Genomic DNA, 72,089 nt, shown 5'->3' with positions numbered 1-72,089 from the left:
GTCAATGTTCTGAATTAAATTTACATCAATAAAAGCTGCACAACAAACAGAACTTCTTTTTCTAAAATGAGGAAAAAATCATATAAGAGTTATTTTGGAAAGACAGAGTTCAGTACGAAGAGAATGTAATGTCCTGTGGTGGATTTCCTTTGCAGCTGCATAACAGATCTTAAGAGAAGAATGAGCAGGGAAAAAAGCTCCCAAAATGTGTTTCTGTTCTCTTTGTTCTCATCACACCCACCAAGGATCCCCTTGATTTATCGACCATATCACACTCTGTGCTATCTGTTCTTATACAGTATATATGTATATCTTTATGCAGTAATGTCTTTCTCAGGATCATGAAACAATTATCTTCACTTGAAGGTCAAGCAGCTTGTTTCACATTATAATATTAATCATATTAAAGCCTTGGCCTTTAAATAACTGAATTATAGACACTCGATCCATCACATGAACACGGGCACATTCAGGTTCAAAGAAGCACTTCATTGTCATGTTCATAGCCACAGCTCATGTTTCGGGGCTGCCTCTCAGTGTCAGCTTAGCGTATGAATGGTAGAATGTACAAAACGGTGACTGACCCACTGTGATAACTCCCAGGGCATCATATGAACATATACATGCCAGTCACTACAGCAGGAAAGACATTGTCACAGTACTTTTGATAAATTAAAGAACCTAATCCGTAAACAAGCAGTCCGTGTTGCGTGAATGTGGTGTAAAAAATACTTTCTAATAATGCAGATGATATGAAGTGTTTGAATGAACATGATGACTGTGCAAAAGCTTCATTAAATACAAAAGGCCCTTGTAGTTCAGCAGCGTATGGAGCTGTGTCTAGGTTTAACCTCGGCATAGTTAGAAGGCTCATTAATACTTAGTTATGATTTGTGCTAAAATAAAAGCTAATGCATCGTGAAGTTACAACATAACTCAAAACAACTGCATAGTTAAACATGCACCTTAGGGTAGCTGTGAATCATAAATGCCACAATGTTATATTCACTAATGGTAAAACAGCAGTTCTACACAACATCATTTTGTCATTAAGGGTAATCCATTAGAGACCCACTTATAGGTTTGATATTAAATACTTATTGTAAATGGACTGCATTTATTCTGTGCTTTTATAGTCTTCCAGCCACTCAAAGCACTTTACACTACATGGCAACTTTCACACATCCACACACTGATGGCAGAGGCTGCTATACAGAGAGCCAAGCTGCTCATCAGTACTGATCCAATTCCATTCACACACATTCACATGCCGATGGCCATAGGCCTTCGTTTCTTCATTCTTCTTTCGCTCTTTCACACTTTTCCAATGCAAGAACGTGACACTAAAAGCACCAATTGTGGTACATTTTCATACAAGGTCAAAACTGTATCTAGCAGGCTAAGCGATGAGTGCCTTTTGAAGGCAGCATGGTTGCACTTTACATGATTCCATATTGGCATTTTCCCCGATTTCCATCAGTTTCCTGACAAGCCAGTTGTCAGCCATAAGACATTTATGGTTACATAGTTGAGGAAGCATCCATCTCCCTGATTGACTTCTCACTGTTAACCTCCCACTGACACTAAATAAAAAGTGTTGGAGGTTAGAGATCTATTTACTGAAGCTGGAGCTTTTAACAGTCCACATTATGACAACAACAGACGATAAAGAGTGTCAACAACCTGAGCAAGTACTGAGTGATTCAGACTCTGCAAACCTTTCTAAAAAAGTCAACAGGCTGAGTTATGAAGCTCTTTTCCTCTTGAATCTGTGACCTTGAAAAAGTTCCATTTGAAAGCTTCAGTGAATCTGAGAGGACTTATTATGGACTGATGGGAACGTAAAGGCACTTCACTGTCATTTCTACCAGCAGCCAGCAGACAAACACTCCTCAGAAGTCCTCTTCACCTCGCTCTGACACAGAGATGGAGTCGAGTTCAGCTGCAGTTATGACCTTGTTTGATAGAAGTCGACCCGATGCAAATATGAAATCATAGATATTTATAATGAACGCAAAGAAGCTCACAGCATTGCAAATGTGAATTCAGTCAGCTAACTCAAATGGGATAGATTTTTATGTAAATGTGAATTCCCAAATACGGCCAACTCTTGTATCAGAATTCAAGTCATCCGCACCGATGTGCAGAAATAATGCTTCTGATTGCACGCTCACTTTGACCTGCATGTACGAGTGCAACACTCAAACTGTGGACCCTTGTATAGCTGATTGCCAGAAAAAGCATGGACTGACATGAACCACCACAGTGTGGATGTGACAACTCGGCCTCAGCCCCAAACTGTTTTTTGTTTCTTGCAGCACAAAGACGTTAAGAAACAAAATCCAGTTCAAACAACCAAAGAGCGACCGAGCCATCCCTTACAATAGTTCTCTTCAATCAGTGATTAAAGCGACTGATGACTTCAGCTGAAGTCTTTTAGGAACCAGTTCCCTGGAATATATCATCACATAGTCATCTATCCTTCTTTAGACACTGTAAGGATGTGACAATGGTTTTCAAGAGACTGAAAAACCTTCGGGTGATGGATAAAATGAAATATCATCATGGCTACTGATCTATTTCTAAGTTTCTTCAATGTACAGTAATAAGGAGAAGATAAGGATATCATTTTGCACCACAAAAGTCCACAATGACACTGACACAGTCTGGAAAATGGTGAATCCCAATAATGTGAACTGAACCTGATAAATGAGCAATTTTGTATAATTTTATAGCTCAGTGCACAGAGAGAATGGCAGACACAGTATTCATTTCACAGTTCATACTCCAAATTTCCTCATAGTCACATTCAGGCAGTGGTTCATCTGACGCAGGTAATTCTGCTCATCAAATTGCTTCAGAGGCATTGATTCAGAGTCTAGTGTGTATTCAGTTAATCACAGCAGTGCAGTCAATACATATGAAATGGTGAAATGATCAATAGTTGCACCAATGACTCCAACAAGCCAATAGTCTGTCTGTATACAACATTAAAATAACCAACAATTCCCCTCATTTAGTGTGCGTCTTGTAGATTAAACAATGACATCCATTCTGCTGTAAGAGCTGTTCAATGCTGAGGATGATTGAGGACCTACAAGAGTTGATGACATTCACACAGAACCTGCACTTTCAACAGTCCCCACCCACCCAGCCAGCCTCACAGAGGACAGCCAATGCTCGGTCACTGCAGCACATAAAAACCTGCCTTCCATTTTGCATTTAGAGAGCACTGTGGGTGGATTTTCACTGACGGATAGAAGGAGAGGAAAGGCCACAAAGTAATTTTACCTCCTGAACTCTGTAACTAGGTTTTTCTGTTGGAGTCACCTATGGAATGTTGACACAGAGGGTTTCACATGGAGGATAGACAGTCTGCTGTGGACAACTAAACTCACGTCAAGCCTGTCATCAGCCGTGACACAGAGAAATCAGTTTTCACCTCACACGCTCTCCAAGATAATTACACATAATTGAGGAGTTAGAGGGCTTTAGACGTGTCAGAATGAAAGGAGGTGGCCAGCCAAAGTGGGAGGGAGTCAAGATAAAGGTTAAAGGTCATGGAAGATCAGCACGCTTCAGTGAGTGCTCGGTAAAGCAGCAGGACTTTTGCAGAGAAATATGTTTCATTTGAATTCAGAACGATTGTAACTGTTATTAAACAATCACATAAAGTAGTTACTAAAGCCTTACAGAGAAACCAGAGTCTGGACTTTAATTCAGTTTTCGCTGAAGCATGAAACTACAAGACAAGGTTAAAGAAGATAATGATGACCTTTTGATTAACTTTTAATTGCTAAATCTTTGTAGCAAGCTGACATGTGCCTGTGTGGGCATGTTAGAAAAAGGCTTTAGGGATGGTAATGTCAATCTGTTGATAATCCATATTGACAGAGATAAAATCAATGTGTTGTTGCTGTGAAATATGGTAACTTCAATAAACCCCTGATTTTGTTGCTTGACCCATAATCCCATTCCATTTCTGTCAGCCTCAGTTGTATGTTGTATTTACTTTTGATTTGTAAATGTTAGCATCCTAACAAATTAGGATCCTGAACAAGGGAAACTTTTACAAGGGTAATCAAGGACCCGGGCATAAATGGACAGCCTACTAATTGTAGTTCAGATACAATAACACATATGAACGTAAACATCAACTGAAGTACAGGCATGTATAATGTACATCCTCTCTAGTGTCACAACAAATCATGTCAACGACAGAGAAACAAAACATCCTTTCTTGATTTACTGCAGTTTTGATAAACTACAATGAGATGAGTAACATCTGACTTCATTACCACCTTGAACCCACCAGAGACGGGAGTAGAAAGAAAGCCACAAACGACACAGACAAGTGATTTTCATGTGTGGCCTCTTTACTGAACCAATGTAGAAAATGTTGTCAGACTGAAAAAAGATGTCAGTCTTCCAAGGTTAAAGCCAAATGTAAGATGACAGCTACAGCAGAAGAGGAACGAGTAAGAAGGCTTAGAGGTCATCCTGCAGAGAGAGATAATAACCTGGTGCATCGTTCCGTTCTAATCCTAAATTTATCTGTTCTTAGTTGGCAATTTAAACCCACAGGACAGAGACCCATTCTTCTTCTTGACCCACCCACATTTTCTCTCTAATAACTCCTTTACTCACTCGTTTTTCACATTGTTTGTTTGTTTCCCTTTTCTTTTCTCATTTTATTTAATCACTCTTTATCTTTCTTTCTCAACCCATCGTCTCCGTCGACCTCCCCCCTGGCTTTTTTTTAATCAGGTCTAAACCACATTTCCGCCACAGTATTTATTCAGGGAGAACATTTTCTCTTCAGAATCCAAGCTTTTGTCAAATACAAGCCCAAAATCAATTCCACGACTATCTATCATGTTATTTTCTCACTGTCCTCCATTCAGTCAGGTCTTTTCTTCCTCTCAACTCATTGTTTTCTGCTCAGAGCGATAAGAAGAAAATAGATTCAGCTCCTTTCAAACAATTGGTACAAGGACATCATTTCTATGTGATGATTCCTGTTCTGGTGACAAAATGCTTTACCGAATGTTTACTCATTATGTGACTCTTGCTTTTCACAGTATGTTGTATGTAGAGTATGTATGGTCATAATCACATCTGTAAAAATACTGAACAGGGGTCTTGACCCCTACATGACTTACACTTCAGGTCTGGAAGATTCTTGCACCTGTGCCTTTCCCCCTTTGCTCACCTTATGCTCTTCTCAAAATGATGTTTTGTCATTTCAATTCACATTATTTAAATATTATCATGAATATTAATGGTGGTTTCTGAGACAGGAGGCAGGAGGGTGCTGAGAGGGAGGCCAGTTTCTACTCCCACATCCCTGGTCATGGGAATTATTCAATGCATCATCTGAATAGCATTTGGAGACAGAGAGAGAGCACTGAGTCTTTTAATTGTCCACATTTAACAACCGTGTTCTCCTCCAAAATTAGTTTGGGGTCTCTTAAAACGCTCTACACAATCCGCATGGATGGAGGTACTCTACATCTTACAGGATGGAGGTACTTCAGCAGATGATTCTAAGAGTTTGTATTCAATGCTACGTAGCTATAGGGTGTAACTGATACATCATGATCTCAAGACGACCTGCAAGATACAAAATGTCTTAATAGGAGTAAAAATGTTCCTTCCGTGATGACCCCTGTTGTATCACGTTGTTGTCCACTGTGATTGGCCAGTCTGCTCTGTCTCTGCAGGTGCTCGTTAGTGCTCGTTAGGTTAACTGGCCACACCTGAGGGCCCAGGGTGTGTCATTCATATAAAAACATTTTCATCTTTTAACAACTCTGATATAAGGCTTTTCTGACATTTGATCAGCTAAATCTTTTAAAGCTGACAAAATTACTTTGGGATTGATTAAATGTAATGCAGCAACTGCAGCTTGTTTTGATTGTACACGTTTTCACTGATTACATTCGAGCCTTACAAGTATTGAAGCCGCCTGAATACAAGAAAAGGTCTACACAATTGTGGTATTGAGTGCTGATAGTTTGGGCTATATTTGCTCCGGTGTTTGCCTCTTCTGTTTCTGACATCATCCCAATATGATGGAGATGAATGGGCAGTCAGTTATACTCAAAGCCATAAAAAATAATACAACTTTAAAAAAACTCAACATTGTGGGTGGGTGTACATGTGTTTGTGCATGTGTTTGTGTGCGTGTGCGTGTGTATCATTTAATTGGAGGCCAAAACACTGAAGATCAGTCATAAACAGCACAAACACCCTGGCAACAAAAACAAACAAACAATAAGACTTCCCTTTTCTACCTCATGCCACCTCAACTGAGGACATGCAGGGTCTCTCTGAGGATCCTTCAAGGCTTCTACTTATAGAAGCTATAAAGCATCATGACAGGAAAATCACTGTGTGGTTTGGCAACAGATAAGGACAGGAGTGCATTTGTCTGAGCTACACTCCCCTCTCTGCCAAACGTATTCACCAATGTGCAGAACCAGAGCCTGCAGGATCATGACTGATCTCCTCTCCACCCCATTGATGAACTGTTCCAGCTCTTGCAATCATGCAGAAAGCCCTCACTCTCTCCTCTCTTTCTTTCTCTCTTGATCGCCCTGTGTTATATTTCAAGCAGCTCTCCTTGGATTGAGTCAAAGACACATCCAGGCTTTTGAAAAAAGCCCACCAAGGCTTTAGTAAATTTGAACCTTCCCCAATGTTGAACTGAGTTATAGTCAAGTAAGTGTTTTGGCTGGGTGTGATCTGTGTTTGGGCCTGTGCAGAAGGACAGCTGCTGCAGACACATAACATCTGCTGAAGTTGATTTCAGCTGGGCTTTTGATATTGCTCTCCTGGTAGTCGTACTAAAGTTGTCTGCATGGAATAGTGAGCTGCAGCCAGATGTCTGACAAAAAAATGTCATTAAACAGTCTGTGAAACCTGTCCTTAAGTGAATAGAGAGCATAACTTTAAATGCCAGTTGTGCAAACTGGGAAAATCCACCATGGCAGTAAATGGCAACTGAATGCTGAGTTATTGTGGCTTGATTTTCACACTGTCGCTCTTTTTAACCCTGTGCAGCTGTGCATGGAGGCAATCTGTTAGTGACTTTAGTGCACCAGACTGACCTGGTATTACTTTGCATTCAGTACATCGACCTGCTAAAGAATAGGCATCAGCAAAAGTGCCTCAAGTGATATACTGAAGTGAGTTTCACTAGCTGGCAAAAATAAATATTTCCTGAGCTCAATGTTTTATGTCAGTCAAAAATCCATTGCTTAATGATGTCGGCAATATCCAAGAAATATCCGAATAAACAAGGACAGTTCTGCAGAATTTCTATTCAGTCGACGATACATTGTTCCAGGCTTTTAACGACCATAATTATAATGTCCATCAATAGGAGACCGGAGACCCATTTAGTAAAGTGGGTTGAATCAACATGCTGTATTGATTATCTGTGCTGCTGCTGGACTCGACTTCTGTACAGACAGTCTAAAAGGATATTTTTTGCCCTTTTAACCTCAGAGAGCCAGAGAGAGAGGCAAAGGGATACCTGAGGGGACAAAGATTGACTTTGTTTTGGTTCATAAAACACTCAATAAGTTACTGAAAAAAGTGCTCCAAACTCAGCTCAGTAACACAAACACGTCCATCCAGCCTGCAGCTTATCCTGAGTGGGCCCTTCTCTCCAGCACAGAGGAAGAAACTTTTTCGTAGATTTCATGTTAAGGATATATTTTTATTTCAACTGCAAAGCGTAATTTAACAGACTATCTAGAACACTCTGAAGCTGATGCTAACACTCCTGGGGTGTCTCCCTCATCTGTGTTATTCCTATTGATCACTGTCCATAATATCAGGTAGGCCTGCTTCATCCTTGTGGACTTTGCTTGGCCTTCTAAATCTTTCTTACTGACTCTGTTTGGCTATAACATATCAGAAAAGGTCATGTTATGTTGTTAACATAAATGGCAATGAGATCTGAAAATGCAGACAAACTCAATTAATATACCTTTCTGCCCAGTCCACACAGGCAGCATCACATCACTGTTCAGCACCATGGACAGCTACACAAAGTACCCACTGGCCACATTTGAATGTAAACCCACAAAGAATAGGATCCTCTTTACCTCTGTAACAGTCCAAATTATCTGAGGCACAGAGTCAGTAAGATGCTGTCAGTGCAGAATATTGATTTGTATGCATCTGAAAAACTTTCTGCAAATACATCCAGCTACCATTCCTTTTTTATAAATAACACTGTACAAACAGTATTCAGTAGCTTATATTGACTTAATTTCCAAGAAGCCTCTATCCAGACAAATGTTGCATCTGCAGAATCTCTGAGTAGAAGATTCTGGCTAAAAAGAATAACCTCTCCAGAGATAAACTTCAGCTCACCCTGAACACCTCCCTGTTTCTGCGTGTGAACATCAATGACTTCACGGTTATCAAAATAAAACTGTATTTGAAACCAGCAGTTTTTGGCTCCAGTAAATCAAAGTGAAAAGTGCAACCCTGTCTTCATCTCCCCTCTGTTCAGAAGCAGCCCTTTCTTCACACTTTATTCTCTAATCCCTTCATTCAACATAGTTGGCTTATGAGATACTTTGGCTCCTTCTGTGTTAGTAAGTCATATCCCTTTTTATTCCTCAAGAAACATCACAAGATCTTTAGCAATCCTCTGCCGTGCAGAATCAGACATGGAGAAAAACGCTCCTTCTTCCCTCCCATTACAGTGAGATCCATTTAAGATAAGAAAGCTCCTTCCCCAGAGACTATATACCTTGAGCCTCCTCATGGTCTCTCTTTAGACCAGGACATGCACAGAATCTCAGACATGAACTCTGCAGCATTTTAACACCAGAGCCACACCTTATCCAATCCATTATACAGTTTAACAGATGGCAGTAGTTTTCGCTCCGCTGCCTTTCACAGAGTGTAGAGAGTCCTTAAAGACACCAGACAGCCACGTTCTTCTCTTCATGAATATATCCAACAGTGTGAGACAAAGGCAGGATGATCTGGTTATCTGTGCCTCTGTAAACTGTGCTGTTTAGTTCGAGGGTTCAAATCTGCACTTCACTGTTAAAGAGCTTAAAACTGTACTTTAGAATTGACTTGTTAGATGTGGATAATGTTCTCTTCTCTGAGACAGATAACTCATCTGGATTCATAGATTCAAAGAATTAAACATAGCCTGTTCAGATACACAAACATCAGTGATAAAAGCTGCTGTAGGAACTGTTTCATTAGAGAAATGACAGCCAAAAATGTACCTCTTAACTAGGGGTAGTAGACTGAGCAAAAAGGGACAAGCAGCAGATTCCCTGTCAAATGTTATTAGGAACAAGACAATGCTGAGCTGCTGTGAAAACCATTGGGGTTGCTAAAGCACTCGCATGTAAAACAATCTTTCAAAATCCATTTACTTTCCCTGCCTGAGGTTGTTCACTTACTTCATCTTCACCCTAATGCTTCTCCTGTGGAGTCCTTATTTTTCAACTGGCTGCTGATCTCCAGCAGAGCTGCCACCCATGGTGAGCAGAAAAAGCAAATATATCCAGAGCTGTCATTTCAGAAGGGAACAGACCCAATACTGAATGTGTCCTGTGTAAATGTGTGTAAAAAAATGTGTGAAGAAAAACATCTTGCAGGGATAACTGAACCCAGCATTGTGCAGATTCCACATGTGAAAGTGGGTTCTGTCTCTCTGATTCCTCTCATGCTGCTCCGAGTCTTTCATTCTTCTCCATGGGTCAGTCTGACTTTCTGCTGTCCTTTCAAAGACAACCAACATTTAGAATAAACAGAAATCTCACCAGAGATAAAAATAAACAGCCATCACTCATCATCCAAAAGATATAGTAATACTATTCAATATTCTACAGCACATATATAACAGCATGTGTATGTATCCTTCTTTGCATTTACTGTTGTTTTGCCTCCTTCCTGCTGTGACTCTCTTCACCTCTTTGTGCGTCACACCCACTCCTGAAGCCTCTCCTGACACTGTGTCCAGACCACAACACAGCGAGCATGACCCTTATCATAATTACAGCAGACCCTGTCCACATCTGTAGCAAAGCATATGCTTTAGTGTTTCTGTTCTCTGTATGAAAAGGTTCATTCAGGGCAGTAACACTGAAACAAAGAGCCTCTGCATTACCATTCAGCAGCACTTCCATTTAGGAGGAGAGAGACATGACAGCAGCATGGAAACACAGACAGACAGAATCTGCTTTTGGAAAACGGTGCTCAGCTCTTACAGCAGCCTTGTTTATGTGTTTCAGAGAGATAATGGGATGTACTGAGTAGTTTTACACAAAATAAGAGCCATTTTATAGCGATCCAGTGATTCAGCTATAGTTTCCAGGTAAGTTCACTTTCTGCTGAGCTCAGATGATAACAGGCCACGTCTCGTCTTGATAGTAGTCAGCAGCCATCTACAGCATGTCTATACCTCACCTATTCCACTGTACTCAGTCAAAGAAAACATTTTAGAGAAGTAGGAGACCCTCAGACTCAAATCTCCTATGTCCTTGGTTTTTGAAATACTCACCTACCCTTCACCAAAATGTGCAATCACTTTCATGGACATGAAATGCTCTGTAGCATGGAAATGTGTCCATATAGTATGAACAACATTTTTTATGAAGAGCAACATTTGGCAGGGTCATTCCCCTTGTAGTGGAGGACTTTACTTGCTCCATCACACAACATAATCAAGCAGACAGAAACCTGCCGAGGTGATAGCAAAGAGAAAGTTGTTAACCCTGGTGGACTGTGACGGAGAGAGGTGCTGCACCTTATCTTTTTTTTTCTTTTTAATACTGCTGGAGAGAAAACATCTTGTCTTCAAAGTACCAAGATGAGGTTCCAACATTACTGTCCACATTTCAACTCTCTGCCTCTGGGTCTCTATTTATCTTGAAAGTCCACAGAAGAGAAGATAAAGGAGAAGGAGGGTTTACAGATAACAAACCTGAAATACACACAAACACAAACACACACACAGTGTTTCCACTGAATCTACGTCTTGGGTTCAAACCCTTATTAATAGCTAACACACACACACACACACACACACACACACATGAACACCTTATTGGGTCATTTTGCATCGCTGTGAGACAAACAAAAATCCTGGATTTTTATTTCACAGTACTGAATGATCAGAAGAGACAAAATCACTGTTGTAGACTTCACACACGGATGATAATTGATAAAGGTGTATCATCAGGTGTATTAACAGTTGACCTACAGTGCTGGTCGTGCTGCTGCCTCTCTCCTCTGCTCTGTGATGTGACTGCAGTCCGGTAAAACTCATTCTTCTCTCTTTACAGGTTTACAGCTACAGAGCAACAGCCAGAGTGTTTGATTGCTTCTTATCTGCTTTAACCTGCAGCAGGAGGCAGACAACATCTCTGGGACATTCACCACTGATGAAGCATTCAGGCCTTTTCTGCACATTAATCAGCAACTACATACCCAATGGAAACACACATATAAATGTTTATCAGTGACTGATAAGAAGTTACTTACCCTCTAAGCCAACAGCTGATGCCCACACACACTATAACTCAGACAGACACACTTTTGTGGGATCCTTGTGGGAGTAAATTAGTTGGTATCAAACAGCACAGTGCCAGGATGTGACCAAGCAAGAAATCATCGACTGATGCACACAGAAATATAACTGTCTAAATTTGTCTGTCTAAAAAGAGTCTCTTAATCTGCTCGCTTTCTTTAAGTATGACCCACTTTATGTGCATAATTAAATCTCCAATGTTTTACGTGAGATATACATAATCTCAGTCATGAGTTCAGAGAAGATTCAAGAATATCTGAACTACAGTTAAGATGAGCAGATTGTTGTGAACAGTCCAGGCAGCTCTTTTCTGCGTGACTCACAACAAGCTTTGAAATAAGTGCTGATGCAGGTAAGACATAAGCTCTCATCCAGTACATTCTCTCTCTCCTGTAAGAACACTGTTGCTTTCTGAGTTACAGTCAAAAACATCTTTACTTCTCTCTCCTCAGTAAGTGACAGTAGAGCTGATGAGATCAGAGGCAGGCTGAAGGGCATGTCTGTGTCACTGCTCTTAATCTGAAGTGCACAATAGCTTCCTGCAGCCCAGTGGAGTGGATCATTGTAACTGAGCAGCTACAAGCTCCAGAAAACCCTGATGCATCTTACACTAACACGAACCCAAGGTGGTTTTAAAAGAACCTGAGCTGTATGAGAGATGATGTGCATCATTGCCAGACTGGTTAAGACAAGCAGGGAGAGGAGGAGGGGATGGAGAATGATGAGAGAAGGGATGTTACAGTACAAATTATTTTCTATCTGCTCTGCAAGAAGCACACATGTACTTCCTGTAGTGATGTAACAGTCTTGAGGATGGTGTAAAAAGAGTGCGGCTCACATCCCAGAATTTAACAGCAGCAGAGAGTCGTACAACTCACACTCAGCAGTCGTCTTCAGAGTCAGAGATAACCCTGCAGCGAGGTGGGATGACGCCCTGCTGAAGTTTCACAGCTTCACCCTCCTTTAGTCTAACGGGATTATCACTGCAGCTGCTCTGAATGAGAATCATCTTATCTGTCAGAGCTTGGAGACATATTCCAACAAAGGGGCAGCATATCAAACTCTTTTAACAGTAAGTGTTTTAAAGTATTGTGTGGTTCCCCAATCCAAGCAACTATTTCATTTTGAAATCTAGAAGGTCATTTTATGTGAAGCAGAAAAACCTTAGAGTTCTCTAAAAGAGTTGTGCCCATGCATTTCATGAATAACATGAATTATACTAAGTTCTGCTAAATATGCAGTTCTTTTTCACTAACTCTACAGTGTTTTTGCCAGAGGGGAAACTATCCAGTTTAGCTGAGCTGCGTCAGGAAATGAAGAGAGTTTTCTAACACAGAGATACTAAAAGTGCTGATTTAAAACTCCAAGGTCTTCACATGTCAGAGCTTCTGTCTTCATTTCCATCTTAATGCCCTCATGTGCACATACTGTATTACTCTACAGATACCCTGATGCTTCATAAATATTTATGTGAATACATCAAATATTCTTGACAGTTATTTCCTCAAACTGCAAACAATCACCCTGCTGCTGTCACATGTACAGTGCGATCAATACAGGCACATTGTGTCACCATAAAACTAATCAGATATGAATGTGTGTAATATGAATATTTCTGACAAAGTCACTAAACTTGTAAGGAAGGTCATTTCAATGAAAATATGATGTTACCATCTGCATGTTCTGCATCGTTCCTGCTCCTGAATGAGATTCCTTCTCAAATCTTTTCAACCCGACATGATGACAGCAGCTTTGATTTCCTTCAGATCCTGCTGATTAAATTAGAAATCCTCATCAAACAGTTTGTAAAGACACAAAGTGAAGCTGAAATCAAATCAAAGAGCCGTCAGGATGGAAGAGTTGTTAGACGAGTAGGAAGGAAGAAGCTTTCAATAGATGTTATTTATCTCTCTCTCTCTGTCTATATGTGCGTGTGTGTGTGTGTGTGTGTGTGTGTGTGTTGAAATTTTATTTTCTCTTCAAATCTCAGTGATGTCCTTACCCCACAAGTGGCAGACATGAATAACACATAGACACACACGCCAACTTCATATGTGAGGTCATATTGACCTTTGACCACCACATTCAGTGAATCCTTGAGTCCATCCAACATTTCCAATCCAGAAATGTCACACATTGTACACAATACCAACAAGAAACTAGCAAGAACCCACCCATCCTCAAATGTGTTCCTCATTGTGAGGCAGAAAGTCTGGATTTCCCGAGACAGGATCCAGCTGAGCCACTCGACTGTTTGTAGTGATTCATTCTTTAACAGGCACATTGAACATCGTCTTCTCTCTTTTGGGAAACCACAAGACCCCTTTCCTAACCACTTGTTTGCAGAGCTTTGCTCCTGTTAGGCTGAAATAGATTCACACAGTTTAAATAACACAGCTGTTATCTGGAGCTTACCAGATTGAAACACACACATGCAAGAAAATTATGCTTCCTGGATCAAAAAGGCGCTCTATGAAAGCCAAATTCCATTTGATTGCTCCAATTTAGATTCAGCTAAATTAAAACACCAGCTGTCAGTGTCAGTAGCTACCTAAAAACCCTTATACTAATGGACTGGGATAAAACAGCTTGGCATTGAAAGATACATTTCATTGAGCTTGAAGATGTTTGAGACAGTGTTAATAGACATTATGTTCACACAGGAGGCAGCCAGTAAAGAGCTCCAGCAGCCTTCCTCATGGAAGTATTTGCTCTTTGTTGCACTTTAGGAAATGATTTACTGCTTAGAGAGTTCTCACTGTGTGAAAATGGACTGAGGGAAATCAATTCAGAGTTTCTCTGCTTTTCTTAGAAGATGTTTCAGTAAACAACATCATGTGTCTTCCTTTAACCAAACCACCATGAAGAGAGGAGAAGTCTTTGGGAGCCACAGCAGCTCAAACATTTAACATTACTTTAAGTAATGTACTGTAAGTTAGACTTGGTTCCTTTAATGTAATAGCATGCATGCAAAAGTTTTCTTGTTAAAGATGGAGCAAACCAGAGAGAGGAAGAGATCATTAAAGCAGAAAAATAGAAAAGTCTAGAAGTATGGTGTGCAGGTTTTAGTCCTGAACAAACACAGCTGCAGCTGATTTAACAAATTAGTTTTGAATGTTTGATTCAACTTTTTGGCATCTCAGAGATTTTTTTCTTTTTTCTTTCTTTCTGTGCAGATTGAATTTTGTTGGAATTAATTAAGAACATGGAGGCTGTTCAAACATACCAGGTGTCTTTCAGGGGACTACAGTCAGCCCCACATGAGATTTAAGAGTAAAACAACACTGTGGGTCTTTTCTTTGGCAAACTTTCACCAGCTGTTAGCCTCTGTTTAATTTGCTTTGTGTAGGAGGAGGAGCTGGGCTGAACCTCCAGAGGATTAATCCTCATCTCAATGTGTTTAACTGTGTCACTCATTTTGCAACAGATACTGAATTAACAGACATTTAGGTGAAAATTGAAATTATAATGTTCATGAATTTAGATCATTATTTCCTTTGCAGAGCTTCCTTGGCTTTCTCTATCTTGTTACTGAGACCTTAACCCAGTTAATCAGGGTTGAAAATAATGCCAAGATGAATCATGTTGTGCTCAGACTGGTCAGCTGTGCTAATGCTGTTAGCAGGGGACACATAAGAGTTGTTAAAGCTTTGGAGCTGTGAGTCTGCACAGGCCAGATAAAGCTGTGTCTGATATTGATTAATTATGCTAATTCAGCTGCTGTATTCCCACAGCTGAAGCCCAAGTGAGGGTGTTGTTCTTGTTGGAGGTTACAACTAAGATGACATTTCCACAGTGAGGACTGTGATACCCCCGCTGATGTTCTGTTTGTTTTTCTTTTTTTTCACTTTTTCATTTCACTCTTTGATATAATGCAGGATTATTACACTACTTTGGTTTTTAAAAAGAAAGAAAAGCAAAGAGCCTTGGCCCTGTCAAGTCCCCCCGCACTTTAATCACATAAGCTCATCCTCATAAGAACACTCGTTTTAAGGAGACAATGAGTGCTAATTGGATTTTTGAGCAGCTGCCATTGAGAGAACATTAGTTGAATCTGCTGGTTCACCCTTACTTAAAAAAGCACATTTAGCCACATAATCCTGCTTGAGTTGAGTGTGGCAAAGTCCCTGTATAGTACGTAATCACAAAGGAAGATGGTTCAGGGTATAACCACCACAGGACACTTTTTTATTATGTAAAGAAGCTTTGAGAGGGTGCATTTCATAAAAGGAGAAGCACTGATGAGTTAACAGCATGCATCAGTATTCAACACACTGAAACAGAGAGAGTGAGGCAGGGAGAGGGAGAAAACATGACTGCACTAGGATTGAGGTTATGAACTCAACAACATACCTCCTGTCAGTGCATTTACCTTTGAACTAGGTATAAAAATACTTTTGCAGCTTAGAAGGAAGGCTAGAGCATCCTCATGAGACCAACATATACCCTTTTGATGTGACTGCTACATGAATCTTTCCTTTATGTCAGTGTGGCTCTGGAGCGTCTGCACAGTTCACATTTGTTCCGGGGCTCACTGAACCCCTGTCCTGACCTGGCTCAAGTGACAATAACAAAAAGGGAAGCAATTATTAAAGAATATTATATAAAAGAAATTCAATAAATTACAGCAAATTGAAACATTATCTGAAATATCTAATGCATTAGGTGTGACAATCTGGAGGATTGAGTGCAAAAAAGCAAAGTAAGCAGTAAAGCAACATAAGCCCTCAGGTGCAGCCAGTTAACCTAACGAGCACTAACGAGCAGCTGCAGAGACAGAGCAGACTGGCCAATCACAGTGTCATCACAACCCCACAGTGGCTGTAGCCAAAAACACAGGAAGATAGATTATTTCATTAGTTAAGCACAGAACTTATGATTTATTGTAATGCCTTGTTGATAATGACAAATACAAGGTGTAAGCTGGACCCACAGTGGCAGTGCTATCAGTCTGTTCACACACAATCTATAGATAACACCTCAGAGATAAAGTTCTTCCATTCAGCCAGAGTGGAGTCAGTAGAGCGTATCAAACTTCTCAGCTCTTCCAGGCTGAACTCTCTGAGCCTCTATAGAAACACTCCCAAGAGTTTCAGCTGGTCTGTGTCTAAAGCTTATCAGGAAACTGTCACAGCCTGATTCAGGGTCCATTTCAGTCTGTTGTGCAATAAAACTGTGCTTCAGCAGGTAACTGAGTAAAAGGTATCAATCCCGGCATTTGAACTGGTTACATAAACCTCCACATTGTTCAGTCACAATAATTGTAATAATCTGTACCAAGGTAAGCATTTCAATCACTTCATGTGGTCCAAATTAAATAATTGGACACACTTATGATCTTCCTGTGACCGCCACAGCTGCCCTTCTCTTTTCTTTCTTTTTTAATAGTGCAAAGATTCATTCCAAGGCTTTTATTCAAAATAAAATCGACTGGGATTCTTTAAGAGATTGGATTAACAGGAGAAATTGTCCCACTGCTGAGATGCCTGATTAGTATTACTGAGGAGTGTTTCCTAAGTATAGTGATTGAGTTAAGTACGGCTGAGCCGAAGCCTGGAACATATACCGTAATGAATGCAGCCTTTGGAGTGACACTCTGTTAATTTTACTATAAGACAAAGTAGCTGGCTGGGAAATAACACTTTGCGTTTCGTTTTGGTCCACAGTGACCAAATCTGTAACATACTGCATTATTAATAAATTATAATAACTATACAACTGGGAAAAACCTGTTTAAAAGTTGCACAACATCAAAAGAACCACAGGGACAGCTTAATGCAGCAGAGTCTTGACGATGCATTTCTAAATGTAACAGGCGCAGCTTCTCCACCATTTACAGCAACGGCCTCGGGAAGTCACAGACCAATTCCATGCATTCAAATGTGAGCAGTACAACAAGCATGCCACTCGAGTCTGTGAGTGAGAAACACACACAGAGGAGAGACGACTGACTGGAGTAGGTTAAATAATTGAGTCGCAGAAATGTGATTTTACATGGAGTACTTTAAAAACAGAAAGTAGACTGTATTACTCCACTGTATAAAACTTTAGCTTTCAAAAGTCAATGTTTATATCGCTTGTAAAATGTTTGATTACTTTCATGCATCTCAAATATTAGAATTGTCAAAACACTTCCTACGAAGAAACAAACAAATAAATAATAAAAACAAGTTCATTGCTTTTGAGGAGAAATTAGTGATTTTAACGGAGCATCCACGACACAGGACATCAGCTCTCACATTAGAGCCCTTTGTTTGTGATGAAGAACACAAACACAACTTTCCCCTCTGATGAGGATTAAAAAGAATGGCTCATCAGGCTCCACAAAACTGAGAGAAAGTTAGATTTAGAAAATGACTTCAGGCTCAAACTGGCCAATATGAAGACAATTTCAAACAGTGTGTGGCAGGGCAATTTATCACTGAATTGGTTTTGCATTTAAAGTGAAATATACATGAATAAAGGAGAAGAGAAAAGAGGGTGAAGAGAGGTTAAAGAGGGCAGAATCAGAATGTAACTGAATGATTACAATGACATTCAAGGTGTCTCAAAGAACAATTCACAATATCCTCACATAATGTTTCTAATGGACCTGACTTATCAGACTAATATAGTCCACTGGACCTCTGAAATGACATTTTACAGGTCTCATCTACACTAGTATAAGTACAATGAAGTGAGAAATGAGGCTAAAGGTTGAATAACTTTGTTTTTTTTCAATGCATAAACAACATTGTCAAAAATGTCAATTAGCCAGGGACACAAAAGATGTTAATGGCTGGAATTGGGGGTCTGTGCTGGGAAGAGGACACACAGACAGTAAACACACATGGACACAGCATGGTTAATCCTGAGCTGTGTGTCAGCTGGCATTTTCTATTCCAGAGAGAAATGGACTGTGACAGACATTACTGCAGCAACACTCTGAATAGTAAAGTAGCTTCTGCTTCTACACTGAGAACACACTCAAGGTTACACAGCACTCATAACACATGGAGGAGAGACAAGAAAGAGCAGCACATACAGAGACATGCTAATCAGTGTATTTCTTTCAGTTGCATCAGAAGAAGAGTCAGGAGTTTGGGCTAATGATGATTTCATCGTCTAACAACATGCATTCACTTCAATGTGCACCAGTATTAAGAAAGAAATACCTTTAACTCTACTCGACAAGTGGAGGGTACTGAAAGTCAGCAAACTAATTAGTATGCAATCACATGCATGTGTAACTGATGTGTAACAGACAAGCTGTGGTATAAAGCTGTGTGTAGGCATATAATAAAGAATCATTAATAGGACCTCTGGGTACAATTATGCATCCACTGCAGGACAACATGATCTACACTCACCACTCAATCGATCTGTAGTTTCTGCTACAGATGCTGCCAGTGTGTTTTTGTTTTGCTCAGCAGATCTTTGGATGACATGGTTAATGACGATGTCAGCTCAGTTCGCATTGCTGCGGCATCTCTGTTTAACTGATGAGCAAAGTTCAGCCCTGCAAACTAAATGATTCTTGTTCCCTGGGAAAGTTCCAGGAGAATACAAACCCTAAAAGTCTCGTACCCTGTACCTGCTTTGTGTTGCGCTGCAAGCTGCAAAATGACGGACTTAATTTTGCTTCCAACTTTTTGTATCTCGCATAAATGAAGAGCCAGTTACTTTTTATTCAGTATACCTTCAGACCACAGAACTGTACAACATGTATCTCTCTCTGTTTGTGTGAATGTGGCTGCTCTAAATGAAAGGGCCTTCAGATCTGAGCTCTGCTTTGATGGAATATGAGCTCTACAGGGACAAGCTACCAGTGACACACTTCGGAGGGCTCATGTGTGTCCCAAAGTTGTAACGTCCCAAGAGTCATCCTGCTGTGGTATGAGTGTGTGTGTTGGTGTGTGTGAGGCAAAGAAAACAAGTAAGACTCAAACCAAGAAATAATCCTATTAAATTTGAAGGCCAGACTTGACAACTGCTCTCTTTCTCACAAACAGATTAAGCATAAATCTCTGCTGCATAAATAGAAGAGGGTGAATTGATTGCTAAGTTCTTAATTGGACGAGTAAAAAGAGAAAATATAACTGTATGATACAGAGATGGTTAGAACGTCATGTAACCTCATGAATAAACTAAAAACATCCAATAACTGAACACAAAGCTTTGCTGCCAATGAGAGCACACAGGGAGAACAACTTATTGATCAAAGAGACTGAAAGAGCCACAATGATTCACACAGTTTCTCTGATTCTCATTTTAGATCCAGAAGTCTGACAGTCCTGATGTCAGAGCCACACAATCATCATCATTTATCTCCAAACATTAGAATAAATTATACAGCATCCAGACATGACCTCATATAAAAACAGCCTGTGGAAACGCTGAAATGATTTTGGTGTGACAGAAGAAAAATAGCAGACAGCAGACTAATTGACCTACTAACTAACTAACCGATTAAAGTCTGTGATCGTCTGATTTAAAGTAACAATAGAAGTTTTGAGAAGACTTTCTTAGATTAGCAAATCAATCAATTTCTCTCTCTCTGTCAGAGCTGAAGCAGACAGTTGGAGTCTTAGCTCTTGAAATTGGTTCTACAGAGTTACTGGTAAAGCCGTAATGGACATCAAGGCTTAATCATTCATTTTTATAATATGTCAATTTTCTCTGTTCGATGGAAAAAATGCATTTTGCATACATGTGGACTGATAATGATGGAAAACCAATGCCTCATTTATCCCCACGTTTAAAAAAGGTACTGATGCAAACAAGACTTACTTGCGTCACAAAACAGACAAACCATAAAAATAGTGCATCTACGTATTTGCCTCGTATAATCCAAGTTTAGGAAATGGTTAGATATGTCATTTGTGGTTCCAGTTAATAAAAAGGTTCATGGGAGGTATGTGACTGAACCTTGACTCCAGTACTGCATGAAATCACTCCCATCAACCTCACTCTGCTCTGCAACAGAACACAAGGGCATATTACTAAATGCATAAACACTGAGCTGGATGAAACAAGTGACATGCTGAAGCATCCAGTGTGGAATGTAATCCACAGCACTTGGCTGATTTAAACCTTGTGTGATGAATTTGAATTCTGTGGTGGGGCGGCCATTTTGTCTTTTTGAATTACAGATGATGCCTTTAAAGGCATGCCTATCAGCGTATGATTGCAAATGCAGATTAAGCAAAGGATAAAAGGATCTGTGAAGCTGTGCACTGATGTAACCACAGATATGATAACGTACCATGAGAACTCTTCATGGATGATATTCAAAACCAGCTTTCAAACTTAGTGAGAAAAGGGATCTGACTTTGTCTCCAGTATGCCTCTCTCTCTGTCTGTTCCCCTGTGCTTCTAAATGTTCATGTCAGAGCTCTCTGCATCTGCATGATGTATACCTTACAGTATCTGATCTCCCCCCTTATCACCCTCCTAGTTATTTATCAGCAGCCGCTGTGAGCACAGCCAGACTCACAGGTATGACAAATGACACCATGACGTAATTTACTATGACAGTGATAAAAACAATGTCACAGATGCTCAAATAGCTTTCTGTGTGCTTCAATGCAACAATCATGTGTGATTGGTGCCTAAACACATGACCGTTTACATAATCTGTATGCACAAACTGCCTTTTACTGCTTTGTGTATCTCATTGATCAAATCAGCTAAAAACATTCAGTTTCCAAGTAAACAGTGATAAAAAACAAATACATTAAAGATGCATGACAGCAGCAGCTCCACAGACCTGAAGGCATTTGGAGCAGATTGTGATCTTTTCATTCTTTAGCACGGCTCTGAGCTGAACTAATAAGAAAGAATAATGTGTATAACTTCACTAAAACACAGCAGTCAAATCATCAGAGCTTTGGGACTGTGAATATAAAACCTATAACCTGATTGTGTTAAAAAAAACACTTTGATCTTGTCATTAGGATTAGTTACACTCAGATGGTAAAATAATCATGTAACGGCAGCTGGTGATGGTTACATAACAGATTATTACCTCACATTGATTTGATTAGACCTTTACTATGTGTACACTGTTCTAACATGATAATTGCGGAAATTCTCCAGCATTAGAGAGGACGGGCTTATGAAAAATCTGAAGTCATTATCATCACATCATTATTCTGCTGTGAAACATCTGGGAGCTCGAATGAGATGGCATTAAATTAATATTTGAGTTGAGAAGTGCGAGCTGCTAAATCATCATTTAATACTCTTATTATCATCTTAGAGAGTGACTGCACACTGTATCCACTTTTCTGAGTTGGCCAATAACATGTACAGTCACATGTTATACATCAGATCCAGAATGACAAGGTTCACCCCCACCAACACCCAACTATGTGACATTTAAAAACAGTACTCGACTGTCAGCAGGTTTTTAAATAATGAATCCTGAAATTAATTATGTCATAAAAATGTTAGTTTTAATAAACACTGCACCGCAGGACTTGTGTGTTGACAGGAGCTGTTAAAGGAAAAAACGAAAATCATTCGATCATTTTTCAGATCATGTAATGTTTTAGTCAATGAACACAAGTGACCTTTCCTCATATCACAACATTCAGAGCTTAACTGTGCTCCACCTACACACTCCAGACAATACTATCCCTCTCAGCAGCTGTCGCTATCAAACTGATATCACAGGCAATCTGCCAGACTGAAGAGGCTCCATATGCAGGTCAGAACTCTATAAAGAATGCAGAGCCAACAGCAGTTTATGCATCAATCAAATAGGTCTGAATGTGCTGCCAATTTAAGGGGCAATAAAGATGAGACCGCTCCAAATCTAATTGGCACCCTCTTGTGCCAAGTACAGCTGTGCTTACATAATACAGAACCATTCATTGTAATGTTGGCTCACATATCCCAGATTGAATTGAAAATGAATGCATGTGCATTGTATTAATCTACGTGATAAAAGAGCAGAGTGTGAGGCTGAACCCTTGGCAGCTAATAAAACCGTTTGAATAGCATGCAGCCAGAGGAAGAAACATGAAGAAGCTTTTCCTTACATGTGTTTATGATTTCAACTATAAACTGAGACTATGAATATCACTGATCTCCTTAGAGAGGAGCTAAATGTCAGAAAGCTGACACACTGATGCTGCCTTACTGTCTCTCAGTGTGTTTTGGGACTGTTTGTGTGTGTTTGTGTTTGTGTTTGTGTGATACCCTCCAGACAATCTGCCAGCTAAAGTACCAACCATGAAATATGCATCTGCTCCAAAAGTCTCACAGGGTCAAAGGTCTCAATCCAACTAGGTTATTCCATGAAAACTTTCTAGGCAGATTTCTGTTTGTAGAAAATATAAAATGTTGAATCACTCACATGAAGCAAAATGTTGCAGAATGCTGCCAAACAAAGCTCACCAGGAGTGCAGAGCTTTTTAATAAGTGGCTGCATTCCAATTCCCTCAAATTATTTATGGATGAAATTGGTGGTGGCAATTGAGGGGGAATAAAGCATAAATATAACTCATTATTTTTTCTTTTATATTACTTTCATTGTGTTTTTGCATTGTGCACATTTGTCTTTACAAACCCCCTGCATTGTTTATGGAGATAAACTGACATGCATTTTCATAGAGGAGGCTTTGTCATGTATTTCCTCTCATTAGTTTGATGTTTAAAAGCTCCTCCAAACACAGCAGTGATGATGGATTAGTAACCTGCCTCATTAGAAGGAGGCACATTAGGTGGAACTGTAACCTCTGCGACTTCAACATGAATAAAAATTAAACACTGAGAGACTAAAGAAATCACTGCATTTTGTCCACTTTAATAACAGGCATTAAAATATTATTGCAGAGTGACACTTTAAGTTACATTAAAGTCTAAATTGCAGTTTCATCTTTACAGTGTTTGTACATTGAGCTGCAATGTCAGCTTAAACTGAATGTACAGCCTTTAAATCAGAGTCTTATTCTGTCACTAATTATGAGTTGAGACTGGAGAGAGACTGCACATGCTCTTAATAATCCTTATAAAACAAATCAAGTATCTATCGATGACAGTCATTTGTATAAATGTAAATTGTGTGTGCTACATATAAAAACAATTTCAATGTCTTAAAAGCAGCAGCTGCAGTGCAGGTAGTTCAGAATAAATGTTTTATCAGAGATAACTTCTGGAAATGGAACAGTTCTTAAAGTTGTGACATTTCATGGACACTTTTTGGAGCTGGTCCACAATACTATTTACCTGGCCTTGAAGCTTCAGTGAGAAATACCAAGGGGTATTGAAAAGTTCACAACAACAAAGGTTTTCACACATATCACAAAGTTAAGGTCATCAATGCAGAGAATTAATAGAGCTGCTTCACTTAGCTTTCATTACAATCAGTGCAAGTGGCCAAACATAGAATCTGAGCAGAGTGTAAGTGGTACATATGGGCCACTGTTGGTTGCATTATCACAGCCCTTCACAACACTCTGCAGGCGGAGCTCGTTCTCTAAATATTTGGATTGCTAAACATCACTGGAGGTTGTTTTGCACCATGTGACCATGATAGATTGAGGATCATAAAAGACAGCATTTGTCCATTCCCTCTGAAAAACAGATAGAAGCATCGATGTGAGGCCTCTTTAAGCAGGACAGCATCTTTGGTCTTTGCCTTTTAAAACTGTCACAAATCACATTTGAGAAATAAATATGTTTTATGATATTATATTGCTAATGGTTCTGATATCGCTAATGGTTAACTCGGGGCGCTGTGACCCACTGATAGAGTCGGTCAGTCAGACATATATGGTCGTTAAAGAATCCTCCCTGTAGATATAAAGCTCAGAGCAGCAGCTAACTGTAACTGTCCTGGTCTGTGCTGAGGGTAGTGGAGTGTGGCTGGGTTAACAAGGTCACTAGTGAGAGAGAGCAGGAGGAGGAGATTGGAAGAAAACACTTCTGTTGTACTCCAGTGTCGTTGGTCCAAAATAATGGCTCATTACTACAGTTATTGTTCAATACACATAGTTCCATTTTGTCAGACATCTGACTTTCACTCCATTGTAATTTAGAGTTTTTAAATCAGCCCAGTCACTAGGCAGATTATGATTTTGCATATGAAACATCACAGTTCATGTTGTTATGGATAAAACGACCCAAACATAGTATTTAGTATAGTATAATATTTAGACAAAGCTCCATCCAAAGAGCAACAGCATAAAGAAGACCAATCCAGTAGCAGCTGCTCTTTTTCCTTTTTCTGTTGCTTTCTATGTTAACAAATGTTCTCTTTCCTGTCGTCTCTGCCTGAATCTTCACTCCGGGGAATGTTCAGGCGGCAGGCAACCCTAATAGAATATGTTATGTTTACAGGATAAATGTGCTTCAGAGAGTTAATAGAGAAATAATCCCCAAACGCTGCCACAAGAAAAGAAACTGTCACTATATCAGTCAATATACAGAGTTATGTTTCCTATTGTACTTTAACTAAAGAAAGCTTATGTGTATTATTTCCTGGATCAACGGCTTCTACTTATTGGATGAGACATGACATGTTATTAAACTATGATGAATGGCTGCTTGAATGTAATGTACTATACTGTCAGAGGATTTACAGGAGCTTCTTTGCCTGGTATGTGGTTTAACTGTTTCTGTTACAGTCCAAAGAGAGGGAGGTTGGTTGGTCTCACTGGAGAAAGACAGTTCTCTGTTTTTTTTTGCCTGAAAAAAATGGCTCTCCCAAGCCTCATTCTAAGTCCATTTCAAACTGCTGTCAGAGAAACATTTCTTTACTGTTATCAGTCACTTTAGTTTGGTAATTTGTTAGGGAATTGTGTGTATTTAACATTCCTAACAGTCTAACAGGTCAAACTAAAAATTAAATGGAGTAACTGCATGTACATTAACTGCAGTTAAGTGAAATATTGTGTGCAGTTAAGGGAAGCACAGTGTCTCAATGACCCCCTCGCCCAACAGCAAGAAGATCCTGGGTTCAAAAGCTGGGACAGACTGTCTTTGTGTGCAGTTTGTATTTTCTCCCTGTTTATGTGGGTTTGCTCCATGTTCTCTGCATAGCCCTGCCACCAAACACATGCTGTGCAGAACTTGTACAGTAGCTGCCCACTCCTTCCAATACTTAGACAGCCCCCAGGATTATTTTTTCTTAAGGAGATCAGTAAAGATGGACAACTAAGATGCTGATCACCGCCACAAGTTATCTTCTGCCGCACTGAACCCTTCTTATAATTTCACCACTGGGTCTTTACATTCTTCTGAGAAATTATTTGTTTGACAAGCGAGTTCAACAAGAAAGAGACAAAAAAGGTGGAGCAGAAGCAATATTCTTGGTTTTACTACGTTTTCACCCTCATCAAGTTATTTTCTCCTTAATGCCAAAAATGATACCTCTGACTACTGAATATCAAGGCCTGTACTCTGCTCCAGGCATTCCAGCTCACCACCACCTCCTGTAGCTGTCATCAGTCTATTCTGCTCTATGTTCAATAACAGTATGCTATGAGATATGATTTAAGACACAGCACTGACTTAGTTTCCTGGTTTCCTCAGGCTGTTAGTTTCAGAGCCCCGGGGTCCTGATGACAAAGACTCCTGCAGAGAAGACTGCAGCTGCAGGCGCGCTATAGGCCATCAGCCTCCTGTGGACTGATTAACACAGACTGACTCTTTAACTGTAGCACACAGTGTTTGATTCAGCTGCTGAACTCTGCAATATATGAATCCTATAGGTGTATTTATTAATCATGCATATTCTTCAATTTACATTATATCACTGGAAAATCAAGCGACCTGTCAATTTAATTACGACACAGCACTGATGGTTCAGTGGTTCATGTTTTGCTGCCTTGCAGAAGAACCAGATTTGATTCTCAGCCAGATTTCAAGTTTGGCTGGAAAACTGAGGAAAACAGCCAAGTGCAGTCAGAGTGCTGGCTGTGATTCTGTGTTTGTTGCTGTTTCAAATGCCTATCAGCTCACTTCTGTTCCTCCAAATCACTCTGAGATATACAGTAAAACCACACAACCCACTCCATGAGGCTGCTTCTTACAGTATACGGTATACGGTATATGAAGGCTGCATGAGACTGTTCCACTCTTACACTTGACACTCTCACACCCTTAACTGAGTTTGAGTCTCCTGAAATATCTGCATTGTGAGCGAGCTGTTGATATACATTCACACATTACAGAGAATACTGAACCTTATATTAGTATTGTCATTGTGAGCATGTTAGCATACAGATGTTCTAACTAATAGCACAGCCTCTAAACGCCAACAGACTCTTTACTCTCTCTCACTTTTTCTGTAATCATCCCTCAGACAACCGCTTTTTTTTTAAAGCCCATCTTAGAAACACAAAACCCTGACAACTACACAGACTGACCAAAGATCTCTTTGGGAAGTAGCACTCCGGTTTCCTTCATGCCCGCTGCACTGAGACAGCATCTGTCAGAGTCGCAATTACCTTTGACAGGGCAACTAACCGTGGGCTCCATGACTCCAGGAATGCTTTATAAGTTATGTGGCACCATGGAGTCACTACAGCACATGAGCAATTATCAGTGTTACCGTCTATTCTGTCCTCTTTCATAGATCAATCAGACCACTTGAAATTTTCTGTTTTTCAGTTTTGGTGCCCACTGTGACAATTAGGACTGAGTTGCTGCCACCTGATTGAGTGACTAGACATTTGCCTTAACGAGCAGCTGTACCTCGTTAACCTAATTGATAACTTGCCAGGACAACTCAGGAGTTTCAGCATGTTGAGTATCCTCAATACAATCATCCTCACTGTGTGAATATAATGTCTGAAAATTCAGAAATAATCACTTTGATTTAACAAAATATCAAAGTGGAAGATGCAACAGTGAATGATATGAACACAACCCACACCTCTGAAAGGTTTGCATATATTCATCACTTGTGGAGTAGTATCTCCTCCTCCTCCTCATTTCTGTCTTGTAGCTCTGATAGATGTGTGACCATGACAGCCTGTAGTGTAGACCTGAGGCTCAGCAGCAGAAACCTTTTAAGTGTATTTAACTATCACACCACCATTCTTCATGCAGCTCACAGACAGTCAGGGTTTAACATGGTGGTCAGAGGACTACATCTCTCCCTCTCTTGGTTCATGTTGTCTCGCTGTGTGTTTCTTATGTGTCCTGAGAAGGATCATGTTTGTATTATAACAACTTTAAATATACTTCACCATTTGTACGACATATTTGAATGTTAGTGAATTACTGGAAACAGAAGAACAGAGGCATATGTGTGTATACTCGTAGGTGTGTGTGTTTGCCTGCAGCATGGATTCAAACCTTTGATATGGCTTTCTTGTTTTTTATGCCACTGAGTGCAACATCCCTGAGCTGCCCAACATGACAGGATCCTGGTTCTCTGAGGTAGAAAACACACACAGCTACCTGAGTCCCAAAACAACCTCTGACACTGGATTACATTCAAAGTGACAACTTCTTCTGAGATGATCAGACATTTGACATGTTTGTTTTGTTAGTTATAAAACATCTCTGTCACTGAGATCCACAGGGTCACTGCTGCTGTGTCCTGAATGCTGTGAATGTGGATCTGTCAGGTTGGAGTCAATAAAACCTGAAGAGAAAAGGCCGACCTGCAGATTTGTGAACCTGCAGTTAGTGAGCAAACACAGACACTGAAGGTCCCTCATTCTGTTTCTCAGCTGTTTCTTTAACATCTTTTCAAATGGAGTAATAGTTCAACCTGTCATACTGTTACCCTCCACCTACGAACATGACGAGTCTTCTCTTGTGTTTCTCTCTCACAGACCAGACAGACCAAAGTGAACTCAGCTGTTCTCCTGAGGATTCTCCTGCTGAGTCTCTGCAGACCTGTTAGCTCGTTCACTTTCACTTCTCCTGTCAGAGCAGACCTGATCTTCCCTCCAGATTAAGACCAACGACCATGTTGTCCATTTCAGACACGTGTAACTGTGTTTCTGGTGTGTAATGTCTGTGCTTCATCTGGCACTGTCAAACACTGCCATCTTCTCAACTCTAAATCCCTGCAAGAACTGTATTTTTTTCTTTTCCTATTTTAACCTGGGAAACAGTTCTAGAGTGTATCTGCCCACAGCATCTTCTTAAAAGGAACAGTAACATATTTCACATGCAGGATAGGAACACAAAGTTACAGATGATGTACAGCCAGTACTGTACGTGATTACATTTCTTACTCACTGATGTTATTTAAGAGAGTTTTATGATCCATCACAGCAGTTTGGTGGGATTTAACCAGTTTTCAGAAGTATGGTCATTTAGAGCATTCACTGTGTTTAATGCTTCCAGATTGTTTTTTTCCACATCCTTATCAGAACAATGCATCATTAGTACTTTTTCTCTAAACTGTGTGCACAGATGGTTTATTATGTTTCATCTAGTTGCTTTAATGAAGACATTTCTTCTTATTTTTTAACTTCGCCTGGAATTTTATCTCAAGGGCGACTGCTTTTCTCAATCCTTCTTCATTTCTTCGACCACCTGCTCCTTTATTTCTCACTGCAATCTTTTGCATGAATAATTTTAGAAATATTCTCAAGCTTTAAGTAAAACTGCTTTCCTCTGGATATTGTTACAGAAAGCTAAAGCTAGGAAAGCAGATCCTGCAGAAAATACAGACTCCAATTCAATTTCTCTCAATGTGATTTGAAATTTGAAACATTTCAAATCTCATATAAAACCTCTTTTTCTATATGATGCAGCAAAAGCATTTATATCTAGATAGTTCAACAAGCTGTTGACCTCCTGACTGACTGTACAGCTGGGTGCAGAGAAAGGGAACAAAGAGGAGAAAGTGAGGGCAGAAGAAGAGGAGAGGCTCTGTCTTTGAGGCTTTGTCTGCTATTGACTGGGTGTGAATTGGATTCAGCCCAGACTTAAGAATGAGTCGGCACGGCATTCAAACAGGGATGTATGTGGTATGAGATGTACAACATTCTAGAAAGATAAAACAACAAACCGTGATGTTATATTGGAAAGTACTGGACATCTCCTGTACAATAAATATAATGTAGAGTGTGTAGGAGAAAAGAATGGAGTATAAGGATGGATGGAGGACATGGCAGAGAAACAGGGACTTAAAGTGGGGAAAGACAAAGAAACAAGGCTGAGAGATAAAAACAGATTAGAGGCAAACAGCAGGGAGAGATGTCGTGCTGTGCTGTCCCACCAGAGAGAGAAGTACTGACTGTTGAAGTTAAAGTAATGCATTCATCCAAACTGTAACCATAGAAACATGTACATACAACTTCTGCTATCCACATGTAGCATAAATTAAACTATATCACTGATAGATAATAGAGATATTTGAGATGTGCATGCACTGTGCCACATACAGAAGCTATGTGAGATGTAATGTTAACACGACAGACTACCTGTCTGTTCACTCTCTCAGGTTGCTGTAGGAATTTGCAATGCGATTCTAGGGAATCTCATCCATAATGTTTATTTCAAACTAGAGCTAAACGTCAACAAAACACACAATGCAGATAAAAGCTTGCAGGCAAAGAAAATGAGGAGAAAATTTGACAGCTTTGAAATGTATCAAACCACAGTGTTTCAGAGTGAGGGAGACTGAGGCTGGGTAAACAATCAACATGAGCATGTCAGAAACACACATCAGTCTTTCACTATGAGATAACTCTCCCTCTACAGACTGCTCTGCATTCACACACCAGCCTGTTCTGCAGCTGCACTGTTGTGAAGAATTAAATCGGCTGTTTAACCAACATTTAAAAAGTGACGGCGAGGCCAAATGTGACCTCCTCTCATGAATAATGACGACCTGCTGCAGAGCTGCTGCCTGCATCTCTTTCGGCTTTAAACCACCTACAGCAAGAAAAGCAGAAGACTACACACACAGAGAGCTTTTAACTGGTGTGCAGCCTCTATTGTGATCTTTGGGTTTAGGCTGTGAGCAGTTCAGCCACCAAAGCAGCAGAACCTGACTCAAGCAATTTATCACACAAACACAAACTAACCGTATGGCCGTATCTGCATGAGGTGACATTAGACAAACAAGCAGCAACTGGTCAAACTCAACACAGTCTGATGGAGGAGGAAGCTGGAAGGACTGCAATGATTCAGAATCAGGAAACAGCTCTTTTTAATCCGTCGTCCATCCTTTAAATCAGCACCAAGAAAAGACAGACTTGTGAAAAGTAATGGGATCAACTCTGCCTGAAGTAGCCCTGGTCAGTTACACACAGCTCACACATACAGAAACTCAGTAGACCACATGTTGGTACACCGTCAACCACACGTTCAGTCTCTTAAGATAAGTATAGAAGAACTAGTGTTGATTTACCTGCATTTGAAGATCCACAGAAGAAGGTTCAGGATGGAGACAATCAGGAAACAGCATCCAGAAGAAAACAGAGAAAAGAAGATCATTAGTTAGAAACCAAACATAACATGAAAACTGAATCATGTTAAAGCAGCACACAAAAATACAGTTAATCTGACAACGACAAAGACAGAGATCAGTGGACAGAAAGAACTAATTATGACTAATTCTAATTCTGCAGCTTCCAACATGGCTTTATTCAGATGCTGTTCTGACAGACGACCAGTTAAGTCTGTGCAGATTCCAGATCACAGTCAGAAGAACTTAATTCATTCATAAGACTTTATAAATAATATCACATCAGCGTGTTGTGCGACGTGTTTCAGTGAAGCTAATAGATTATAACAAAAACATGGTGAACAGACAGAATTCAACATAGATAAATTAAGCTCTCAGGAAATGCCAGAGCAATTTTTTTCATTTCCAGCACTAAAGCTGTGTGAGTGTTTATGACTGCAGAACGTTTTTATTGCCTTGAAATGTCAGACATGTTGAAAAAACTTTTTCTATAAGTGCAGAACTTTATAATAATCTCATCTAATGGAGGAATTCAAACAAACCCTCTGGACATCAGCGTGATTATCTGACCTTTTAGGCTGCTCAGTTCAGTAAATCCACATCATGTGTACAATCAAGCTGAATTAAGAGAACAAATACTGTGGTATTCCTGTTTGCTAAAAATGCAGGTGTGGGGCGCTCTCAAATTGCGGCTCATACTGCATCCTCACTTGTTCTTCAAAGAATTTCTTGTAGAAAGAAATGACAACATAAAGCTCCACCAAGCACTAAAAGAAGATTTCTCTCCTGCTGGTGACAACACCATTTCAGCCCTCCAAGTAACACATTTCCATCCAGAGCATCTCCAAGAACATTATTAATGTTTTAGGTATGTGAACTTCCAGGGCAAGAACGTTGCAGGGCTTAGATGAAATGTGGCCATCAAGTCCTTGTTAATGCAGAATACTCATCTGAGCATTCATGTTTTACTTTTTACACACTACATCCCTCTCTTCATCTGACTGCCTCTTGTAAGGGGCAAACAAATAAATGTGGAAGAACAACCTGTCTTACAAACAGTAGCAACATACAAATAAGGAAGTAAAACACAGTTTACTGCACACCATTCTCACATTGTAATGATACAAAGCTGGTTGAAACAAGTTTCCCCTTTAGTATGGACACGGTCTGTGTTAATCATGAGAAAGATACAGCTAACTGTTTAATGCGTGGTGATCAGAGCAGCAAGTGTTTCTGGAAAATTCTGTTTTGTTCAGCTCATTGTGTGAAAGCTTCACAAAGCTAGAAGGCTTTTTCTGTCTCTACAGTTGTTCAGCTTGTTGGCTTTGATGTCTAACACAACTCCCATTTCAGTTCTCACAGCCAGATTCAACAGCCAAGTAATTTTAAATCATTACTTTAAGCTCACTGCAGTATAGATGTCCATGGGCCACTGAGCCATAGAAACAACCTTATCAAACATCATAATCATGGTCAGCTATAAAGCATCATTGTGGACATCGTGTCAACTACTACAATGCATTTTCTCTCTAACTAATCCTTCATTCATTTTATCAAACCTCTCATCATGTACAATGTGATAGAGGAAAGATTTGAAAATAATATTGGCTTGACAAGTTATGTCACATAAAATGTCAGCAGTGTGACCTGGTTGGAGATGTTCTAGACATGGATCTTAGTCTGGCTTCACTCTGAATCTGCTATTCTAAGATGTCTGAGCCCTTTGCTTCTCTGCCTGTGGGGGGAAATACATCCTGTTTTACATGTATCTGATGAAATGATCAAACTAAAGGTGTATTTGAAGATAACATATGTGTATTAATATTTATGAGACAGGCTGGAAACTAAAGCAGTAACCACATGATGAGAGACTCTTATATTACTGACAATCACACTTTATATTTAAATTTTGATGTATTTTTAGCAGAAAATATCAATGAAGTTCATTAAATCAGAGTTGACACCATCAGTGATGGAGAATTCATTGTGACAGTTACCAATGTTTCAAAAATACTGCAGTCTATAAAATAGTGTTTGCTGTATGCAAAATGTTAACTAATGTTATTACCTTTTAAGTGAATGTGGATGTGATGCTCCCTGTGGTGTCATCTTTATGTGCTCTGTGATTGAACAGTCTGCTCTGTCTCTGGAGCTGCTGGTTAGTGCTCGTTAGGTTAACTGGCACTTAACAGACTCAGAGCTCTATCAGCTGTGAATGATAAGAATCCTCTGTGGAAGTTTTAACAGCACCCAGCCTCCATTCACTAATGTTTAATTGATTCCAGGTGAGCTGCAGGTGCAGCCTGTCCCTGGTACTCTTAGTTAGAGGCAGAGTACACTTCTTGGAACTTCAATAAAGACATTCAGAGCAGGTTAAATATGCTGTTTAAGGAACACAATGAACCACACTTATGAACCCTACCAACATTTTCAGAGGAGATTCAACATTCAGTAAAGCTGTTACTAATCTGTGCCTCAATAGTAGTTGATTTTACTGCTGAGGAAAAAACTAAGCAGCCTCATAAGTAAACAAAGCTTTTTGACTGATAAAAGGTAAACATGAAAAGAGGCTGAAGGGCAAACAAAGGCACCATTCATACATCATTCTCATCTTTATTTAAAACGCTGAGAACTCAAAATGTAAATTAGGTAAAGAAGGAAAATAGTTTCATAAGTTTCTGTGAACCATTTATTGTCAAGGAGAGACAAGGACGACTTTTATCAACATGATTCATGCAGATATGTGAAGAGAAAAGCAGCAACACTGGATCTGTTTCACTCTCCTCAAACCTTTGACGCTAACAGCTCAATGAAATACTTAAAATGATGCTATTATGTCAGCCGTCACACAAGTTAAGTTAAATTCACCTACAACAGTTGCTTTTGGTTAATAGGTGCCAGTCCATAAAAGAGATTACCATGCAGTTGTTGTAAAATCAATAACCATAATGTTTAATGTGAATTACAGTCAGCCTTGTGTGGCCTCTTTATTGAGGGTCTCTTTGTGCTCCCTCTCTAATGCTGCTACCCCAGGGCTGTCTGGGATTACAGGTATGAAGATGAGCATTTACACTACAATCCCTGCAGGGAGGACCAGGCCTCTGGACATCACACATTCATGATTTAAACACACAGTAGGAATCACAGTTATGCTGCTAATATCACAGCTTGAGGTAATGTTTATGAGGTTGTTAATCAGAAAGAGAAGGGACATAAAACCCCAGTCCTCATGCATTCAGCTACACAAGTGCTATATAGCTAAACTGTTGACAAAGTGCCTTATTGCACTAAACCCACATCGACATGAGGAGTCGTGTTTCTGGTCATCAGACGAGTGTAAGCCAACATTTACTGCCCACTGATCTCTGCTTTGATCTGTTTATATAAATGCTAGATGCACAGCCACGTTTACTATCCCCTCACTCACATCTGAAGGAGTATTTCTCACGGGAGTCAACCATACCAACTATGTATGGTGGACAGGCAAAGCAATTGGCCTACAGAGGCTATGGGGACATTTAAACAATATATAGTGCATGGTCCACAGTGCATTTCTCTCATCTAATCCCCCACAGATCCATCCTGACCTCTCCTGCTGTGACTTGATCCTTGTCCTGATCCTTGACTTGAGGATGTCAGACAGCCTGCTCAATGGTGGGAGTCTCAAAGGCAGCCAGCTGAGTAACCTCTGGCAGTGGATCATGATGTGTTGCTCTCTCCTGACCTCCTGCCTGCTGTGTCTCTCTTCACCTCTTTGTGGGACACATCCACTACTTGAGCCTCTCCTGACACTCCCAGTACAGCACATAATATAACAGACCCTGATAGTCACACAATATGTAGATAGTGAACCTTGGTCAGTGTGTCCTTAGACTTGTCTCTAGTCAGAATGTTTGCTCTCAATAACTCACTGCATGAAAAGCTACAGAGATGTCTACAGAGAAACAAAGAGATAATGGTGAGCAAAATAGCAGAACATTTATTTGACTGATCTTAATCCGACTATAAAGAAATGTTTTGTTACATTTAAACAGTAAAAGCAGAATAAAAAGCATCTGCAGCGTATGAATAATAGCTAAAAAATGCAGCCTATCGATTTTCAGCATCTTTCTTAGAAAGAGAGCAGATATAAAACAGGAAGCCCTTAAGGTTTAAATATGCTCACTCCTCATTGGCAAAGAGATTATATGTGAATCCCTCAGGCTGCCGGAAGCTGCCAATGAAACAACAGCATGTTGGCTGTTTCTCACTGTGTGTGTTTGTGTTTCACATCAAGCTGTTTCATCTCCTGCCTCCTCTCATCCCTCCATTGTTCATGTGAACTCCTGCCTCCCACAATCCCTCTCTCCTCCCCTGCTCTCTCTCTCTCTCCATTAGGGAGCTGGCAGCTCTGATCAGGTGATGCTGAACTTGACTCTTTTCCTGTGGGAATCAATGGGCAGCATTAAGCAAATGGCGGGAAGCTAATGGCTTTAGTGGGGCTCAGGGTGAGGCCAGAGGACACTGATTCAGGTCACCATCAGGCTGGGACAGAAACATAAAGACAATGTCCACCAGTGGTAACTGTTTTGGATTTATGTGGGAAATTTACGTTGCAATGACCAAGTTAAATTAGCTGTGGTCTGGGCCATTTCACGTCAAACCATTCTGTAAAAGTGGGGCTGAAGATTTCCTTCCGATAAAGCCTTTACATCAGAAGTCTGTAATGCAAAAGGCTATATATGTTCATGTGGTTGCACCTATTAGGGGCCAAACACAATATTTCATGAAATCAGCAGAATTAACTTTGTACTATGAATTTCAATTTAAATAAGTTTGTTCTATATAAGATGATATTAATAACACTGGATGACTTACTGAGCCAAGTGGTTCAGATTCAGGAACCTCTGAAGTTTCATCTTCTTCACCTTTCACACCTTCAACTTCACTCAGGGTTATGATTCATATCAAACTGTCAGGAACATCACAACTACAATCGATTCAGTGCTCAGACAATGAACTGCAGGTGACCCTGAATCTATTATCCTCTGTATGAACATGAATCATTGTTGATTATTACTGTATGGAGGTCCAGTTGAGATCATCGACTGCTGCTGAAGACTGATCTTGTTCTTATCGACTCCAATCAGTGAGAGGAGAGAAGTGCTGCTCTGTCAGCTTCTTCTGTTTGCTCACGGGCAGTCTGGCTTTATTATGTCTTTACTGTTCACTCCTTTTGTTTCTGTTTTATATGTTTTAAACTTCCCTGAAAGTAGCAGTGTGCTGAAAGAGCGCACCATCACAGAGACAGCTCAGTATCTGACCTTCTGATATCTTTTCAGGTGTTAAAGCTTTGTACAGTTTAGCTGCCCTGAGGTTCTCTGGGTCAAACTGTCCATCTGTCAGACTATCATCCTGTCCGTCTGCCTGACTTGTCCTGTCAAGGATAAAGTCAGTGCTGAAACTTCCACCATCAAGGTTGTAAATGATATCCTGATGAATGTGTTAGTGCTGCCTGAGAAGTGAATGTGAGCAGAATGTTAGCAATTTTTGCTTCCTGCCCAACTGCCTCACTGCTGCCAACTGCACTGGGATTTCAATATGCTGCTTTTTTAGTTGAAAAAGTTTCAAATGGATCCAAAAATCAGAACAAAGAACATTCTTCAACCTCCTTTTGGAGCCAATCTTGTAACCCATCAGCTCATCGTTGTCTGCCAATGATTTAACGTCTGTGAGCTCCGACCAACTTTTCAGGGCTTCCAGTGTAGCCAACAGTTAGCTATAAAGGACTTCCAGCCAAGAGTTCCTTTTACGTGCATTGCTTTGTTTACAGTTGGACGGCATCTCTGCCATCATTGTATAAATGTGGGTTGAGCAGTGTCAGAAAGACTAGACAGGCGCTGTATAGGTGCAGTAGTATTTACTACTTTATTCAGTACCCAATTAGTTTCCAAAGTTTTATCAGTTTAATATGTAATGAGGAGCCAAACAGAACCACAGAGAGAGTTTCACTATTCCAGAGGAGGCCCCACACCGTCGACTTATGTCTGCATGTGTGTGCTTAAGTTATTTTCTTTGATGCTGAAGCTGAAGGCCAGTGAGGACAAATTAAAGAACCTGTATCATATAAAATGTTAGCTGCTGTTATCAATGATCTTTGATAGTTTTGTCCCTCATCTCCAGGTTTGCAGCTCCACAGCTGCTTGGTCTTATCTGCCTCAGCTTCTTGTGTCACACCACAGCACTCAGATATGATTACATTTGCAACAACTGGCTATGAATACAATGACATTAAATACTTAGTTGAATTCTCTCTAAAGGTCAACCAGAAATGTGAAAAAAGGTTCAATCTAAGAACTGGAACAGGAGCATTTAAATGTTGAAATGACGAGTGTCAAATCTTTCATAAATGCTGATAACACTGTGATTTAGAGGCTTTCTATTGAACATCTCATCTCCTGTGAAAATGGCAAAATGTCAGAGGGTGTATGAGGTTTAGCTCAGAGAAACAGCTTAGTCCTGCATGGCTGAGAGCAGAGAGAGCTGGCATATGGAAGAGACATGATCTCACCAAGTGGGAGATTCTTCAACATTCATATTAATAATGGAGGATTTTAGGGGCTGTATAGGAGAAGACACAAGATACGGGATGCATCCATATTACTATTCCATGTATTAACATGAAAAAAGTAGACATATTAATAAATTACTGTAATTAGCTTTTTGCTCACAGGACTTTAATTACACTTACAGCTAGTGATTAAGTGTGATTGCCGTCAGCTCTCCAACAAGCAGGGGCGGCATGCAGCTAAACACAATGCACCGTTTGTGACACCAAAACAAACTCAAACAGACTGAAATGAAACAAATGCTCATTAATTATGCAAATAACATAATCATTCTAATGTTGCATTTTGCTGCCTGTTCATTATGATTCATTATGTAAGGCTATTGGCAGAGTTATGCTCTGCTCATACACACACTGAGCTCAGGGGATCTGATGAGAAGACACTTTACAGAGGTAACTTGGCAGACTCACTCTGTATGTTATCTCCTCTCCTTGGTTTCACCTATTTAAACTTTCAGACAGTTTGTGTTGCAGAGCAAAATACATTTTAGTCTCCACAGGGCCATTATTCTAACAAGGCAGGGGACCAAACTGCTTACATCGTCATCCTCAACAGTTGACCGATTCTCCACAGACTTCTAAAGTCATAAAAGTCCCAATTAAAGTGCCTTGATTAAATCTTACATAACCCATGCTGTAGATTCCTCTCTTGTTCTCATGTGTTCAGACAAACTGATCAGCTGTGTTTGGATAATGAGCTCCTGTCAGTTGGCTCAGAGGTTCCCTCCATAAATCAGTCTGTACTCATGGTATGAGGACTCTTGTGAGAGCACGGCTCTGCCTGCCAGGCCTGAACTCCCCGGGCTCTGCTCCTTCTCAGCAACCAACTGTCCCCCCTGCTGTCACTATTCTTTATGATCAACAGGAAGTGTGCTGCTGCTAAATACTGAACAATTAAATTCTGAAATGACATGAAAAGAACAAGTGGAGTTCAGCAAATTCAATTATCAACAACAATGACCAGCTTTAGGAAGTTTAATGTGGATTTCAAACTTCACTGATGAATAATATATTGAATAAATCACAGATTAGTGTGTCTGTGTGTCGACTAAAGCTGTAAAATAACCCGGAGGAACCTTCTGATCTCTCCACCACACTTCATTTATCCTGCTAATTAACAACCAATCTGCAGACTTTGAGGATTTAAGAACCACATGCAGCATTTAGATTTGTTCACTAAAAGGCTCGAACACACGCAAAGAAGAATGAAAGTCGTCATCAAAGTAGATACAGTGTTCTCCTCAAGCAGGAGTGAAGCAGTGAGAGGCAGTGGACTACCTGTTACTATTTTCATCACAGTATATTTCCTAACTGTCAATCATTTATAGACAGCTGAATCTCCTGATGGATGAAGGTGTGACACATGATTGACAGCATGGAAGCTGCAGAGATGGACGGATGAAAGTCAGGTTGTGGACCAAAAACGTGTCTAAGAAGAGACTCCATCAATCTACTGAGCTCACTACCCATAAACCACTGCAGCTAATGCTGCACAGTCACAGTGAAGAGAGGAAACATGGAGTCATTCAGCTGATATTGAACAGTCGCTCTGTTCATTATGTGACAGTAAATCCATCACTGCGAAACAACATCATCACTGGAGTTACATCATGTTAGCAAATAGCTGCTCTGACCGCCACTAACTTTGCTCTAATATCACACTGATGATTTCAGACAATGTGTCATTAGTACCATCTCTGTAGTCTGTATTCATCTGCTCGACATCCACACAGAGCGATTTGTTGTTTATGAAGGTTTCTGATTATCTGTTATGATTAATTTTTCCTTGTGTGACAAAAATAAATGAATCAGAGTAAAGTGTGAGAGGAGACTGGACCATTTATAGCAACTAAAGGTTACACAGTTGTGTTTGACTGATGATGATCTGCTCTCTGTGTGTCTCTCTAAATGAATCCAAGCAGCATAAAGAGACGCTGCCAGGGGCGATAACTCTCATCTACAGATACACAGAACAGAACAAAGCACATCACTGAGATATGACATAAACATGATGCACACAGCAGTGGATGCCATCAGGAGTATAATTACTAATAAACCAGAGTTTTAACATGAGTGTAAACAACAGGAGCCAATAATAACATGTTTCAATAAGTAAAACAACAGTGGTGACATATTGACTGCATGTTTCTGCTGATGGGAGCTGTGTGCTCATCTATCCTGAAACTACACACACACACACACACACACACACACAGCAGACACACGAGGCATGCTGGCAGGATGCCATTAACATCCTCCTGCAGGTGCTGCTACACTTTAACTGTAGAGCAGATGTCACACACACGTACACAAACACGCACAGAAGGCAATACTGACGAACATCGGAGTAAACTAATGTTGTAGTTGAAATGTGTCTGTTGTAATATTATACCACAGCAGACTTAATTTTTTCTTTAATTCTTAATTTGCTTTATTTAATGTACAAAAGCAATAAAAAGTCAGGGCAGAACTCTGATCTACTTCCTGTAAGACAGGGAGAGAGAGTTACTCTTCACAAACACAGTCTCTGTTTGATGCTGCAAAATAAAAGGACTCAAAGAAGCATCTATTTTCATCTTCAACAAGCTTCTCTTCTGGAGAGGTTTTTAGTTACAGTGAAACTTTAAGGTGAAAATGTTGTTGAACAAGAAATGCTCTGATATCTTATCTCGGAAAGTACCAGAAGTGTAAAAAATCAATGAAGCATTAACATCCTGTTATCAAGTGTGACTATTAAATATGAAATAGAATTGAGATGTTGCTACTGCTTCAGATTAACTCAACAGAAGTGAGGCCCACAGTGGCTTCATATTGTAAGAACATACAGGTGTAGTGATAAGAAGGCAGATGGTTCAATGATCAAACACCATGTTTATTTGTTCAGTGGCAAAAACAATTAAGCCCCAGCTAAGCTGCTGACATATTTTTAAAGCACCTAAAGCACTTCAGATGGTGTTATATTTCTCACTGCCAACACAATCTGCTACAACAATAGACAAATCCACATAAACCCAATCCTTGTGTCCACACTGAAGGACTCTAAGTCTGCAGGGACTAAAGGCTGACCCACTGTCAGAGAGTCAAGTGCATGAGAGCTCTCTCACAGATATTTCTGCACACTTGCTGCATTTGTGCAGAACACTTTGCCCGAAGGAATCAACCACAGTTCAAAGCATTGTGACGTTTAACTCAGGGTTACTAGAGATGCCAGGAAGTGTTGAAAAAGAAGAACTGGCACCTGAGTGTTCAGCTCTGTATATTTTGTGTGCTGTCTGGTATACCTACATTTACTAAGAACCATGAGCAAGGGAAATGCAGTGAGAGAGAGATGATCTAAATCTCAGAGCTCCATCTGTGTGTCTCCATGATGTTTCACATCAGGAAAGGAAACCAGTGTGTCAATAATATAAATGTAAAGTAGCTGAAGAGTGGAGAGCTGGAATAAGAACTGTATCATTTTCTGCACACATCAGCACATTCAGGAACCTAAAGTGAGGCAAGGTGCCAACTAAAACCTCTCAACACAGCAAGTATTATATCACTCCAGCACACAGAAATATAAAGCACTCAACAGCAGAGATTACAGAGCTACATATGACACATTGTTCTCTCTCAGCTCTGGACTGTAGATAGAAATGATGGATGTCAGTTCTCAATGATCTGACTCAACAGCAGGCTGTGATACTGAGACACATTCTGTGTGGCTGAATGTGGAGTTTCTCTTTTGAGGTGCAGTGTACAGGTCAGGAGATGGTGTTACCATCCCCACACACACACTCACACCAAAACACACGGACACAGCTCAGGGTCGAACTGGCCACTCTTACCTAAAGACAGAACAAGAGGAGAGCAGGATCGAAATGAAGATTCCACTTTGTGGTTTCATGTGCTTCAAAATGCACTTCATGTAATGTTTCCCACATTGACCCACCTTACATCATGGTGATTTAACTCATAAGTTGTGGCTGTAGTTTGCACAGCTCTACAAACATCACTACCAGCGACTCCACAAAGTTGTTCGCAGCCTCCTGTGGTGGCTGTGACTTCCACCTGGCAGGAAATATGGTCATCAAACTTCCTCTTAAAGGACTAAAGTACAGGTAGAGAGAAAATTAGAGAGGCAGGCATGAAGCTTAATTTACCACATGAATTGAAATGTCATGGAAACGAGGTGAGACGGGAAGAAAAAAGGGACAAATGTGATCATCTACAACTGTGGTAATTATCAATAAACACTGATTCATTCATAAGTACCGTTATTAGCAGCTTTCATTTCCATGTCATGCAAGTGCACACTAATCATGATGAACACATCCAAATTACAAACCATGAACCTTGCAGGGAAATAGCAGTAATTATTCATGGCAGCATAAATTACAGAGCTGATACAAACTCAAAGTAAATGGTTTGAAAATGTGGGATTTTAAATGAATAAAACATCCTGTCACACTGTGACACTAACAGCTCCACAGGTGGATGAAGAAGAGGTCATTCCCTGGTTCTCAGACAATCCTCCCTGAGGCTGTGAGGATACTCAGGCTGGTTCAGGCCTCCAGGCTCCTCTGTCACATTTCAGCTGCTGGTTTTTACAGGGAATGAGAGACGAGACAAGAGTGTCTTTCTCCTGTCTAACGCTGTCTATCCCTCCCTGTCACATATCTGCTTCAGTGTTCTGTGGGATGTTAAACCCTCCAGTCAGACAACGAGCACTGCTGACTCTGGCTGAGGCAAACACATCGTCCTCCACTCCCTCTGTGGGTATAAACATGTTCCCATGAGGCTGTTTGCTCCAGTTGATTTGTGGTGAGAATCAGAATAAACCTGATGTTGTGTATAAAAGGTTGATCATTCAAATAAGACAACCTAATAAAAATGCCCCTTGTAGACAAATTGTCAGCTAGTCTCGCCGCTCTGCTTCTCAGCATGCAGGCTGCTGCTCCAGCAGACAGACATCACTAAGCTCGCTGACAGCATCAATCTGTCTGATGGGACACACAGGCAGGATGTCGGAGGGCTGAAACAGGCTTCTTTAACTTACACTCACCATGACACACACACACACGCAGCTTTTCACTCTGTGACAGTCTATGATCCTGGATTTCTCTGCACTGACAGACAGCCTGACTCAGCCATTTCGTCTGTCCCCTCTCCATCCACTGTGTACAGTATGAGCTGGTAGTCCTGTTGATATACTGGTTGACTCTTCACAGAGGCTGGTATAATGTGTGTTACTGTGCCAAATATGCAGTAATTGTCCTTTTTCTACTGTGACTAGTTTATGTCGATAGTGATCAAAATCAATTAATTGTTCAGCCCTAAAAGAGGCTCCCAGTTATTATAGTGCCACATATTCATTAACAGGTCGACAGACCAGAAATATACTGTTGGCATAAATCTCTGTTTCTCTAAATAACTGAATTTTATTTTACAGAATTTCATTGTAATGAGAATCCAGCAGCAGACTCAGCATCAGAGGTGTTGTCTTCAGTAGGATTACCTGTCTGAATGAAGGATTCATAGAAAGAGGATGTGTGGATGTATCTAATGGCTGAACACTTCAACCAAGCAAAAAGCTTTAATCCTGTAATCCTATAAAACTCTCTCAGGTCTGACTTGTATTGACTCTTTTGTACTGGAACAAATATCCTGTAATTTATTTGCTCAACACAGAAAGCTGACACTTTTGGCACTGTGCTGTTGGCTACAGAAGACACTCTGTCTGTCAGCTGTTATTGTTGTATCCTTGTACTATGGAGATGTGTGTGAGTTCTGTACATTTAAATTTGCACTGTTAGATTACCTGAACATAGCATTTTAACGACCTAACACTGCTCTTGTATTTATTACATTACTGAACAACTATCAATAGCATACGGTACACTACAGTAACACACTGCTGCTTTAGCTTATTCAGTTTTACTTGATGACATTGCTGTTGTAAAGTTCCCATAAGCAGTTATCAATGTTGTCATACGTTGCCATTCTAAAGAACTTGCACTTTTTGACCAAAGGGTTGTTTCCTTCACAGGAATCCAGACTCCTGCTAGTTACTGTAACATGTAATAAGTCTGAAAGAGAAAGTTTTCTGCTTCACTTTCTATCCATCCAGTATCAGGATACAGCTCAGAAAGTTCTGTATTGATCTCACTTCGAAACATGACACTATAACAGCACTCTCTCCACTCTGAGCTCTGACCTGCAGAAGTGGATCATTTACAGTAAAGTTGCAGATACTCTGTGCTTCTTGTTCTCTGGTGCTAATGACTCTAGGAGCTCTAGTTTCCTCTGCTGTTGTCTCTGTCCTGAATGAAGAGCTCATCTGTCTATTTCTAGTGACTCCATCCCAGTGGTTTCATCACACAGACCCAGAGTTCTCTGCAAGACTGCAGGTCTGAGCTGGCTTATAAAGGTAATGTATTCAATCAAATTTTAACACAGTGTCCCTGCGCGAGTTTGCATACAGCATGCATGTAATCTATGGGTTAAACCTGTGGTTGAAATGTTGGTGGGTGTATGGATCGGTCATATTCCTGTAATGCACCTCAATGGAAAACCAGAGAGCTCAGCTGATCTCCTGAGGATTCTCTGGTTGAGTCTCTGCAGACTTATGTCTGTTATATGTTTTATGGTTACCTACAGTTTTATTTACCTTTTGTTCAGATGAATTTATGGTATGTTTGAGGTGTACTGATACTCATTCAATGCACATCTGCCAGCCAATCACAAGCAGGTATTTTCTGTCCGCCACATAAACATCAATCTGCAGGACTCATTGATAAATGTTACAAGCGTCAGTGGTCTAACAGAAAAGGAAGTTAAAAAAGGTTGAACCAAAAGCTCAGATTTGATTTTAAACCATCAACAGACGTGTTAAATCCTAAGTTCACATCTAGTAGTTAAAGTGGAGAAGGGTTGTGTTCAGCACAGCACAGCACAGAATAATGTAAAGGTATCACAATGTTAAGTGCAGCAAAATATCTCTTTCTCTCTATTCTTGTCACATTATGGAGGCAGAGGAGGAGGAAAAGAAAGTGCTGTGTGTTGTCACAGCAACAACTGGCAATATTTGCTTCATGCTAATTACATGCTAATTGTTCTTGCACTTAACTGAACTGTTTCACACATATTTTAATTATTGTCAGTGACTCTAAGTAACCAACAGAGCTGAAGAACAAAAAAGCTTTGTCCCATTGTTCTGTCTCACAGGCTGCTAGCCAGGTTGATAAATCACACTTTGCTGTTGGCTGTCGGTAAACATGACATTACAATCTCAGTTATTATTCTCTGTTTGGTTAGCAGGTAAACTGACAGAAAAAATTATTGCCAGTTTACACAACTGACAGGCTGCCTCTGATACATCAGGTGTCCTCATCTGACTGTACTGATAATAATAAATCAGGACCTCAGTGAGTTTCCTGTACAATTCCAAACAACAATCCCTCCATCAGCATTCATTCACAGTGTGAGAAGTTTAACAAAACTGAGCAGCACACACAGGAGCAGAGCACTGTGGAGTCATCTTCCCTGATCCATCCTGTCTGTCTCACTCACATCCTGTAAGACCTTCTGCTTGTCAATAACTCGACCATCATGAATGATTAGATCTCCTCTCTGAGTATCAGGAGAGAAGCTGCAGTGAGGTAGAGGCTTTGTAGTGCTGCAACAGTAGCTTTCATGTTAACTGACTCCACAGCTCGTGTGAGTTGTTGTGATGATAGAATCAGTTTAAAGATTTAACAATGAACAAATCAAGACGACCACCTGGAAACACAGATGGACACAGATAATATGTGCCAACAGCAGCCTGCATGTTTAACACAGCAAACATGAGTTACTATAATATACACTGGATATATTGAACTGCCTTTGTAGTACACACTCAGATGAGGCTTGTGAAATATGTAAAACATGTATTTAGCACTTTTGAAAATGTGGTTAAAACTTTTAACAAGAATATAAGGTAAAAATCAGTCGATTATTGAACGTCTCCTATGTTTTCAGTTCTTTGAAGGTCCGGTGCCAAGTATAGTTCGATACACTCTAGTGTTCCAGCTGTCCTGAGAGTCTTCAGCTATCATCCCACTAACACAGGTTGTGACAAAGACATATAGCAATCCCACACACAGAACAGAAATTCTTGAGGAGTGGTGTTACTCCTGCAACTGTACAGAGGAAGCCAAGTTAGGTTGAATTGGCTCGTCATGGCTGAGCATTAGCATGCAGACTGCAGTGAGCTGATCTGACAGGATGAAGGACTAAGCCAATAAAGCCAAGTTTGAAAGTGAAGGCTGTGTTAAAATGGGTACAATGTTCTTTTTAAAGCAATCTGCTCGGCCTCTCCAATGTCATCATAAATGCTAATAGCCTAAAAAAAAGTGGCAGTATAGTCATAGGATGTGAATAATGCATTGCTTTCGTATTTGAGTCCCATTATTTAATAACCTATGTTAACAGATATGTAGATTATGAGACATGACGTTTGAAAAAGATATTTCTTGACCTTTACATTCAGTTAAATAGAGCTGCTTTTGTTAGCTGCATAAGAAGGACCAAGCAACAATTGCCTAATAAATACAGATTAATTGGGATGTGCGGTGTGTGTGTGTGTGTGTGTGTGTGTGTGTGTGTGTGTGTGTGTGTGTGTGTGTGTGTGTGAGAGATCATTTTTTATTTTTATGTGTTATGTGCAAATTCAGGAGGGTCATCTCACAGGACAGCATAGAGACCAATTCTAAATCATGCATGTCTCAGGACTACAGTGTTACTGTGATAGCTTTCATATAAGTCATGAGACAAAATGTTCAGTGACACAGCTACAGTCTGAAAATTAAAGCAGAGACACACCTGGTGTTAATTAACAACTGCCACTGGCAGCACAGAAAGCACTACAGATGGCAGAACCAACTCTCAGCAACTATTCTCACATGTTTTCTCTGCGATTCATATTCTCTCTCTGTCTGTTCATTGTTGTCTTTGTGCTCCTACACTCTGACCTGTCCCTGCAGCTCACTCCTCCTACATGCTGGGTCACACAGTGCTGTGGAAGCACCTTGTAACCTCACAGAGCTCCCTACAGAACAGGATGTCATTATCCAGGACCAGCAGATCTGCTCTACTGGCCGCAGCCACAGCCTGAAGCTACAATGTATTCTCACATTCAGTGCTACAAATACTCATGATACATAGATGAGACATGAGGCCTGCAGCTGACTTCTGTTAGTCAGCCATGATTATTTCCATACACACAGAGCATCACAGAGGTACACACACACATGAGAACTGTTCCTTCCCATGTAATATTACTGCTGGCTCTGAGCAACCCTCTTCCAAGTCCAACTGCTGTGGTTTTATGTAACTTTCATTATTCCTTTACAGAACCAGAGGTGAGTGAATATGAATTAATTATAACCATTTAAGGTCAGACAAAGGTCTCTGAAGACATGCTCATCAGTGAAGTGGGCTTTGAAGCTGTTATCTGAGAGGATCTCACTTTACTTTTATGCCATTTTTTTCAGCTGTTCTTTATCTCTGTCCCCATTTTCCCTTGATGTTTGTTTTCAAACAGAAATGCAGCGTGAAATTATTCAGAGTGGAGTCACTGAATCAGTCTGTTTAGCAGAGTTACTGCCTGAAAGGCTGAAGAGGGAACGACTGTACTTACTCAGACACCTAAACGTTTGTGATGCACTGACTCACAGATGAAAGTGCAGACAGACATCAGTTTGCTAAATACTGTATGTTCCTGTCTGTCTGAGTGCAGAGTGAGGAATTATCAGTGAATAATAAGAGATACAAGGCGGACACGATTCGTGTGATTACTTTAGATAGGACATTTCTTCTTAGTAAATATTGAGTGGGGTTATCATTACTTATCATCAGAAGTTTAGTCACTACAATGTAAGTATGTAAAGAGCTCAGCAACCAGACAGCTGCATCACATGATAGTTTCTGATGTCATTGTCAGTAACGGCCAACAACAAGCAGATATTTGGTTTTCGATATCTGAGTAAAGGTCAGTACGACGTGAAGACTTCAAATATCTGCATGTAAAGTAAAACAAATATGTTACCAAAGACTTGTTTCTTTGATACTGGGCAGGAAGCCAGAGAGACATCAAAGCTATATTTCATAATTAATGTTATTGCCAAGTGTTACAGAAGATCACTGTAAAATTCTGTCAGAAACACATCACCTCTCTCCCTCTCTGTCGCTGAATGCCTCCCTTTCTCTATTTCATCCCGTCTCTCTCTCTGTCTGTGTCTCTCTCTGAGTTCCACAGTGCCAGGTTGGCACAGGCAGGGATGTGGGTTTAATATGACGGTCTTGTGTCTCCCCTTTGGGACAGATTCTGTCTCTCTGCTCCCTCACTGTTCCCGTCCTGCCCTCTGCTGCTGTGACAGGCTGCTCCTTGTGCTTTGCCAGGACTAGAGGCTGTTAATGCCAGACAGCCGGATCAGAGGTGCTGATCTTTATGCAGCCAGCTGAGTCACCTGTGGCAGTGTGTCAGTGTGTCATTGTGTGTCTGTGTAGGTGTGTAACCATGACAGTGACTCAACAGATCCTTTACTTTAGTCAAAGATGCAAATTGGCTTTATGCCAAATTACTAAACTGCTGATCATATAATACATTATTTGTAATTTAAAGACACCTCACACAGCTCTCTTATGCATTCACACACACACATACACCAGATTCCTCCACACCAGAAGTCTTTTTTGCACTTGTTCTGTTTTCCATGGATGACTGTGACCTTCTGGTGTCCAGGGAAAGGAGCCAACAATAAGAGGCAGCAGATGGTTCACAGTGAGACTCTTGTCCTTTTCATTCTGCATGATGATTTATACACACACACAAACACACACATACAAACACACACTATTTTCATAATACTTTGAAAGATCGTCTTCCCTGTGTGTACTGACAAAGGCTTCCCCTTCTTGCTTTCAGTAATGAACTAAATGCAGCACATCAGTGATTTTTAACTGTGCAAAGCAAACTTGTATCGGGGCCTCCTTTACCTCTGACTGATAGGTCAGTGACCCTGTGCATGTGTGTGTGTGTGTGTGTGTGTATGTGTGTGTGTGTGTGCCGCGTTAGTGTCCCTGTTAACAGGTGAAGATGTTCTGCTTTTCTCTCCTGGCCTCCTGCCTGCTGTGTGTCTCTTATCCTCCCTGTGCATCACATCACACACTGAAGCCTCTCCTGACACTGTGGCCAAACTCAAAACACAGCCAGCACGACCTTCATCATCACAGCAGCAGAGCCTGTCCACATGTGGCACTGCAGCTGTGTATTAGATCAATTGTAGAAATGTATCTAATGAAAAGGCCTTTGAATGTAGTTAAAAAATCTTAAAAATATGTACTTAAAACCAGAGCTTCTTTACAGTGTGCTTCCTGTGGCGGTGTGACAGCAGTATGATGATGAGTTCCATATGAACTGAAGAACCAAACAGCTGGAGCTCAGCAGAAAACCCTGCAGCAAGCTGGGATGACACCAGCTGAAGATAAACAGCTTTACTCTCCTAAAGTGTGATGAGATTATTGAGCTGCTTTGAATAAGAATCATATTATCTCTCAATGCTGAAAGGGAGATTTCCACAAAGGCAACAAAGTTGCAGAGAATCAGACTCTTCTGACAGAGGCTCATGATCTGAAGTGTGTGTATTGTGCTGCACATGATGCCATTAACTTTGTGACAGTGATGCTACATCTCAAACTGCAACAGCAACATCAAGAACCTCCAGTTTATTTCAATCCGTTGGTCATCAGGGAGGAAATTTAACTAATTTAACTATTACAAATTCTTCACAGCGGTCTGCTGAGGGTGAGGAGCATTGCAGGCTCAGACTGAATTTAGTTTTTTTTTTCTCTACTACTGCATAACAAGTCTAAAAAATATGTCCAAAAAATGTCTGTATTGTAAAGATTTTTTGGGGTGTGTGTGTGTGTGTCTGCGTGTTCAAATATGTACATAATGGAGTGCAGAGGTAATCCCCAGTATTTGCTGCAGGGACAGGATTTGCATTCATCTACACACAGAACATTTATCATGCTGTTACACTGACATCAAAGTCACCAACTGCATCCAGAATAATAAACAGCAGAGGATACTTTACTGTTCAGCAATGACAAAGGTTAACTGTGAGGCTGATTGAGCTGAATGACCAGATATGAAGCACACACAGACCAGTGATTGACTACATTCAGATACAGATCCAGGAATAGCCTCTGCTGGAACAAAAATAAATGAGGCTGATGGGACCAAGTTTGACATGAGACCTCACTGGATACAAGTTTGAAATATTTTCTGTTGAGAAGTAAGACTAACTCTGAATGTGACCCAATCCATGCAATATTTTTCTCACCACATATCAAGATACTGGACCTCAAGTCTCTGTGCTCTACATCGACATCTCCTAACAGTCAGTTTGGCATTGAGTACCTCGACAGCAAACACTCAAATACTGTTCAATATGTGAGCTATTCCAATGATGCATTCATGAAGCAGTTGAAACATAATCACCTGTGTCTCAGCTGGATCCCTCCTCAGTGAATTCATACATTAGTTATTCAGAACACATCCTGTAAGTTAATTCATGATAACAGAGTCACATCACAGCATGCAATTGGAATAACAGCCTTTTAATCCTGCTGATTAGATGACTAATTCATGACTGATTACTCTCATTCTCTTGGCGTCATCAGACACAATTATTAACTTCTGTAATGAAATAACTGAGTGTGTACATTAACTGTCCCCTGCAGAGAAAAAAAAACACCAGCAACAGGATTTACTAGCTAATTCACGCCTCTTTTCAGTGTGACGAGAAAAACTGACTCACATCTCCCGAGGGAGAACCAGTGGAGGGTTAGGTCTTCTAATAACTATTATCAGCTGTTATCTCTGAAGAACCAACCAAACATAATAAATAAAACATCAATAAAATAATCCTAGAATTTTACTCAACAGAAGCTGGAGCAAATAATTATTGGACAATATGTCACTACAATAAACTTTACACTATTATTTGTCTTATATTTGTTTGAATAAAATGCGGCACCGACAACACAAACACTTCCAAGAACCTTCAATGACTGAGTTAGCTGAGGTGACATCTCGAAGACAGATAGCAGCATCCACCTGCCAGTCAAAATGGCCTCTTCCTAATATTGCCTTACTTTAAGCGTTCATGTAAAGTAAAGCTGCAGTTACTTTTTTTAATATGGGGCCTTATATGGATTGACTTGCTTTAGGAGCCAGCCTCACGCAGCAGTGTTTTTGGCACTAAAAACAAAGGCGTTGGCTTACTTTCTGGCTTACCCAGACGTTGCTACTTGATTTTAAGAACGAAAGAAACAGTGAGGTTAATGTGTGAAATGTAAACACCATCTGCAATCCTGACCCAGCAGATCTTTATCGGCAAACGTCCTGCTTGTCAATGGACAGGCTCTATTTAATAAACTGGACAATTTTCACTCTGTCATCAATTCCCAAGAGAACATCAGGAGCTGTTACATCAATTGTTTTAGTGAAACTTGGCTTAATCCTGGTATACAATGCACCATAATTCAACCAGCTGATCAAGAGTTGCTGTGATAGTGAGAATATGAAAATGCCATCGTGATCCTGTTCACCGAATTTGAGTTATTGGAAATGCCCACAGCACCAAAGGGCATTTATTTTGATTACAACAGTGAGCCAAGCCACTGACGTACACAGAGGCAGCCCTGTCAAATATTTGCAAAGACTTCAGATATTTATAGGGTAGAGGATTTAATCTGCTATCTGATAAACAGTTTTCATCAGGCCCCTAAGATGCTGTCAAGCCTGCATCTGACAGGAACAATGCAAGTGAGCTGATACATACTTTGTATGTACATACATTAATTACAGGGGAAGTGCAAAAGGAGGTTTTATTTTTAACAGTATCTGAGGGGTCTACCACATCTAACCACTCTGACAGAGCAGTCAAATCATCTCATTAGTGCTTTGGGACTGTGTGTTCATTAAGGGGGATGTGATGAGATTAAGGAACCAACTAAAACACAAATCAGTCTTCCCCTCGCTGTCTCCCTGTTTCTCCCTGTCAACCAAATAAGCAAACAAGTAGCTCATTAAAATTACAAAGATGAATTTGTCCAAATTAATTGGATGGATCCCACAGAAAGGGGCATCCTGGTACCCTGATGAACAGTGAACTATCAAACTACAAGCCTGATCTGATCTGATACCACACACTGCCTCGGGAGAAGGCAGAGAATCCACATATCACTTTCAGCCATTTCTTGCTCCCGTCTGCTCCCAGCTGACCTCAGCTGACCTCCCTGTTTATCATGAAGTCACTGCTCAGCATTTCTTATGTTGCTTTCTCACAGAAGTTATACCAAGGGAAGCAGAAAACAAGCACAAACCAGACTTTTAGTGGAGTCAGCAAACAAATGTTAAACTATCAGGAGTGTAAAACTGGTTATGAAATAATTATAACAGTGAAATGAAACACTAACTGTGTAACCTCTGTAACCACTGTGTTGAAACAAAGCAAAAGGAAATAATTTCCTCAAAATCAAAAATACCAGGGCGAACATGAGAACATCATGGGATGATACATAAATAAAAAAGTGTCATATAATCAATTACCCATGTGTAAGAGGGGGAAAGCACATAGACTTGGGAGATGTGAGGGTGAGCTGGTTTTACCAAAGCTGTCAGTATTAAAGCACAAATTGTCAAACTGTGGATCCAGTCTGACTCAGGCAGGATGATGAAACATGTTTGAAGTAGAGATCAGAAATCTCTCTGTAGAGGGATACAGGCAGATAGAGGTGTAGGTGTGTGCGTGTGTGTGTGTGTGGCTCAGCCCTACTATCCAGCTTATTTTAGCATGTGGAAATTCAGAATGTGTCCAGTGTTGTTGGTGTCTTGAGATGTGGAGTGACAACAAAAACATATATATAGTCGTTGGTATATGGTCTCTGTTTCACCAACTATAAACAGCCTTCTCTTGAACATGTCATATTGGTTTTGTATTAGCAACATAAAACTTGACATTAACCAATCAGCCTTGCTCTCCTGCAGTGTGGCTGCCAACTGAAGCAGCAGCTCATCAGCAGAGAAGCTGTTTATGTGAGAGGACAGCAGTGCAGTGTGTGGACAGAGGCTGAAATTCATGTTTACTTGCAGGTAAGAGAGGAAACTTAAACTTAGTCACTAAAACTGTGGACAATAATAAACATAGCCAACACATGAGTTGATCATATATGAACGATTATGTAATCAATAGTTCCTTTAGTTTCTCTCTGTGAAGCTCAAACAAATGAGACCTTATGGTACAGCTGGACTGTTTTTGGTAAGTCCATTTATATTCCCCGTTTCACTCTGCTCATTTGTATGTTAGACTCAGAGCAGAGGGTGGTGAGTTCATTATAAAGTTCCAGCAGCAACACAAAGGCAGAAAGAACAGAAAGGTTCAGAGGATTCATCAAATACATGGATGAAAAATAAAATCTGTTGCAAGTCAGAGAAGTGAAACTATTTAATAAGAACTGCTCTGACTTATACATTATTCATGATGAATAAAAACTAACATAAATACTAATTTTGTGAACAGAATGTGTATACATGACATCCAGTTTCACACTGTAACATCATTGTTACTGACATCACTGACTGTATCTAATAATCTGTACTGACTTCACATGTCCATCAATGTAACTGTACACAGTATAAAAGCATTTGACTTATTTTGGTAGAGACAGAGCAGTTTGCAGGAACATTATGTCTGTCTGTGATTACAGCTCTTTGCAAAAAACTACATTAGCATGCAGATAGATGTCCCACAGACAACTGTTTGCAAAGACTAATTAAGTTAATGGCAAATGGCAGCTTGATACATCAGAACAAGAACATTTGTAAATTCCTTCATAAGTCAGAAAATTCATATTCACCTTACACGCTTTAGTCCGCTCAACTCTTTGACTGAACACACGGTTCAAAGCTTCTGATCCCTGAGGGTCCTCATTCATAGTTTATTCACAGCCCACAGAGTTCCTTTAATATCACTAGTTCAGTTTTGTCAGTGAGAAACCTTCAGCTCATGATGGACAGATTTTCTTTAATGTTCTTTATTTATGAGCTGTGCAGAATTGCAGATGTTAAACTTTGTGATTCTTCAAGGAGAACTTCAGAACCTCAGGGTGGGCTTGAACTTAGACATATATTGTTTTTAATACTGTATTTGCTTGTGAGGGCAGAGCCTTTACGTTTTGATAATAGTGTGAGAAAATCACACCGTAGAATAGGAAGGCAGAATAAATGAGAGGTGAAAAGAATAAAGAAGATACCTTCCTGTAAGCAAGAATTAAACAAGACAACGAGTAAGCAGTGGTGGGGAGTACTTAAGTGACTCTGCATCAGTTCGTCACAGTTTAGAGACTCTCAGCTCATCTGCCCTGAAGAAACCTCAGAATCCCAGGATTCCATTCTGCCCAAGCAACTCATGAAGCTATGACCCATCTGCTCTCACTCTTCTCTGGAGGTGTAACCGACACTGTGTTCAGACAGCTCCTACTGAGATTTTATACATGAAGAAAACAGCTGACACTAACAGTGATATATCAGTATCATAGCGTTGTACTGGTACTTCTTCTGTCTATAAATCAGCACCATGGACAGAGACAGTGCCACACCAGACCTTTGTGAATTGTGCAGAGTAGTTGCATTCATTTACATAAATAGACAAAACATTTTTTCAATTATTCACACACAAATTATTATAAGTAAAGGCCCATGGAGAAGATGAACAATGTTGTCCGCTCGATGTCTTGTTATTACTACCCTCCTGAAAATCGTGTCACAACAGAGACAGCACTCACAGATACGCTCAGACACAGTAACAGAGACGCAGACAGACACTCATATAAAGCTGATTGGACACAAACAATCTCTCTGTGTCTGTAACCTGCAGACCTGAAGAACCATGAAATCAAATTGCATTGCACTGATGTCTCAGAGGAGTGACACAATTTATCAGTGTGTTGAACTGTGGAGGAGGCTGTTGTTGGAGGTGGGCTCACAAATGTCAACAAACCAGATAGAGGCTGGAGTATGTGAGTATTATTTCATACAGAGAAGGTCAAAGGTCATTCACGTAGACCATTCTTCACAGCAAAGAGAGAGGAAATATCAGCCTGTGGCCTGTATGCTTATCACTTAATATCCATGCTCACATCACACACACAGATCTATTCTTGTTGTCTTATTTGCAGGTAAAGGAGGAAAACAGGTCCACAGAATGGGATAATCCAGTTCATGTATCCCACTGACAGCACTGGAGGTTTAAAACAATCACCAGTGGACACACAGAGCTTGTTGTCATCAGTACTAAACTATATCAGAAGTGTCAGACTGACTGTGTTACAGGCAGGCGATGAATTCAGCTGCTTCTGTTAATCAGCTTTGAGCTCCATCCACCTGCCGACATCACTTTATCACTAACACAAGTCTGGAAACCAGAGTGTGAGGTTACATCATTTGAAATGTGTTTGAATAAAGAGTAAAAGACCCACTTATTACTGTGACAATCAAGTGATTATTCCACTACATGTGAAAATAAAACCCCAAACTACCAGCAAATTTCACATTAAGCTCACTGTCTGTTGTTATATCTGTCTGTGTCTGTATATCTGATGCAGTCCGGATAAATCAACTCTAAATACCAACAGTACACAGCCCTGCAGTGGAAAAAGATGAAGCAGGAGCTTTCTCTCTTGTTATTACGAAACATTCTAATCTTTTGTATTTTTTTTTCTTCACATTTTCTTGTATCCATCTTCATCATACTTCCTCTCTAATCTCTCCACCCCTTTCCCTCTGATCATCTTTGTATCAGATCTTTAATCACAATTTCCACAATGTTCATTCTGGAGGATTATTAAGTCTTCAGATGTAAAGCTTCTGCTTCCTTTTCAACATCTTCCTCATCTTTTATTTAAGTTTTCTTCCATTCATTCAATTCTTTTTCCCTCCCAACTAATCATCTGACTTATATGGAAAACATGTTTTTTCTCCTCTGAGGAAGTTTAAGAGACAACAGAGTTTCTGTGACAAACACTGCTGGATGTGCCGGTGAAAAGGGAAACATAGCTCCTGCTCCTGGCTCTAATTAAAAGATGATCAGCAACATGTTTCATCTGCTGCCTCTGTCCTTGCCCCACTGGCTGTTTCATGTCGGGGGAACTGAATCACTTCAGTTAACAAGAGTGGAGAGTTTGTGAGGCAGCACAGACTGAACACACATTCTGGTACTGACAGCCTTAGAGATCGATCTGATTTCTACATGACAGTATAATGTTCATTTAGATAAAGCACATATTTGTGCACACACATAAACACACACTCAAACCCACACATGAAATCACAGAGCAAATCTCATTACCGTTCTGCTGGATCCTAAGTGTGTGATGTGTTTCTCTGCTGAATTACCATATAAATAACTACAGCTGATTATCAAGATTTGTTCAAGAAGCCAGAACAGAGAGACAGAGAGAGAGACTGTGTGAAAGAGAACACCTCGTTTTCTCTAGAAGGTGTCACTGAAACCTAATCCTCTCATTAATTTGACTGCAATTTTATGCTTTTTCTTCTTTTTATTTTTTTATGTTTTTATTTGTGAAACATCCTGTCTACCTCTCGTTGGTATAAAAACACTTGTGTGTAATATAATTTAAATGAATATTCATCGACAGCTATTAACATTCAGTGATATTACTGCCTGTGTTTAGTGGAGGTGTTGATACCTGGAGGAGGAGATTCTTCTAATCTCTCGGCTTCATTTGTCTTCTCATTAACACTTCATTCACAGTCTAAAAGGACGTCAGTCCAAATGAAGCATTCAGTGTGCCTCATTTAAAGTTCACTCCAAAGTGCCTGACCTTACATGTTGAATAATAACCTCACCTCATAAATCTATATTACATTGGGATTTATTTTATGTGTAACTCTAAACAAGTGTAATTCTAACGTGCTGTAGCAGACTAAGCCTGGACTCTTACCTGGACACACCCTGGGCCCTCAGGTGTGGCCAGTTAACCTAACGAGCACTAATGAGCAGCTGCAGAGACAGAGCAGACTGGCCAATCACAGTGCCAACAAGATGACACCACAGGGGTCATCAAATAGAAGATTCACCTGAATGATCAGGTTAACACTAAAAACAATGATTTGCAGGTTATGTTATGATTCATCCCTCTCCTCGCTTTTTCCCCTCCCCTGGTCAAACTACACTGTTTCACACATGGCCTCTCAGCAGTCATAGAATTGGGATTTTGATGGAACAGAATGATGATCATAAAGGTCTGTTCTACTAAAGAGCCTGACATAAAGAGCAGGAGGAGTCTGTAATGTTGAACCATTTCATGGACCAATTGCTTCATCAGTCACACAGCAGAGCAGCAGAGCGAGCAACTGTGAAGAAGCTGAGCTGAAGATGTGATTCTTTTAACTGGAGACGCTTCCACTATGTTTATTTAGAGTGTCAGCAGGCTAATTATGAGTTTATAATGTCAACTTACAGTGTGAAGGTTCAGTGCCCTTATTAGAAATGTTAAGTGAATTAAAGCTGGATTAAAGGATGTGAGTACAGGAAAGGTTCAAGAAATGTAAATATAAAGGAAAACCTAATGGAGTACAAAACAACATGTATGTCATAATCATGCTGTGTACAACATATAGTCTTGGACTGACCACTAGTTTAAATAAACAGCATGATATGAGATACACTACCCAGCCTGGTGTTTCATCCATCAGGTTTCTGTTTTGTAAAAAAAGGTCCAATCTAGCCAAATGTATCAACAACACAGAGGTCTGTGTGTGTGTCGAGTGTGTTTGAGTGTGTGTGTGTATAGACTCCATAGCTGCTCTAATCTGCTCTGCATGAAGGAAAAACTAATGAGAAGACAAAGATTCTCACAGAGCCTCTCAAACACTAAGAGCACACTGACTGGAATCTAAACATCATCACCACCACAGTGATGGGGAACATACTGTATGTTTTAGAGCTGAATACATTGATGAGCATCCCTGCTGTTTCACTGTGATTGTTGTTAGAAGCTTTATCAACAGCAGAGGGAGGGAAATATCACACCAGTTCACTATCAGTGACCAAAACAAGTTAATGAGTATATTTGGCAGGAAACCTTATTCGTGTGTCTATAGGTCCCTCTCTGTAACCAGCTTCTCTCTCTGCAGTGACAGATAGGTGTTTCAGGGCTTCATTACTTTCAGACCTGCTGCAGTTCCATCTCATTTGTTACATGTCATGCTGCTTTGTCTTTTAAAAGTAAATCTTGGTCAAAGGCAAAAGAGAAACGAGAGTTTGTCAGGGTAATTAGTTTGGGGATGAGTTGCTGTGTGTGAGACAAGATGCTTGAGGAAAGAAAGGAAATAAAGAAAAAAGTCTTCAATGATTTATAAGCTGGGGGATACACTAGGATAAAATAATGAATCAGTGAATACTCAAGTGCACAGATAATAATCACTGTTGCCTTTAAAGCTGACTGAGCGTATTTAATACACAAGTTGGGAGGGGAAAAAAAGACACAGGAAGTATTTCAGTGTGAAAGGAAACACTGATGTAGTTACTGCTTGACAACCAATATGGGCAAGTATGAAGCGATGGCTACTCATGGCACAGAAGAACTATTTAATGAAATAACCTGCTGTGGTCTGAGATACATGGCACATGGTTTGACACAAGGCAATGCAAGTTTACTTATAAAGCAGCTTTCAGATGCAAGACAATTCAATGTGCTTAATCTAAAACTAAACCTGCAGGTTCATCAGGAACAGATTAGTAGAGTTCCAAGTCTGCTGAACACACAGACTTATATGAATCTCAAACATGTTAGCAAAGCAACATGTTTCTCATGCAGCTGCTCCTGGAACCAACAACAATCTCAGTCCGTCAGCAGAAACTAAGAGTCACAACTGTGCACCCTTATCTCTGCAGCAGCAGAGGTTAGAGTGAAGGACACAATCTGACTAAAGCATCTCTGGCAAGACACAGAATGAAAGCACACCACATCAGCTGATCATCAGCAGATCAGAAGCAATCGTGTTTGACACTTGTGAAATATCAGAGTTGTTCTTACTGTCAGTTCTGAAGATCACTGTGATGCAGCAGGTTGTCTTTCTCATCCAGCCGTTGTGACATAAACACACACACAAAACAGACACACACACACACACACACACACACACACACAATCGGCCGTCTTACCTAGAAGAGACAAAAAAGAGAAGATAGACTGTTAAATATTTTATCCATGACATCATCAACAGCAATATCATTCATTTATTTTAGTCCCTGTTGGCCAGTCCCAACTTATGATTTCTGGCAATATTGGTCTCAGTGGTCTGATGATGTGGGAACAAATGGATGTAAAACTTCTATCAGCCTTTTTTAGTGTGAAGGCCGACATTATCTGAGCCTGCAGAGTCAATTGTTCTACCTGCTCCCTGACAGAGAGACACCTTCAGCCCATCTCTCCCCACAAGAACCAAACACCTGCTGATTCTGCTGCCTCAGAGGGGAAATCCAGTCAGGTGAGTGTCACGGAGTTAGCCTGTGTCCTATACAGTAAGATGCACACTCACACACACATGCTGCACCACCACTCTAACATAATTATTACAAGAATCATCAAAGAAAATATTTCAGTATGCGCTCTCCTGCTCCTGAGTCCTTCACATGTCCAATATGTTTGACTCACTTCAACCTTGGAATGTAGGAGCCAAAACATTTCAGTAGTTATATCTTAAAAGTGTCTATACATACTGATGTCTGAAAACAAACAAACAAACTGCTTTACTCTTTTCAATAGTGTTTGATTAACAATGATTGATTTTCCGACAATAAACCAGCTGATATTGTTGTTCCAAGTTATCAAGTTATCTTTTCTCTACTGCTCACACATTGACTGGTGGATTGAGATGTTTACAACAAGGTGTAAATGATGCAAGTTTTTGTGCAAAATTTAAAAGTAAATTACATGACATGTTGAGAGGCCCAGCGGACATATAAGAGTCCAGCTGAGCATAATTACAGACAATTACTCTGGGCTTTAAAATGACGCTATGAACAAAAGCACACTGATACAGCAGCCATGGTGTTTTTACTGCATGAAAGCCACATTTCTTATTCATAGCTTTCAGCCCAACATAACTGTAATATGAAGTCTTCTGTATGCAATATCTCGTTGTGACCTTGTGTGACCTGATGACATCATCAATTTGAAGCTGTGATTCCCATATTCCCAGGTCAGGGTAAAATATTCAACAGTCCAGAATCATTGAAAAAGCACAGGTGAGGATTTTGCCTTCACTTCACACTCTGACCCCTGGCTGTTCTGATACATAGTTAATGAGTAATGTCCACACAGAATTGGATGTTGGTGGAGAAGAAATTTTAACAGGCATCAATCAGCCCAGGCGGGGGTCCTCTGTGCTGTGACTGACAGAGGGAGAATAAAAAAGCCTCCTCATCCTCGTTCATGCCCCTGGTGAGTGAGAGCATGGTGGGCTGGTAGAGTCTGACAGAGAATAACAGGGAGCGTCACTTTTAAAGGAGTTCAAAGAGTTGGACTACACAGCTAGGAAACACACTGTGTGGGCTTCTGAATATATTTTTTTTTAACTGAACTACAGTTATAGACTCAAGAGATCTTAGATCCAGGCTCTTAGTCAGCACCATGGACAGAGACAGAGCATGAACAGCACAGTGCTCAGCTCACTAAAACAACAAGGTTCTTCAAAGAGACATATTGAAAGCAAAGCAAAGGTTTTTTTTTCGCATTAACAATGTTTTGCTAGATTTGGGACTCTCATTAATTCCTAGAAAACTTTTTGTCCTACAGCTCGTCCCCCACAAATTACTTCAGATATTGTTGCAATATAGCAACTCATTAGTTTCTGATGCCATGTGAATGCTAACTTGTTCCACAAAACAATGTATGAACCCAGAGCCTTGAAAATGACCCCTTACTGTATCTCTAGACCTCTTAGGCAGTGACAGCCTGTACAGCACACTTGGCCTAAACCCAGCAGCACTGTGGACATCCTGACCTGCACACAGACAGCATGCTCCGGCTGCCTGATTCTCAAAGTCAGAGTAGCAGAGGGGAGAAAACCTTTTCTTTCGACTAGAAGAAACTTCCAATTTCCACATAATTCCCCTTAACATGTTTCTCACAGGAGACGTTACCTGTCGTTTACCTGTCACAAAGCAGAAAAGTCAAAGGTGTAATCAATGACATTAACGAGGTGTCTGTTCCCTTGTGGTGTCTGGTTAAGCATTAGCAGTCAGTTTCATACACATTAACAAAACTCTGGAGCTGGTGAAGCTGAATGAACAAGCCCTCGTTAGTGTGATTAATTACACCTGTGACTTTCCTGCTGTCACATATCAAAACATTTAACAGTCTCCCACTTTTATGCAACACACAACAGCTGGTCAATAGATTCAACTTTGTTTGCTAAATGTGAAAACCTCTGTTATTCTTCATGCTTGTATTTTTTAAGAATCCATGTTATTATTACCCATTGTGTTTCTTGTCCAAGTATGTGTTACAAAGCCAGTAAAAGGCTTCTCTATTCCTTCAGTCCTGTTCACACATGTCAGGCTCTTGTAGGCAGTCCGTGTTGAAATCGAAGAATAACTTTCCCTGACGTCTTGTTGGCTCACCATGTTCCCTGTGTCAGTATTCCTGCTTGACTGACAGCTTCTGTGTGGTCCTTTTTTTGCAGGAAAAAAATCTGCTCGCCCTCCCCCTCCTCGCTTGTCAGGGAAAATAAATGTTCTGTGACAGCAACACACAACCTGAACGAGTCCTCAGATAACTGAGCTGACTGAACACTAATGGTGTATGCTGACTTTAGAAGAGATGAGGCAGAAACTCAGAATGCAAAACTCTCTTAAAGCAACCAATGAACTATTTCTGAACATAAGCTGATACAGTAACACTAATGACTTAACTTGTAAATATCAGTCTGAAACTAAAATGCAACAATTATTCATGTTTAACTTGCACTGGAAAGCCCAGCAGCAGTCTTGCATGTAGTCTGGCCCAGGCAACTCAATGAAATACATTTTCTACATTATGGTTGCTTAGAGTTATTAGATAAGAACAAACATTTGGATACTTGAAATCCATAATTTGTGTCTGAGAAACATATAAAACAGCTCTTCTCTGTAATTGACAACAAGTCTCAACTTGTATTGTTATGAGTTACTTCTTTTTTCACTGTTGTTTACCAAACTGCAATATAAGGGTGAATATGAATATGTACCCTGAGAATAAATCCCTGTAATCTGGAGATCTACAGCCTCACACTCTCTGCTCAGAGAGGTCAGACAGACCTTGAAGAGACTGTGTGATGTGCAGGGTTGCGTCAGTATTACATGTTATAATAATTAATATGTAGAAGAGTAAAGAGCAGCACAAGTGTGAGAAGATGGACAAATGAAAGTCAAGCTCTAAAGTGAAACATTGTCTTGTTATGTGGGGCAAGATGAGAGAAAAATACACACACTGCACTACACTTCTTTTAGAGGAAAGTAGAGAACAAACTTGAGAGACTGAATGACTTTGTGCTGAAGAGAAAGACGGGAGAGAACTTGGAGGAGGATGAAGACAGAAAGGTGAGAGGTTCATAACAACCTGCAGTCATGGAGGAAGAAATAGGAGTGTTGAAACTTGTCATGAAGACTGTGAGAGACAAAGACAGAGCAGAGGAGGAGACAGAACACATCTGTAAACTCCCACAGACAGTTCAGCATGAACAGCAAACATCTGTCCTCAAACTGTTGGAATATCAGAAGAGACGACATTCAGTACATACAGTTTTTTTAAGTTTACTTTTGAAGTTCAAGTACAATAGTTTTGTCCTTCATGAAATCTTTTGTCACACATACTTCCATTTACATAAATGTATCAGCCAGTTTTCACCTTGATATTGAATCACCATATCTCCCTTTCAAAGAGCAGTACAACATAAATTGTTCCAGTGTACACACACATACCACAATACTGTACTATTTGTCATACATGTTGAAGTTTGAAACAGCCTCAAGCTGAAAGCGCCATGTGTTTCTATTTTATTCGTGTTGTGTTTTTGGCTGAACGTGCATGTTTGTTCAGACAGGACAAAAGGCTCATATGTTGGCAGTCTGCCTGCTGAACACCATCATTAGGGGTGCTAAGAGAGATACTGGCTCCTCCAATATACATGTAGTGTAAAGCACTTTGAGTGGTCTGACAACTAGATAATGAGTGCAGTCTATTTATCAATTTAAAGTATAGAGAGTAATAACTCCAAGATTTCCACATTTGAATGTTGGCTTAATTTTGCCTCAAGCTTAGTTTTTTCAAGATACATCTTGTTAATGCTTACACGTTTACAGTGCTTGCTTCACAAAACCCCCCATTAATCTCAGCTGTCTTTAGAAAGATAACTTGTTACTTCACATTAAAGTAAAACTGGATTCAACAGCCTTAATATCTCTGATGAACAGCTGCTTGGCTGCTCAGCTGTGCTTATCACACACATACACACCCTGCTCACTTACTTCTGTGCAGAAGAGGAGGGATGCTGCCTCCAATGTAATCACAGCTCCATCAGCAGTGTGAGATATAAACAGCACTTATGGGAGCTTTCAAACATCCCCTTGACTCCATTCACTCTCATATGAAACTGACATAGAGAATGCTACATGTGTGATATAGAACATTAGAGAAAATACATCTGGTCTTATGGTAACTCATAGATGTCATGACTTATGGCCCATACAGGACACAATCTATTGCCTGATCTGGGAGCAGAACTTTGCTGGGTTTCACTTAAGCTCAATCTGTAATGAGGACATTTGACATGGAGGTCTTTCTGTGAATATTTCCTGCATCTTAGTGGACAGGGTTTAAAAAGCCTCCATTGTTGTGGCAGATGGCCAAAATCTACTTTGAAACCATCATCTGTTGTCATGAAGTGTAATTCTGGACTGACCATCAGGAACAGAGAAGAGCTCATATTTCTAGCAGTGGAGCTGGATGTGTGTTTGTGTGTCTCTGTGTGTGAAAAAGGGCTCATTGTTTGGGGGGCTGTCCACTTGTAAAGATGCTTTAAGCAAGTCAAGCAGTTGTTGCCTAAGCTTGTCACTGAGGCGGAACAACATCAACACACTGCTGCTGATCCAATTTATAATTTTCCCCAAAGGACTCAAAAGACACACTGTGACATCTTTCCAGTAACACGTCTCTCTCTCTCCAGATGCTGCTGGAGGAGATGTTAAGTCACTGGGCAGGTACCACCTGCATGTGGAACAGCTGGACTGGAGAATTAAACACAGATTTGTCATTTTTGGGAAAGGCACTGTTACTGATGGTGGCAATAAAGTGGTAACATCACTGAGCCCAGTGGTTCAGTCATGCATCTCTAAAAGGTTTCACTTCATAACATCAGCCCCTGCATTTTCCAATACATTAGCACAGATGAATTGTCTCAGTATTGCAGAGGAGATAAGAGATCCCTTCTGAAACTGCGTTTCTATGATTGACTTTAGACTTTCTGCTCTAGACGGATCTTACAGATGGAAGTTTGATGGGTCTACAGATGCTTCCCTGATACATGAAGCACAACATGAGCATGTTTATTTTGTTGTTGAACAAAAAGTTATGAGAATATTTTACCACAGTAGACCAGATGACTGACTTCGGCTTTGAAGGAGACAAAGAAATAAAAAGTGGCAATTAAATTAGAAAAGCTGTTTTAGTCGACACTAATTGAGCCATGTATACCCTTCTGTATCACCTGGTGTTTTTTCTTCTAGAGATGAAGTGTGACAGAATGTTACAGCACACAAACTGATTACAAGTCTGTGAGAGTCTCAACAGCTGGTTAATTGCTAAAGTAATCCAATAAACTTGTCTTAAATAAACCCTGCTGTACTGTTATATAAATGACTTGTTCTCAGTTCTACTGACTCTGTTGATGTGTGGGTGCATCACTGAAACGAATGCATCTGTATCCATCATCACTGCTCCCCACCTACTTGTTATTCAGTTACTATTTCTGTTATTCACTAAGCAGCTGTAAACACATGTAATCCTGCAGAGCTCTGGGGCGGGAGCATCAGAGCGGGAGATGAAATCAACCCTGAATGAAGAGTCTGCAGAACACTGACCTCACTACAAGTACAGACATCATTACAAAGTATAGACTAGAATAGAAATACTATGGACCAGACATACAGTACTATCAACAGTAAAATAGAACTCAGTGTTGCTTTCTTCCACCTCTCTCTCTCTCTCTCTCTGTATGAGTCATGATGTAAAAGGTGATTTTGAATTTAATGTTTCAAAGTCAGAATTTTTCTCTTCATCATCTATTTTACTTTCTGTCAGTGGATTCACATTTATATCATTATATCCTGAATGTTCTGAGTGGTGAAACAACACTTCATTACATATGTACAATTTAACCCTTTCAGAAGCAAACAAACAACAAGTTATTATTTTAATACAATTATTTAAAATATTAATTATCCTTCTGTTTGATGCATGTTCTGCATGTTAGAAATGTGGGCCTTATGACTATAATCACTCACCATGTTACTGATGAACCGTCTCTGTGTGCTCCTGCTGCTGTCTCCTCCTGTCTCATGTTTGTGTTGTTGGACAGAGTCAGTCATGTGTCACCTGTCCATCAGGCATCCTGCTGCTCTGCACACCTGTTCCCAATCATCTCATCAGCCTGCTGACCTGTTACAGGACCTGCCTCCACAGTTCAACCTCATTGGTTAATCAGTCTTTCACTGCTTTCTCTCAGCACTTGGGTAAATAGTTTCAGTTTTTTGTCCTCCCAGCACTTTGCCTGTTTACCCAACATTTCTCGTTGACTCTTCGATTTGTCAAAAAAAAAAAAAACTGTGACAGAGAAGTCTGAGCTTGAACAAAGAGACACAGTCACATGAGCTTCAAACAACAGAAAAATTAAGTAATGAGATTTAGACACCAAAGCAAAGCCTCCAGCACTTCAATCACTTTAATCCTTTCTTGTGAGGACAATGAATTCATGAGGACAATAATAAGCTCTAATTACATTTTCCAGCTCATGTTTGCCCCTGACTTACAAATGTAAATGAAGACATGATCCTGTTTGACTTAATTGCTGAAACTGTTTTCTCCTTTGTGAGAGTAATAATATACAGCTGTTCTGTCACAAAGCTTTACTGTCACTGCAGAGGTCTGCATCATGTAAAGAAGCTCAGGGAGGTCTGTGTCTTGTTAAGTGTGAGGCTCTGTGTATTAACTCATTATTAATGGTGCCTGGAAGCATCAAAACCTCTCTGAAGCTGAGCTGCCTTTAAAGCAACCTTGTTAGTTCCCGACCTTATGGACTTCCACATTAAATCATCAGAAGCAAATCCAATCAGTTACTGTAATTAATTTTTCTTATGCGATCAAATCCAGTATTTTCTGGATTGATTATTAATGAGACTGTTTTAATTTGCATTAGGCTACTAAAAGGAGCAAAGTCAAATTATGCATTATATGAGAATCCAACTGGGCTAAAAACTGGACAAAGGAAGGGAGAGCACACAAGTTACATTAAAAATATATGTCACTTTAAATAACAAAAAATCGAACTCAAGTCAAAGACAAACTACATGTCACAAAGCAAACAGGGTTGAATCCAGGACTGAGAAGAAGACTGACTGATTGCCACCAGCTCGATTGGAGAGCAGAAAGACCAGGTGATCCTAATCTACTAACGAGCTGACTCCGCCCACCAGGCTCCTGCAGGGAGAGGTCTGCTCACAGAGGGGCATCACAATAATGACTGGAAGTATGGCCTTATACCAATGAGAGCTCTATCAACTCTGTAGCTTGGTCACTATGTTCTTGGATATGCAAAGGGCACAGGTCCGGTTTTAGTGATAAATGACCTCAAATAAGAAAGGTCTCTCTGCAGGAGGCAAAGCACAATGGTGTTATTTCTACACAGTGTAACTTTGTGACTGATGAATGCTCAAATAAGAGTCCTGAGCTTTCACTCCATGTGGTAAATTTAACCATATAATCAGTTCTTGATTAACTCAGTGGTGTGGCCTAGGCTATACACACCTGAGGTGACCCCCTCCTCCGATTTTGCATGACAAAATATCATTTTATTCCAGACAGACAGCAGAGAGGCTCAGAACATCTCTTAATGGAGTGAAGACCATTAAACTAGACTGATGCATGTGCAGAGCAGACAGATTTTTCAGACGAAGACAGCACTTCCTGTCAGCTGCTTGATGGCTGTCAAATGGAGCTGTTAGGATTTAGATGTTATTAGGATGTCACAGTAACAGACAGCCAGTGAAGTGGCTGAAAATCTGTCAAATTAGCAACAGGTGAGACAGCTGACAACCACAGAATGGACACTCAAGGTGAAAGAAATTCAGCTGTGCATCACTTCTGCAGATAAAACTAGAGCCAACTTTCAGAAAGAGACATCCTCAACTTCAGCAGATAATATAACTGCTTTATCAACTTCATGAGGAAAAGTAATTTACTTTCAGTCTTCTGTCATAATGTGCCTTCAAAAGCATGGCCAGTGTCTCTTCAAGGTGCCTACTTCTACCTGCTATAACAGTGTTCATTACAATATAATGTCCTGATGTCTGAATAGCATTACTGAACATCACATCTCTTGATCAGACACAAAAGGCAGGATGTAAAACAGACCAAACTATATGTAAGAGCTTTCGTCTGTTACCATCAATAACTGTTCTCTTTCTGCTGAGACTAAGAGTATAAAGAGTATAAGAGTATAAATATGGTACAAGGAGGAAACATCACAACTCTCCAACCTGCTGATTAGCATGCATAAGGAAATTAATCTATGACGTATCAAAGCAGAACAAGGACAGTTTCTGCAGCCATCCAATGACATTTCTGGAAGTAACTTTGAAACGAGCACACCCTGTTCTCCACTGAACTGAAGTATGTGACACTTAAGGTGCTTTCAAGTACCTCCTCAAGATATACAGGCAGATGTGTAGACGATGGTTCTCGATCTTAATAGAAACTCTTTAATGTTCAGTTCTTATCAAGCGACAGACTTGAAATAAACTAGAAATGAACCAATCAAAGAATAAACCAAAAATGAACCTATGGAGTCTAAACACTGCTGGTGATGTTAGTGAAAAGATGCCTGGTGTGATTAGGAGGGGACTTTTGAGAGCTTGACCCAGACACTGGATGTGGGGCAGTGGGGGTGGATGGAGGTGGAAACGCTCCACATTAAATTGACAGCTGACAGCAGAGAGAACAGATTAGAAGTTTAACAGCAGAAAGATGATGGAAAATGGAGATTGTAGTAAATACTATTTGGTTAAACTGAAAGTGTGAATGCCCATGATCAACTTATTAGAGAAGCAGTAAAGGAGAAAGGAAGAGAGAGAGAGGGAGAGGAGTGACTGAAGGACAAACATCTTTGTGCTTGAACTTACGCTGAGCTTCAGTATTTTAGATGAATTAATGAGTTTTTAACAAACCCTTGTAATTAAAATTTGGCCTGTGGACATGTGATCTTACTAATTATAAACTGCCTTTTATGAAAGACTGTTCTTAAACTTTTCATGTTAATGCAGCAGTAATGCAGAGTTAGGCTCACTAATTCTCTAGTTTTCAGGAAATCCTCCCTGAGGCTTCACAGGCTTCACACAGTCCTCTCAAGCTTCTCTGCTGCATCTGAAGCTACTTCTGGGGGTGGAAAAAGTACCACTCATGAATAGCAATTGAATACAGTTTAAATTCAGTTCAACCACAGACTGTAGAAAAAGATGGATGACATGACAGCTCCACAAGAGTGAAGAAAGAAACCTCCAGACTGCAGTATGGGTCATAAAGCCCGCCTCCTCCATGTTAACAGATGGGACATGGGTCAAACTACAAAACCAAAATACACGTCAAATACATATTTCATGAACATGGTTTCTGTAACTATAGTTTGTTCTTATCATGCAGATACAACAGACAGACAGCAGAGGGTAAAGAGTCGAGGTTCAAACAGTGACTGATTAAAATGATATCCAAGCTGTCAGATGAAGAGCTGTAGGGAGATTTAATTCCTCCTCTTGAGACAAAAAGGACAACTGGAGGTGAAGTTGACTCTCCGTCTCAAACTGCTTCATTGAACTGATGAAACACATGAAAGACTCCTGCTGTTGTTCTTTAAAGCCAGGCACCAAACTGAACAGATGAGGTTAACATCCAGCTGAGGAGATTAATAACCTTATTATTCACATTCAAACAGTGATGATCAGCTTCATGTAGGGGCCTCTGAGGTGAACAAGAAGGTACACACGTCACACACCACACATATTGTCACTTAGTTGTCACTGTAAATTATGTGAGAAGAGTTTAACAGCATGTTAAGACAGCAGAGGACACATCTCAGTCCTCTCTTGTAAGACATATGAGACATCATAAGCAGTCTGTGGATCGAGTCGGCGATTAGATGATACAGACGTTATATCTCTCTAATGTGTGTAAAATCAGGGTTCTTCTGAGTATCTTCATGTTTAATGTCACAGCAATTTGATGAAATTAGCTCTGCTTTGACCTGTTCTTTGACTCACCCTGGAAAGTTTCACATTCATGATAAGAATATCAAAAGAGCCTTGAAGCTGAGGTCAGAGACTGCGGGATCTTCACATCATTTATTCACCCCTGCAGTTGTGTGTGTTTGAGGTTGTGAGAGTATGTTTCAGTGTGTAGAGCCAAACACTCACTTGTGTTCCCTGTGGCCACTTTTATTCCTTCTCAAGAGACAGAAAGTATATTTTGATCAATTCTGGCTACTCTGGTTACTGTGGCTGTAATCCCATCACCTCTGATCCTCATAGCCAGTCAGACAGGAAGAGAGCAGAGCAGCAAGAACGACTTCTCCTCATGTACTTGCAAACATGCCACCATGTCGTCGGTTGTGAGAAAGGTCGGCTCATCTATCTCTACTGGAAGCAAACATTTTGGTCTCTTTATTGTTTGTTGTGTTGAATAATCTAAACGATTTCAACAAACAGGTTTTGCCACATTGAAAAGGTCAGTGCTTTATTATAATCAGCCTTAGAAGCCTGTTAGAAGGCACAGCATGCACACATATAATGAGCAGTTAATTCACAGCTTTAATGGTCTAAGTGATGATGGTAAACACAAGTTCAGCCAACACATTATCTGATCCAGGAGTAAAACAAGTTCTCAGACTGTGCTTCATTTGTCTGCTCTGACCTGGTCCAAGTTCTGCATCAGCATGACTCTGATAATTATATAATGTGTGATATAAGGAGAGAGTTCAGCTGTACAACAAGCACAGATATGTAAAGAACCAACTTCATATAATGTCATATTTTAGATTCAGGACCAACATCAAAAGAGAGGTGATATGTCGGGTCAGCAGAGAGGACTGAAGGACAAGAAGCACAGAGAGAAGAGAAGTCACAAGAGTGTGGTGAGACAAAGGCATGATGTCAAGTTTAAACCCCTCACTGTCTGAATACAAGTGTGTCTGTGTGAGCTAACTGTAAAGAGGATTGGATGGAGGACTAAAGACGCCAGAGACTCATAAAATGACATTAACAGTAGGTTAGTACTTTAGATAAAATAATGTAACAATCACCTGATGTTCAATTAAACTCGAGAGAAGTGAAGCAAACACAGCTCAGGCCCAGCTCAGCCCTCAGCACCGACAGTTAATCACATTAGACCCTCCTTCAGAAGGACAACCTGACTAAAGGGGACATTAAAAAGCTATAAGTACATTTTCTGGGGAAGCTATTTAAAAAATAATAGCAGAAGCAATTTTTTGTAAGTTACGAATGTAAATGAAGCCTCTTTTATAGTTGAATAAAAAGTGCCTCGCAGACTAAAGAAAGACCTGTTTTATATGAAGGAGCTGCTGTGTTTGTGATGAGGACAAATGCACTGATGTTAATAAATACTTCCTGAATGCTTCAGTTAACTGTCAACCTGCAGACATGCTCAATCAGTGTCATACTTGTAAAATGTGGATATATGATGTTTTTCGCACTAAGGTAGCTGCTGGGATTTTATTTATGTCTATTATTCATATTTCTACATGAAAAACGACTCTGCCTCCCTGAGCTGAGGGCCTCAGAAGTCCTCTGCTGCATTTCAAGGTGGTTTGTAGAATAAGGAACGAATGACAAACAGCTGACCGTGACATTTACACAACCACAAATACCACATCCCCTCATTTTGATTCAACCTGCACCCGACTAAACATCATTTCCTGCTTCCTGTTTGGGAGTTCATGGGTGCATCCCAAGTTTATTACTTTGCATCGGCATTTCCTCACTTGTGTCTTTTCTTGCATTTAAGCCCCTCCCACCGAGGATGCATGGAGAGATAGAAAGGAAACCATGCAAGGAGAGAGGAAACAAGGAAATATACACACACACCCACACACAGTCAGGTTAACCCAAAGGTGTGTGAAAGTTGGGAATTTTCTATCCTTGAAGGAAATTGGCAGTGACAGACATTACTGCAGAGGACACACTCTGAATGAGAACGTTTCTGCTTCTACAATGAAACTCTCAAGGTTACAATGTTCTCTGGATACATTGAAAAAAAAGAAAGTTGTTTCAATGCAGAGAAGTAAAGATGTCTTTATGAACGGATTTGCTAAATGTCCCCATGATTTGGTGATAAAGACCAGGGACACATAAAAGCACACAAATCGTTGTCTCAACAAGAAAGGTGTCTTTAAAGAGTTCCTTCCAGTCTATCAGCAGAAAAGTCACCCTAAAACCATGACTTCTCTGAAGCTATCAAAATAAATGAAAAATAAAGTTTGAAAAACTGAGCAAAAGACGGAAGTATGAAAATGAGCAAGGGTTTCCGAGAGTGCCCAAATTTATTCTGAACTTCATTCAAAATGTCGTCTAGTGATCCCAGTAAGACACAAGGAATCAGTAATAATCAAACCTTTTTAAATCCTCACGCGATGCACACAACAACCACCTGTGGAAATACAATTTCATTCAATTTTAAACTGTGATTGTTGCAGCAAGATGAAAGCATGAAAATATCTCTGTGGAGAAATCAAAATGAGTTCTTGTAAAAATGAAAAAAAAGTCCAACACAAAGCAGCTCCAACAGCAACCACTTCCAATATCAACAAGCTCCAACATGAAGTAGCTCCCAAGCTCTATTTCACACAGCGCTGCTTAATGAATGTTACATTCTGGGTTCATATATTCACAAATAGTGATATTCTGAAGGAGAGTAAAATACCATGTGAGGAATATTGTATTGAGAAGTCAATTTCCATTCCATTGTCTCAGTACATTATGGTTTTCTCATTGACCATTGAACCTGTGTAAGAACCATCACTGGAGTTCTCACATCATCACTGTGGTTGGCAGCCATAATAAAAGACTTAGGCTGACATGAAAGTGTCTCATATTTCTAAC

This window comes from Semicossyphus pulcher, unplaced genomic scaffold (genome assembly GCF_022749685.1).
Source record: "Semicossyphus pulcher isolate SPU_LCO1_2020_fin unplaced genomic scaffold, fSemPul1.0.p SCAF_19, whole genome shotgun sequence".
Lineage (NCBI taxonomy): Eukaryota > Metazoa > Chordata > Actinopteri > Labriformes > Labridae > Semicossyphus > Semicossyphus pulcher.
Note: the sequence above shows the minus strand (reverse complement) of the source record.